A 72089-nucleotide genomic window follows, 5' to 3' on the forward strand; every position below is an offset into this window, starting at 1 on the left:
AAATCATATATTACATTTTATCTTTCTTTGTTTTTGGAATTCTAAGAAACATTTTGTGTGACATTTAGAAAGCAATGCTTAGCATGATAGATCCCTTGGATAGGAAAATTATGGTCCAGACTTTAAATATTTCATTGAGTTTTAAACTCAGGGAAAGTCTTTTACTGGGAATTGTCAGTGTTGGAAGCCCAGTTTACAATCAAAACATCTTTTATCAGTCCTTTAAAACTTAAAACAAACATTGAATATCCCTGCATAGGATTTAAGTGACTAGGTTTTTTTAGCCAGGGGAAAGACTGGGGTCCTGTAGGATCGAATTCTGTGAGACCAGGAGTTGACCCTGTGTCAGACAGAAACAGTTCCAACTCCAAAATAGACCCACTGGTGCCCAAAACTGAGCCCATCAGCAACAGTGGCAACACCTACGTGACAATGTATTTAAGAAAGGCTAAGAAATTATGTGCAGTAGCTGTGAGAGAGGAGTGAGATAATGGGAGAAACAATTCTTCAGATGCCAAGGTCAGTGAAGGAGAGGGAGGAAGTGCCTTGGGTGGTGGGCAGAGATTCCCCTGCATGGAGAAGATCCTATTGGAACAGATAGCCACCTATGGCCCAATGAAAAGACCATGGTGAGGCAGACTGTCCCCCAAACCCATGGAGGAGCACGTTGGAGCAGATCACCATCTGCAGCACATGAACACCTCCATGCTGGAACAGGTAGAGTTGCTCTGAAGGAAACTACAGCCTGAGGTCATTGACCACTTCATAACTCCTGGCATTGAGATTGATCAGGTACATCTCTACAAGGATATATTTGATGCTAATGGAGATATTACAATATCTCCAATGTATTCAACATTGGTATATGTTGAATGTATGTAGCCAAATAAAGCTGAGTTTTCTGTGCTGGAAGCAATGACTATTACAGTAAATCTATAAAGTCTTAATCGATTCAAAAAGAAAAGAAGAAAAAAACAGAGAGTATTAAAAGTTCCATTTGTACTTGGAATCATTTTATAATGGTACAACCCAGAATTAAACATTTATTCAAAATAACAGTTTAGATTGAACTATTATGTAGATAGTTCAAAGTTGCTGCAGCTAAAACCAGGATAAATTAAGCTGAATGTGCCCTGGTAAATGCTCTGGAAGATAAATTTAGGTAAGTGTTTGCCGTGAATGCAAATTTTGCCCTCCACAAAGTGAATACAAGCTCAATTTTCAATATATCATGTGTCGATTCAATGCCACATTATATAAGTACTGCTAGTCATAATGTTATATTTTGTCTGCTTTGTAAGAAATTGCTTAGAGGGTCCTCAACAAAATTAATTAAGGAAAAATTCAGAAAGCAGAAAGACACTGGGTTACACTGTCCACTTCTTAAATGCCTAAACAGACAATAGACCACGGAAGTCGTTACAGTGCATATTTCAGCTATTTCAGTTTGTTAGTTCCAGTGCATAATATTTCAGCTAATTATCTTAATCTATTTTGTAAAAACAAACTCAGTGTGGTAAAACATTGAAAATAATCATAATAAGTTTTTAAATATAAAGACCAAAGCGAATAGAACTCATAGTCTTGCTTTTCTTAGTTAATTTTAATTTCTACAAATTTTCTCATAGTGTTATAGGATTTAATCTGTGGCTCTGAGAATTCCACACAGGAACTTATGTTTTTAAGGAACCATTTATAATGTAATAACTACCTGAAAATGTTTCTAAACTCAGGAACCTTCTTTTAGAAGACATACTGGTGTATTCTCCTTGATAGAATTTTCTGCCTGCACATTTCCTTCATTAGTTACTGTTGGAAAGTGAGAGAAAGAAAGTGTTATATTTTGAGTGACAAATTGTGTAATCACATATCTGCAAAAACTGAAGCTATGTAGAACCTATTGAACAGCTAAATAACTGAAATATCTGGAAATTAATTTAATTTAAATAAATGAAGTCACATTTTAATAAATGAATCTATGGGTGGAATATTATAATTTAACCTGTAGCCATTAACATTAGGTATTAGTCTAAATCAGTTGTCCAAGTCCTTTTCTATTCCACAAAGAGTTAGGCATCTCCAGAGACAGTGAGGACAAATCTATCATTGGAAACAGTTATCTCTCTTTGCTTACTATGTAGAAGAAGCCTGAATTTAGCCTTAACATCCAACCTCTAGATTATAAAAACTCGATTATCTGAGGCCCATTAAATGCTTTCAAAGGGGGCTACTCATAGACTGAGGTAAGACTCACTCTTGGAAGGTAGTTACAGTTCCCCTTCCTGTTAAACCCCTTACCTTTCTTGTTTGATGGACAATTAGATGGATGAATCGTTTGTGTTGCAAGATCAGAATTGTTGATTAACACTAATACAATTAATGGAGCCCATAGTTCTTTCATAAGTGAATTTGTTAAGAGCTTTTCATAACAATTAATTAATGGTGCTGAAACAGCAGGCCCAAGAGCTCATTATGTAAAATCCAGTGTATATGAAAAATAAATGAGGCAAATGGCCATTTGTTGTGAAATCTACCAAAACATCTTGCAGCAAAATAAACAGGGAAAAATTACAAGGCCTGTAATAAAAGTAATAAAAACAAAACACAGAAAATAAAAACCAGAACTTTGCTACCCATTTTCATTCTCTTATGCTGAGAAAAGTTTGGAGATACAATGAAAGAGTCTGTCACTAAAACAAAAATGCACGTAAAAATAATAATAAAAAAAATCCCTAAAGAGATAAACTGAATCCAGTTTACACTGAAGCAAGTGTATTGAGAATTATATTAATCATTAGGCTAGGGCTAAGGACAATTTGATTTACTTTTGATTTTGAAATAGAATATGTGTGACTGATCAGATATCCTCATACTAGTTCTCATTAATTACTGATTAATTACTGAAATGTTGACTTCCACATTTGACTAATCATTTATGTGAGATTTCATCTCTGAAAGAACTTTCATGCTTCTTTACATGCAGCCTCATGTGGGGATATGGTCTCTATAAACATCAGCCAGCTAATATATTATGGAGATCCAAAATGCATCTTGTTTATTTTATGGCTAAAAAAGAATTTTTAGAGTAATTAAGCTATTGTAGCACTAAAACTGTTGTATATTGGGCTTTCTGTTGTGGCCTTTATTTTTGTAATCTGCTTTGTGTGTTTGGGTCCAAGTGTCTTTTTTCCCCCATGTAAGTTTTTTTGGGAAGAGGGTTCACTTTATTTCTCTGCAGAGAACCTGAGAGAATAGGTGTTAGTAGATCCTATCCAGCTGATTGATTCTAGGCAGCATGGTACTAACAATAGATGGGGAAATAAGAAACTCTGAAGTTTCTTCAGAGTTTGGAGCTAGTTTCTTCTATTATTGCTATGGTAATATTACAGTATTTCACATGAGGTGCCACAAAAAATATGTAATTATACTAGGGCAAACCAAAGGTTTACACAGCTCAATCGTCTTCAGTCATGAGCAGAAGTAGATGCTTAGGGGAAGCACAGAATAAAAGTTGTGTAAAATACAATTGTTCTGAGTATTATTCCAGAGACTCCTGCTCAGAAGTCCCTGATGAACTGTTCTTTCTCTGTATCTAAGAATCCTCTAAAGATTTCTTTGCAATGAACATGACCATTGTCCAACTGGAAGCATGCACACATTTGGTGTTATAAAGTCTTTGGCAGTACGTTCCACAGTTTAGATATGTGAAGTCATTAAAATTATGTGATATCTCTCCTACCTGAATTAACATTAGATGTTTGTCATTGTAATACACAGTTGTCAATGTGTTGGACAAGGTGCTTATTCACATACTTGTAGCTTGGCACATATTTCTGTTCCTTTTGATATGCCATCGTTTAAACAACGTATCACATCAAGATTCTGTCCTTGGCACTTGCATTGCTACTTTCAAAGCAAAATAAAAAATACAACTGACAGCAATCTGCAGCTATAATGGCTTAGTTGTAAACTGCCTTCTGTTACCTAGAATTTCTAGAAAGAGGCAATAGAAAAAGTTTCTTCCATCCCCAGAACAATTCCTAACAGGATCTCACAAGATCTGTCATTTTGATGGAGATGCTATGATACATTATAAGGACAGCTAAAAACAATCTCGATGGACTTTCACTGAAATTTTTCCATCATTCTTTCATATCCTAATGACATAATTAAAATAATATTAAAATGTTTACTCTCTTCTGAAATGGCTGTTTCGGCATCACAAAACACAACAGTTTTGGACACAGAAATGTCACAGAAAATCCACAAAATATGTAACTAGCCACTAAACATGACGCCAACATTTCATACTCAAATTATCTTCAAGATTCCATGTATTTCTTTTTAAGGAAAATTTCACGGGAATAAGGAATGGGTTTTTCCCATATTCAATTTCCTCTTTTTTTTCCAGAAAGGTACAATTTGTTCCTCTCTTTTAAAACTGACCAAGTATTCAGATCACAGGTATAAAACAAACCATTTACAGAGGTTCACAGAAGATGTTCAGCTTTTCCAGAGTTCTTGACTTTGGAATTGCTTGGCAGTCAATGTGGTCCTTGTTCATACAGTATTCAGTGAGCATGTGTCAGCTTCTACCAAATTACTGTTCTACTAATGGGTGATCATAGCTGATCCCAAATGGCACCACTCCTAGTGGAAGCCTTTGTGTAGAAGGTTATGTGGCCCTTGGAAAACAGAAATGGACTTTTTAAATTTGAGGAAATTGTGAAGTTGCAGCAGCAGAGATGGATGACTCCTGCTTTCTCTATGTCTATGTGGAAGGCATGAGTAGGCCCTCGGTCTGTAGGTGTCCAGATTATTATCTTCTCTTTGGTGTTGCCAAGTCTATTTAAATAGGCTGAAAAAATATGTGTTGGTGGGAGTTTTTCCTTCACTCCTCTCACTCATGAAGCAAGAATTCCTGATGTAACCAAGTGCTCTCCCACATGCACTGACAGCCACCTACTCATGGCTGATATTGAACTGAAAAGAAGAGAACAAGCACAACAAAAAATAGAAAGCAGTCCTCCAGAAAAAAAGTGAAATATTGTATCTCTGAAAAGGGGGAGCACAAGCCCTAAACCTGAAACACATTTTGATGTTCAGTAAGCCCTTGCATGGCTTTATATCAGGGATGAATCTTATCCATGCACCAGGATAGCCCTTTAAAACACAGTAGTTAAACTTTAGGCATACACCTGTACCCAGGCTGACTACACCTTTTCTATCTCCATCCTACTTTCTTGTTGTCACCTTGCACTCCATTTGCACTTACCACTGTGAGCAATTATTGACAAAGATGCAGTTCGTTGTTGCTGGAACAGAAACTGCTGGTCTTTCTAGGATTTTGAGGCCAAAAGACAGGCTATGCTCAGCCATAAAAGAAGCTTTCCTGAAACCATTTACTGTTCTTCGTGTAGGGCTGTGTAAGATTATCTGGTAGGCATGGGTACTAACACTTTGAACTAAAGGAATTAAAATGTGAGATTAAGACTAAGTAAATGAAAGAGACAACAAATATACAGAAAGTTGTCTTTCACTTATTAAATATTTCTCATGAATACTTTAAAAAGAATACTTTTTTCCCTTTATTTGTATCTCAAGGTATTATTTGGAGTATGCAAATGTGCTGTGTTCCACAAATCAAACCTGGCAACTCATAATCACCTCCTGCTGTACATGATTTGATATTCATAGACAATCATTGCCACTGACAAAAGCGTGTGTGTGGGAGAAATGTCTATCATTCTGCTATACAAATTAATCAATAAAAAAGTGTGCATGAAAATGCTATGAATAGAAGTAGGTATCAGTAGATTTTTCCTTGAGAAGATAGATAATTAATTTTTCATTTTTTCCCAAGTCTCCAACGTGGACATTTTCTTCAATATGTAGCTTAAGCATTCATTTTTTGAGTTTTCTTGCCCCTCCCTTTTTCATAAATCAGAATATTTAAATATGGAAATATATACTAAATGCAGAGTATTTTATAATGTCTTAATAATTTGCCAACTAAGTTTCTTAAAATGTATTCTCAAATTAAGTAAAAGATCTATAGAGAGATTTATATAATATTGTTTTCTGATAAGGTTTCCATTTGAAGGTATCAGATTAGATGAATTTTACTTCTTGAAAGTTATCATGTTATGATGTTATAGGATCCTTTTATCTCCTCCGAATAGTCAGCCCAAATGGGCAGTGCTTCCTCTTACCAGATTGAACTGTGTTTCATGGGTCTTAAGAAAGCTTTTGTTTCTCGAACAGGAAAATTGACAATGAACTACTTTTCATATTTACTCAGTGGTCCCAAGGTACAATGCATAAAGAAATTTGTTTTCTTCTTTGTTATAAATGTGAAAGATCAATTTATCTCATGTTCCTGTAACTCTTCATATTTTGTAAAGCATTTAATGTATTTTTTAACACTCTTTGGGTGATCTGTAAATCACTCTTTGGGTGATCTGGGTAAATATGTCATATATCCATAAGCTGACATACACTTTGGATGATATGCATAATATTTTAACAAATCTTAAAGACTGCATAGAACGTAGACACTGATCTGGGGGTGAGGAAAGAAGGGACAGAAAGCATGGACAACTTCCATGACAGCAATAATTGTAAGGAAGTCAACCATTTACAATAAGTTGTGTATAGAACCATGTCCTCTTTCATGCCAAAACCTACCTTGTTCTTCCTATTCAATACTCAGCTAAAAACTCTGCCCACTGTTCTGATTATAAGGCTAAAGAGACATTCACTCACATACTCCAAGACCATTCTGTACGTGGAAGTGATCAGCTTACCTACACAGAGATTCTTTTTCCAGTACAGGAGATATGTATTCTTTATTCAAAGGTATTCTTCTGTGCGGAAAAAGTAAGCAGATTGTTTACTTTTATAAACTAGGCCATGGATCTTGTTATGAAGGCCTCTTCTATTAGCCAGCAGCTATATTTTAACCCATTACATCCTTAAACATCAATGTCTTTCAATAATTTTTTTCTGAAATAAGTCTAGACTGTAATCTGTTCCCTATAGCCTCTGCCTTCTGTCAGTACTGGAGCTTTGCTTTCTTCAAAAAATAATGGAAAAAGGATAGTTTCCCTGTGCATAATTAGTTTAGAAAAAAAAGTAGTATAGAAATTAAAATACCTATAAAAATTTGGCTTTCAACCTGTTCTAATCTGCTGCTGTACTATGTTCAGATTTTAGGCTGAACAAAAAAGAAACCAATATATTAACTTTCCTTTCTCTGATGATGATATCCTATATGGACAGTCATGTGTATTTAATGAGGCTAAGGAAGTGTTTTGCAAAAAATTAAAATTTCTTGCTTTTGAGCTTTTCTGGGGAGGCTTTTTATTATATGGCCGTAAGCATCTGTTATCCATTCAGAAATAATTATCTGTTGCTCTTTTTTTATGCTGAATTCACAAGGTCTATTGTTAACAAGGTATTACCAATTTTTTTCTTAATCTTTCTAACTAGAAGCCTGCTGGCTGCATTGCATAAACAAGAACATTATGAAAAGAGTACTTTAACATTACCAGTACACTGTATTACAACTTTGACTGAACTTCAAACCATTTTTCATAATCACATTGTTTCTCAGTGTTTTAATTCTAGCATTGGAAGAGCTTTGCATTATTCCATCTTAGGATACACCACCTTTTGATTTTTGTGGTGGGTTTTTGGGGGATGGTTTGTTGTGCTTTTTTGATGGTAGCTAGGTTTTTTGTGATAATGCTTGCCTTCATTTTTACAAGATACTCATAACTGTAAACTCAAAAAAACATGTGAAAATTGTAAGACTATCAAAATGTACTTCCAGTTCAGATTTTTTTTTAAGGAAACAGACTTGGAGCAATTGAGTTTATTTGTAGATATAAACTAGGAATGCAATTCTCCTTGCTTTGATGAGCCACTTCAGACAAATTGTTCCTAGATCTCTAACCTAGAAGTTTGCCCACAGATTTTTTTTTATTCCTCATATTGCTTCCATTTACCAGTCCTTACTTTACCCTAAGTATAGTACTTCAGAGAGAAAAACATCTTTACAGCTAGCCATTTGTAAAAAGTTAAATAAAATTCTTTTATTTTAGTATTATTATTATGATTGCTACGACTGTGATTATTTACATTTGGATTCAGGAAGGAGTCCATCTACAAGAGATCTCCTAATTGATAGTACTTACAAACATAGACATTCTATTGTATTCTAATAAAATTGCTACCCTGATCGTTCTGTTCATTGGGACAATTTTTGTGAGCAAAGACTGGAATATGCTAGAAAGAACATACTAAAACTACCCTCCACTTTTTCCTAGTCTAAAAATGTGGAAAGCAGTGTAGGTTGCACTGTTTTAACACTGGAAGAGAATTATAAATAGGTGTTACTGCAATAATCACTCTAGAGCTACCAGCTATAAACCTAGCCATTTACCAACTATGAAATATAAGGCAACCCCTCATTAAAAAGGGGGAATACATTTGGTGCAAAGAAGAGATCAAAGACACAAAGTCATAATGATTTCATGTCTAGTTGCCACCTATATTGTTTAAAAGTAGACTATAAGAATTAATTCTGTTGGCTCAGAGATATTTAACATATGCAGAAAATCCAGGCGATTCCTGTTAAATACAACAAGTTCTGAATTTCACATCATGGTGTAGCAGTGCTCGTTAGCATATAATAGGATCTAAATTTGGAATATGCAAATGTGTAAAGACAAGAAGTGGCTTAATGAGGATGAAGATCCTTGCTGTCACTCTTTTTAGGTAAGTATTGAAACACTGAGAAAATCAGTTTTCATTTGGTTTTGTAAGGATGGCTTTTGTAAGAGTCAAATCTATGTCCCTAAGTAGTCAACACTGCTCAGGGAAATGTAATGGGTCCTGTTAGTTTGTGTTTGTAAAGCAATGACTCTTTCAAAAACAAATACAACGTGCATGCTACACAGAAAACTAAAGGAAAGCAAAATGGTTTAACATTAAAATGATCATTTTTTTAAAATTCTATTTTAATGAAGAACAAATTTGATTCTGAGAAACACGAATTAGTTGGAGCACTGCTAAATATGAAGTAATTCCAGTAGCATTCCAGTGCTGATATAAGCTGCAAAGTAGAGTACAATTAGTGAATTGTAACAAAGAAAATGTTGACTGCTGAATATGGTTTTATCGTGCTTTCAAAATAACTTTTCTATTATGTTCTGGTTCTTACACCACATCCTTCATTCTCATTAATCATTTAATCTATCAACATATTAGTCCTCTAGATACTTCTTTTCAATCTAAATAACTAAAATTTCACAAAAAGGACTCATTTATTCAGGGACTCCTTTACAGATATTTACAGATATCCACCTTGTTGTGGATATGAACAAATGACATGGAAAGAAATAAATACCATGCAAAATGGAAAGTACTGGAGTGAGTTTTGGCAAGGGAGAAAGACAGTAGGATTTAAAAACAACAGCACATAGGGATTGTTTTCTGCCTAGGCAAAACATGCATTGGCTGAGATAACATTTTCTCGCAGTTTCCTCCTAGTTGTGCCATTTAGAGTGATTGGGATAAGAAGTGCTCCTTTTGAAATCAATTACATGAGATTTTCTTTCTACTAAGGACTTATTCGGCCGTACATATAAACAAGTAATATTTAAAACTGTGGATATCAGCAATCCTGTAAAATTAAATTTATTTTTAGTAAATTCAATACTTATTTCTTCAGTGAGTTTACTACTGTGAAAAAACCAGCTCAAGGTGTTCTCAGTCTGTGACTTCTATGTATTTCCTTGATTTCCTTTCAAACTTGTATCTACATCACAGAACTAATTTCTGGTAGTTTCTTAGGAGAAACAACTATGTTTTTAGGCACCTGGAAAGAAAAAATAGTCAAAGCTATTATTGTTTTAGCCAAGGTCATGCAAAATGACTAGTTCTTCAGTAAATTTTATATATTTTTTTATAATTTTAATTTCTGCAAACCCAAACTGACATTCTCAGATCATAGCTAATAGTCCAAGCATGGCATGGAAAGAAAGGGGAAAGATCAAAGGCTTCATGGCTGGGTGCAAACAGCTGCACACACAGTTTTTGTGCAGTGGTCTAGATCTGCTGAATGGCATTAGTATAGTGTTCACTGTAAACTGGCATACCTGTCCTCCTAGTGAGGCTGATTAGCTCAGGCTCAGCACTGCTCTGCTGCAGCAGACTGGCTCAGAGCTCACTCACTGTGGACACATTCATGTAATTTTACCAGACATGTACTTTTACCCCCAGGCAACGTGACCTAAACATTGCATTCCTAGAACTACAATTTAGTATTTCTGTTCTCTGGGAGGAAATCAGACATTTCTGTTCAGATAAGATTCCTGTAATTGCTATGTTTGGCTAAGAGAAAGAAAATGTCTTCTCCATCGCTGGAATTCAAACGATGTCACATATCAGCTACTTAAAACTGCATAACTAAATGATAGGCAGTGCAATTTGTGTTCAACTGTAACAGGTTTTTTGAATCTTCAGCTGCACACACTGTCATTAAATTTCAGCATTCACATTTTAATCTTAATATTCCAGCATCTAAGCAAGTTTGTTGGAAAGAAGAGAACAATCTTGACTCAGTAGTTAGACAGCCTATGGTCTGAGGAATAGAAAATTATGCTGAAACTTCTCATGGAAAGGATTGTTTCTCCTATGCTAAGAAAACATGATTATTAAGAGACATGGGAAAATGTGCAATATAGGGAATTACTGTACTTGGCTAATTAAAAATGATATATATATTTGGCTAAAGAGTGGTCTGAACTTTGAACTTCTAACTCATGGCTTTAGCTGAAAATCAGTATAAAACACAGGTCCTCTGGAAAAAAGTGCTTTTTTTAAAGGAACATATGGCAGGTTCTAGGCACAATGAAACCCGCCTTTGGTGAAACTCAGTGGGAACATCTGTTCAAAGATGGATAACTTGGAAATTAGCCCAGACATTTGGACAAACCTCAGTTCAGTGTCCAGCTGCTGTGGTGCCAAATACTGTAGGAGAAAAAAAGCAGGAGATAGAAGCAAAGCAAACCTGGATAACACATTTCACATAGCATTGGACTCCCAAGTCTAAAGTAGGTGGCATTACTTACTAGGGAAGGTAAACACTTATAAATGCAGGGAATAAAATCAAGGATCTAAGTTTAACAGAGTTGGTTTTCCATGTATCTAGAATCTTTCTGACGTAGTAATAATCAAGCAAACAAAACCATAAAATGTGATTAAACAATATGAACTGTATGAACTTTGATATCCAGAATTGAATATGCTACATTTTGTAGCAATTGCCAAATTGTGTCAAAAGTTATGTCAGCCCTTATTTCAGGTTATAGGTAACAAGTAAAGCAGAATTTCCGGTGTCATACACACGGACAGGATGCATATGCAAATGTTATGATGAAAATAGATTTGAATACTGTATGAAAATAATTTGCAATGCAACTAAGAACTTCTGCTTTCAGTATGAAATTTCTAAAGCATTCTTCATGAGTAAAGCAGAGAAGGTGGTGATGGAGGAGGATGTAAAATAAAACTGTCGATAGAGGATTGTTTAGTCACCAGGCTACAGTGCTACACTATTTCTAAGGAGAAGAGAGTTATACACGCAGGATGCTTTAATTTAAATCTGTATTTTAATAGCAGGGTGGGATACTAATTTAGGTTAGGCTGGTATAAAGTGAATCACGGTTAAGTTTTTACCAAGCCTCAGGTACATTTACTGTCTTTCTAAGGCATTATCTGCCTTAAAAATCATGAACTAGCCTTTTTGTCAACTTTGGTTAAAGTTGATATGATATAGTGTTTTGTTGTTTCCTGCACATGAAAACTGTGGTGTATGATGTTTTAAATAGTTCTCTTCTGCTTCCCAACAATACTTAATATAAAAAGATTCAGCGAGGAAAAGGTAAACAGGATTCCTCAACGAATCTGCTTTATCCAAAAACCACTTCTACATTTCCATTTACTACACAGAAGTCCTTATCCACATCATCCCATTCACTCACTACCACTACTTTTCCCCAGCCAAAAGACCCCGTGGAAAAGTTAAACCACTTTGAGCACCATCCTTTAACTCTGAGAGACATGACTGCCCTGCTGTCAAGCCTGCAGATTTAGGGAAGGGGCTGTCACTGCTCAGCTGTCTGGACATTTTGTGATCTCACAATCAGGAGGAATCCTGGGAGGATGGGAGTCTGGATTTTGGTTATTTGACTTTTTTTTAAGTAGATTTTCCACTGTCCTCTCTCCACACCTGAATGCCCTGATCTGTTTCTGGGAGGTTGACCACCCCTTGCATATTATGCTACTTCTTAAGGCCCCTTTGGATTTTTCAGACCAGCTAATTGTTTCTTGGCCATCATGTATAGGAAAAGGCCTAACAATAAAAAAGCATAGTTAAAACCACTCTGTAGATTTTAATTTATACATGCTGCTATTTTGGCATCCAGATTTGATAAAAGCCAAAACACAAGTATTGTTTATTTTCTTTTCCTTTTCATGGGCACAAAGAAGAACAAAATTATAATCCCTTTGGTGTACAAATAATATGCTCTGATATTATAACACTGACAGCTCCCATCTGTGATTAAGCCTCCCTTTTAGCAAACCATACCAACACATACTCTGAATCACCCTGCAGAATATAAAGTTAAAATAAGCTTATACCAATGAAACAGACTGCTAAAACTGGTTTTAGTTAAGTCAAGCAGCTGGAGAGGAAACAGCAGCAGTTCAAAGGTCTATGTTAGGTAAAACTGCATCCATTTCTACATAATAAATATTTTGGATCTCCTTAATCAGGATGATCATAAGAAGTAAATATTATATTGTGGCCAGATGCTGACAGACCTTACCCTACTGTACTTCAAGCCTTCCAGATGTGATCCAGCTCAAATCCTGATATCAAATAGACACAGCATCATATCACTGGGCCTGAGCCAGACGAAGTGCCCTTCTTCAGCACACTTGGATCTGATGATGTCTATTGAAGTAAACATGTCTAGACTAGCTCTTTGGTGCTATGCACAGAGATTACAGGAAACTGAGCCTCACGCTGGTTTAAATGACCCTTGGAAACACAATGACTAACAGTGCAAAGTTATCTTATTTTGCCTGCTGTTGCCCAGATCTTATGAAACACATTGAAATTTCTCATGGTTTCCATCTGAAAACATTAAAAAACCCTCTTGAGTAGGCAAAACTCAGCCAAGAATGTCCCAAAAACTGAACAGACCTCAAGAAACACATTTGCAAACCCGCACAAACATCTGGATTGTAACAAAAGACAAATCTAGCAAATGTAGCCAAATGCCAGCTTTTGTTAAAGACATTTCTTGTAATTGTAAACAGAGTTGCTCATGTGATAGACAGCATCTGTTGCATTTTCATGAACTTTGAAAATAAGTTCCCCACTTCCTGGTTGGTTTCACAACTTGATGGCAACCTCCCTTTGCTTTTTATTCTCATTGTCTTGCCCTATTTGTATACACAAGATCAGTCTGTTAAAAATTCAGAAAAACAACCTCCTGGGGCATCCAGCAGTAGTCCATTTTGACTTGTATTTGTTTCCCAATTAAGCCTGTAATCCTATGAATGAATGATTCTAATATAATTAATCAGAACTGCATGCATTCAGTTCACTGCTGTGGACAAATGGTAACACAATTGTGTTAAAGATCTTTCACTGAGCAGCTAGGTCCGGCTACAGCTGCAGAACTTGTACAGTGTTAAAAATGGTGGAGAAGGAGATCAGATTTTTGGGAGGAAACTTTATAAAATATAAAACTGCAGATTGTTTGCTCACTATTAGCAGTACTCTGGGCTGGCACCCAAAACTCGAGAAATGTTTTCAATCACTGTCAGAATCATTGTGGAGAATTGTAAGCAGCTGATAAAGGCCTTTTGATCTATTTCTTCCAAGCCTCCTATTAACTGTCTTTTGTCCTTCAGCATATATAATTGGAATGTATAAATCCATTGCATTTTAAAGATTAGCCATCCTAGAAAGAAAGAAAAAATAGTTTTAAAACATTTCTCATACTCTTCTAAAATACAGCGGAAAAGTAGAATGGAGTCAGAATTATTTAGGTTGGAAAAGAAAATCATTGAGTCTAACAGTTAACCTAGTGTTGCCAAGTCCAACCTTATGTCTAAGAACCACATCTTCAGGTCTTATACCTCTGGGGACAGTAACTCAGCCACTTCCCTGGACAGCCTGTTCTGAAGCTTGACAACCCTTTCAGCAAACAAAATTTATAAATCCAATCTAAATCTAATATCCAATCTAAAATTCTTCTGGCACAACTTGAGGCCATTTCTTCTTGTTCTATCACTTGCCATTCTCTTGATTTGTTCCAGGGGACCAGAATTGAATAAAGAATTCAGGGTGTGACCTCACCAGTGCTGTATGCAGGGGGACAATCACTGCTGTGATCCTGCTGGCCACACTATTGTTGATCCAAACTAGGATGCTAGTGCCTTTCTTGGCCACCTGGGCACACTGCCAGCTTGTGCTAAGCCAGCTGTCACCAAAAGATGTACTAGAGATCTTGACTGCTCTGTTCTGCTTTCTTGTGCTGTAACAGCACTTGTTTGCAATCTTTCAAATTGCCAGCTGCATGAATGCAAGAGAAGAAGATTATTTTTGTGCTGTACATGTTAAATGGAGAAAGATACTCCTCTTTAATAATCCAAAGCCTAATTAAATTGAAGCTATACAATAAGACTCTTAATAGTGCACATAATCTATCTCACCAATGCAAGCTCTTACTTAGAACACATTCTGTATGATGGAAGGAAGCAGACTCATTCCATGCACGTGTAATTTGTTCACCAGCATCTTTGCATCTCATTCAACTCAAGCTGTGTTTTCACAAACAATTTATTTTAAAGAATGAACAAGTCCAGTTTCTGAAAGTAATGCATCACTGAGGTGATGGCAACACCACCACTTGCAACTGAATGAAGAAGCATCACTACAACTTGAAAGCTGCTTTTACTGCTGTAGTTTATGAAGGAGATATGCTAGAAAACAGACTGACACTGCTTTCTTCTTATTTGGGTCATTGTGCATAGTCCAGGATTACATATTTCAAGTTTTACATATTATGTGTAGTATGTGAAGTGTAATTCCATTATGTAATGTAATTACATTATACTGAATGCATCAACATCAGAAGGATCTTCTATGGAGAGTAGAAACTCTATCAGAAACTCTTCTAAAGAGAGAAGAAAATACATCAGCAGATTGTGAAGGTTGGAAATAGATTTGCTGTTTTGCTTTTGCCCCAGTGTTTACCCCAGGATGATTCATTAGCTGCTTTCATTTTTTTGAATATTACTTTTACAGTGACATTATCTGTTTCAGCTACCCTGTTTGTGTGACCTCAATTTGCACTTAATGCAAGGAAATTTCAAACTTCTCTGGAAGAGTACGTAGAACTGGCTGAGATGATCAAAACTGCATAGTGATTGTGAATTCTTCACAGAATCATAGAACACCATGTTGGAAGGGCACCTCAAAGATTGTCTGGTTCCATGTTTCTTGGCAAAAGCACTGTCTAGAAAAGTTTGTACTGATAGGCTTTAAAGAAGTTTGACTTTCAAAGAGCAGATCCTTCCTAATGTGAGATTAGTACTTTAGGAGTCTATAGTTAATTCAAATGACAAAGCAAGAAGGAAAAATTTGAAATTGGTTCCAAAAAATCATGAAAAGAACAATTTTCCTTACTTTCTTTTATTAAAGATAATTATACTGTTAAAAATAGTTGTAAGTAGGCCGCTGTTGAAGGGATATATCATTGGTATCAGTATCATTTCTCAATTTTAAGCTCAAAGTGATGATCTCAAGGATATGTCTCCAAGGCTCAGACTGAACAGCTACTCAGGGCTTGGTACTTGCCCAAGAATCAAGGCAAGCTGCTTGTTTAACATTTCTAAGCATTACTAAGGATTTCTGCTCATTTGAATTATTGACAGCTATCTGTTAGAAACTGATAGCAGGTACCTTTGGCAAGGAATGATTTTCAGTGACTGCCAAAATAGATAAAGGAAGCAGGAAGTTGTGCCAGAATTTTCAAAATGGACCTTTTGAAAATAGAGACAAATTCATTATTTGCCAAATATATTTAATACCCAGCAGTTTCCATTAAAAAACAATTTTTCTACCATTGTGTCTGGAAATGCACGGATAACTGATATATCCAAATACTATGATTAAGGCACCTGAGCTGCTTTCAGTCTAGTAGCACATTTGATGTGACTAGCACACTTATATGGGATATTTACTTCCCATCCTGGGAAAGTCAGCCCATGGACATAGTCTAAAGAGGTCATTTAAATGGTTCCTCATGATTGAGTTCTCCTGTATAACACTCACATCCTGAATGCAGAATAAGAACATTCATAGGAATTTTGCAGCTAATATATTTGTAATCTATAATATATAGGTTATATTTTTGTTTATTTATGTTTCTAACTGACATAGTCCTAGCAGAATGAAATTATTGAAATTGATAGAAACATTTACATAAGACCTGTCTGTCATAAGATTTTGAGACTTGCTAAATTAACCCATAAAATCTTTAAAGATTGTATGAAAAAGGAATGAACTTTTTATACAAGAACTTTGAAAACTGCAGGCATTACATGTACCATCTTTTTCTTGTGGAAAAAGGTCTAATAACAAAAATAATAATTTGAACTGTCTCTGCTTACAAACAGAAGACAGTAAAAAGTCTTCCTTTATTTTATTATTCCTAACTAAATAAGTTTATATCCAGAGCTAAAGGTGAATCTATATGATCAGCTTGCAGAAGACATTTGTGCTATACCACTGTCCCAGTTTTACTGGACACACATTAATTCCTGCTTTCTTTTCAAGTGGCACTGCCAAGAGAAAACACAATTTATATCTGTCACACCCCCTGTCTCTTCATCAGCTTAGTCCTGCCTTCTTGCTTTGTGTTGCTTTGCTGATGTAGTGGTGGAGAGAAAGAAAAAAGGAATCTATGCTGATAGGACAGTATGTCCATGTAGCCTGCACCTGCAATGCCTTTTGATTTAAAGCTCAAATCAAAACACAGAAGACAAAGGAAACATATTTCTCTCACTGACATTAAATTTAGAGTAGCAAAGGGTGATAAGCTGGTGTATACACAATACACAGGTTTTAAATATCTTAAGAGACTTTTAGAATTTTTTTTCCTTCTTATTAAATTTAAAGGTTTTAATTTCCTTTAAATCTGTAGAAAGACTGTTAACATGTGTTCAGATTTTAAAGTGTTTCAAAGAAATCCTTTGGAGTTACCAATACTCTGAAAATATTATGAAGAAACAAATTTTCCAGAAAGAAAGGGAAATTTCCCAAATAAATATCAAGTTCATCTGTTGATTAGTTGGATATGCATATTCTGCCTGAACTTTCTCAGTTTCTCTCTTTCACATTTGAGAGCAATGAAGAATATTATCAACAGATTCTTTTTCTTATTTTGAACAATATTGGGTCTGAAGCAGTAGAATAAATCAGAACAGAAGCCATAGAAGTCCTGCAATATGTGCAGGATTTTCAGTTGGGTTAAAGCATGTTGAGCCTCCAGATTGTAAACTAAATGTTTGGCAAGGAATGTGTCTAGCATCTCCTACTCCTTTTTTGGTTGTTAATATAACTTATAGAAGCCAAACTCATACAGGAAAAGTGACTTTACCCCATTACTCCTTGGAGAAATAGTAAATAAGTAATGTTTACAGGACTGAATTTATTTTTTTTAATATTGTATACCTCTGAAAAATGAAATTGAAAGTCGAGAGAGTTAGAAGCGAAATCATGGTTCACTTTGATAGATGATAAAGCCCAGTAATTCCATTGCATCATCAGGTTAGTTATAATGCTTGCAATTAGTAGAGCTTACTTAGTGTCAGACACAGATGCTATTGAAGGTAATTTCTTAAATGAGAGAACACACAATTCATTGTAAAACTGAGTTCTGCACCATTCAGCACAGAGGCTTCAGCTGAGTGAGAAGAAAAGTCCTTGTAGGGAGGCCTCAAACAATTTGTGTTTTATTGTTTTATTTAACTGTTTAACTGTTTTTATTGACAGTTACATGCAGAGGAATGGCTTAGATGCTGCGAGGGGCTTTGTTGAAACAAATGACTCACATAATACATTTTTTACTCATGACCATTTATGTCTATAGGAAATGTAGCCCCACACCAGGCATTTTCTGCGACATACACGCAGTTGTGTGTCAACAGGAGTAGATGGAAATGAGAAAAGAATTATGTATTTCTTTCTGATACCAGATGATTTGATTAAGCTGGCTTTTGAAGGCAAAACTGCTGATCTGGTACATGGGAGTTTTATTTTAACATTTTTGAGATTTAGTTTTTAGCAAAGCCTTCTTAATACAGTGTATCTGGAATCAATCACTTGCTTTCTTTTCTACATACATACTGGGCAAGTCAAATGAAATACCACCTGAACAAAGAACTGCAGGATTTAGCTTAGCTAAAACTAAACCCAAGGAAAGTTAATCAGAGTAAAAGTAACATTTCCCTACTATTTTCCAGTTTATCAGATAACCATGAAACTCAAAACAATCCCTTTCTTTTCTCTGTCCTTCTGTTCATGTGTTGTGTTTAATCATCATCATTTTCCCTTCAATATGCTGTTTTCTTCCCCTGAATGTTTGGCTTCTAGTCTGTATTCTCTCATTCTCTGTATTCCCATCTTCTTCCCAGCTTTTATGTGATGAATCCTGCTTTTCTTTCTGTATTACCATGCTGTCTGCTACTCTTTCTTTCCTCACTTATTTCTCTTTTATTACCTTAACTCTAACATGATATTTTCTGACATGCCTCTCACCAGCCTGGTAAAAGTCTCACCACTGAGACTTGTACCCATGTCTTGATGCTACAGGAAAATACAGTGTTTAATGTTGTTTTCCTAAAAGGAAAATAGATGTAGAAAAACATGCAATTTTCAGACAAAAAAACAAACAAAATTATTTGAATATTCATTAAACTATCAAGAAAAAAATTGTATACAGACTGGTGGTTTGGTGCTTCTTAAGCTAGATATGATTAGATATTCAATTATTGATTTTTTATTGTTTAGTTTTCCAAGAAAAAATATATTTAACTCCCACAACATTTGTGTATATCATATCATATCATATCATATCATATCATATCATATCATATCATATCATATCTCTTTAAATGTTACTACTCTGTATGATTTTGCAAGCTTATACCAACAGTAAAACTGGCATTGCGTCAGTAATGATTTGGTAAAGACTCTGGAAGCAGCTCAGTTATCCAAAGGCATGTAGTGACAGTTGTGGATATGCCGTGGTGTCCTGCCAACACCCCACCTGTTGATTCAGAAAGCTGCGGGTCTCAGACCACCTAGGGCACTTCAAGTAACATTATGAAACAATGAGGTCTAGTTCGGGGAGCTGAATTTTACTCTGTGCCTTGGATGCTAACTTGTATTAATGTTGCCTTAATTTGGAGCTGAATCTCCTCCTTAGCGTAACTTTCCACAGCGTTTCAGTATTACAGTTTTCTCAATTTCTGGTTCTGTTTCATATGGGACATAAAATAGGGGCACTGGTGTTATCTGGCTGCTGGTGACTACCTTTTAGTTACTTTTACTTGTGCTATGTGGAAATTCCAGATTAACATGTATATTTATTATGGTTGAACTAGTAAAAGAATTCAAAGCCTCTGGAAGGTAAAAATAATGACTACGTATTATACTTCAGATGTGTGTACATGCATCTGGCTTTTTAATCAAAGGGAATTAATGATTCAATGTGGATAATTAAATGTTTTATTCACAGTTGAGGGAATAATAATTTTAAAGTTTTTAACTGCTACATATACATGCAAAATCTCAAGAATAATATTTGTCAAAGTAGTATATGGATTTATTCGCCTCAATTCTTTACTCCCGGAAGAAGGCAGAGTTCAGGTAGAGTAAACCAGGACAGTGGCAGTGAGGAGGACCAAAGTATGATTACCCTATTTAAATGTGGAGCATGTTTTAGGGCATATAATATAAAAATACAGAAGTGACATCTGCAGTTACCTGTTGATGCTCACTAGGGCATGTCTAGTTTCTGTTCCTCCACATAACTGGTTCTCAGATGTCCTCGGTGGAGAACACTATAGTTCTTATATTATCAGTTTATGTAGCTTCCTTAAATTTGTAAATCCAAGTCCTGCCCATATACAAAACAGAAATGCACTAGGGTGTGCTGTCAGACTAAGTGCAAAAATGCTTCTGTATTTTGTGGTCTAGGTGTGGCCAAAACAGCCTAAAGCAAACAGTCCCAAAGTGTCTCCTCTGCAGAATAATACATTTGGCACCTATCTTAATCATATCTGAAAATGACATGATTCATGCAGTCCCTGCCCAACACAGAAAGTGAATTTTTGCCTGGCTCATGACATGATTTATTTATTTTTCCAGTGCTATTTCTAGGTTAAGCCTTATTTGTTAATCTCTTCAATGCATGGCAGTTCATACTAAGGGTCAAACAGGCTCGTCAAATAAGTCCATCGCCCTGAAAATGTGGTTTCAAAAAATCACAATTCAAATGCTGAATACTTAATTAATGCCTTAAACCATAAGTAAAACCAAACCAAAGAAAAAAAACAAAACAAAACGAACAAAAAACAAAACAAAAAAAACCAAAACCAAAAACAAAACAAAAAACACACACACAAAAAAAAAAACAACCAAAAAAAAAACCCAAAAACCAAGCCAAGAAACCAAAAAAATTAATGAGAATTATTCTAAAAAATAGAAAGCTCTCATTGATTTCTTTTGATTCAGAAGAGAGGATAAGCTCAACTTCTCTTTGCTAGTAGGACACCCACTGTTCTTTGATCATGCTGCTAAAAAGACATGTGTGCTCTGTTGTTTGCTGAAACTGGCTATTATTCAGCAGAACTGAGCCAAAACCCTTAAATTCCCTATAAGTACTCCTCAGTCAAAGCTTTACCTCAGATCACTGGCAATGGATTTAAGGAGAAAAAAATTAAAAAGGAAAAGATAGCATAAAATCACCACCAAATCTGCGGTCAGATTATTTTAAGAAGTCAGTTCCAGTCAGTTAAACTGACTCAAAAATATGCTAGTAAAAAAAAACAGTATAGTGGAAATGAACTTAGTGAACTCAAAAGAAAAACAATATCATCAGACAATGTAGACTGCTTCCCTGAGCTTCCTGTCATACAGTTAGTCCCCAAATCCCAACAGAGCCAGTGAAGGCAAACAACATTTTATAAAGCAAACACAGAAGTCTGGGTCTTTCCTGTTTTTCATAATGAGGTCACCTGAAAAATGAGCTAGATATATCTCAGGTATTTGTTTTCTGTTGTCTCCAGCAGCTGTTATGCAGAGAAAGGAAGAGTTTTCTTTCCTGTTATTTGGTTTTTTAACAGATCCTGTGCATGTCAACATGAAGAAAGAAAGCAGGCATGAAAAAACAAGCATGGGCTATGCAAACAATTTCTCCTCATACAGGTCATTGATGCCATGAGTCAGAAGAGGAAAATGGAACTCAGGATGCCAGGCAAACATTAAAATTACTCACAAATGACTTGTAAATTACCCTGTTAAAGAGGTAACAACAAGTTTGTATGAGATGTTTGAATAGCAGAATATTATTCAGGAACTGCTTGCTATTGAGTGTTGAAACTACAATAACATAACCTCAGGTATTGTTCAAAAGCAAAGGGAACTCCCAACAAAGTGCTATATAATTCTTATAATGAAATAGTAAATTAAATAACAAATTCTCAAAGTACCATTTAGAAAAATTTCTAACACAGGCAAAATGTACATTGGGTAAATTTATGCTTGACAGGCACTAGAATTTGGCAAACTTTCACTGAGAAAAAATTCTTATTTTTATCCATGTGAGAGATATGTTGCACTAGTTAACATTGATCCAGGCAGCATATAGTCACTTGAAATGAGATACATTATCCAGAAGTAACTATAAAGTGGCTGCTAAAATAGCCCAGTCATGTTGGTGGTCCATAAAAAAAATAGGAGAAAACAGCTACAGACCTAACATAAAACTTTAAATGGGCAAAAGGGAAATCTACTTATTGACACTTATCTTAACAACAGTTTTGCACCAGTAAATTAAATAATTAAATTCAGTGTGGCTGCCTCTTTTGTTCACCCATGCAAGCTGGGGAATAGCTAAGCCTACAGCATCTCCCTGAACAAATTAGTAGTCTGTGCAATAAAGATGAATTCTTTATTGAATACTTCCTAAAACTGGTCTTTGAGTATGTGAATTGTCAGTGATCATGTGCACCAATGTGTAGGTATGTAGCAAATGAATATTTACCTTACTTCGCCTAGAATGTAGTAAAGACTTTAAGAATATAAGCTTCATTGCTGAAAAGTAAGTGTTGTGGTTTTCTATATTGGGAGGTTTTGGGGTGGGATTTGTGAATCAATAAACTTCTTCATGTAACTGTTTCTGAAAACACCATTTGATATCAATAAAATATACACAGAGAGATTATTTTTATAAAGTTCCAAGAAAGACACTTGCTTTCAGTTCTGCAGACTAAAAGGAGAAAATATTGAAACAATTTCTATTTAATTTCATAGAGTCATTGTGTTTTTTGCCTTGCTGAAAAATGAGCAAACAAAACCCCAAAACGCATCAAAGGTGATCATATTCATTAAATTTTAAACTGCAGATTTATGCAGACATTTATTGCCTGGTTGGATTCTGAAAGATTAACTTAGCATAGGAGCCACAAGTTCAGTTAGATGGCTACAGTGGCTAACATGTGGTTGATTTATTGCTCTCAGGGGACAAAAAGAATTGAAATTTGACAGACAGGATACGCTGTATCCACTTACTGGAAGAACATTAATTCCCAGAAGTCAGAATGTATGCATTACAAGCAATGCATCTTTTCATTTTGTTTTGTTTTTCAAGCAGTATACAGCTCAAAATAGCACAGACGATGCCTGAATGCCTAAGTAACTCTTATATAGTGAACTGGTGCGCAGGAAAAGGAAGTGTGTCTGTCCAAGAAGCACTTCAAGGAAGACTTGCAAGCATGCTTGATTTAATGCAACGTACTTGCCAAATCTCTTGAGCTATTAAGAAACACAAGTCACTTTGTGCAGCATGCTTTTCTGGGAAAAAAAGCATGCAAGATGAAGAATATGTGAGTTATGGATATAAACTAGGTTACAAGTTGAGAACATCTGTAAAATGTAATCCAAAAAATGCTTATCATACCAACCTACCTTCTTGCCTACTGCATTTGACTCATCTAAATCTTGCAGTGTACTTACCTATGAGGAAAAAAAAAAACACAGTGAAAATAATGTTTAAACTTCTGGTACTTACTTGTGTAACCAAGTTTTTCTTCCAGATGCATAAAATCACATTCTTTAAAATTAAATGTCTTTTAAAATATGCTTCAAATGTTTTGGTCGAAAGTTTTCTTGGCATAATGTACTGTAATGCCAAAAGGGAAGATTTTTTTGGGACCAGATGCTTTTTTGACAGTATGATAGTAGCTATTCTAAGCAAATTAGATCAGCTTTATTTTGATAGAATAGAATCTAATCAGATCCATGTATTACACGTCACCTTTGGAAAACAGAGCGTGCTTACGCAGCTAAGCATATTCAGTGTGCACACTCACAAGAAGTTTGTAGTAAAGACCACAAGAGGTAGCAATGGAAAATTCAAAATCCTTTGGAGGTATTTCTGGTTGCTATCGCAGCATTTTCTCAGGCAGGTGATGCAACATTTTAGAGCAAACTATTCTTAGAGAACAGTTATCATCGACAGAAACCCAGAGCTCTTGGTTTTGTCCTCTGCAGTCTTGCTCAGGTTAGTTAGGAGTTCAGTATCCCACCCAGCACTCAGTGAACCACCAGCACAACCAATCAAGCAATTGGAAGTTTTCACTGAGAAGTCTTCAACCACTTTTCCTGCAGCTACTTCATTTTTTCTTCTTTCACAGTTTATTAATGCCTGCACAATACTTCATCTCTGTTTTGCCCTGAAGATGGAGTATTTGCCCTAGGTACACTTATTACTGGATTTTTTCCAGCTGTGGGATGCTGGGTTTAGAGATCCTATTTTAGTTAAAAACAACTTACACTCGGTGAGAACGTAAAATATTCTGACTAGATAGTTACTGGTTTATTGTTGCCAACAGTGGTTTTCTAATTCCATTACTATAATTTCCAGTGAAAATTCTATTTACAGCACTCTATGTTTGGACTTCGGATAAATGAAAGTTAGTAATTTAGTGCTGTGAATGTGCCTCGCTATTCTAATCAACATCTTACTTGTTATAGGCCTTCTTTCTTTTATCCTTTCTAGGAAAAAAATATCCCAAAGAAACAACTGCCACACATTTTTAAGAAGAAAATAAATGAGAGGACTTTAAGTGTTACACTACATATATCACATAAATTATCCTCTATTCTTAAAACAAACTGTGCACTGCAATTTGAAGCCAACATGCAGTCACCTATTTTCCACTTCTGCTGAACTGGATTACCACCTGCCTTGACTCCATCCTTTGGAAGGCTGCCAGCATTGTTACAATTTAATGCTATATCCCACTGTGTCAGGAAAGACATGCCTCCCCAGTCTCGCTGTCAAACAAGTGCTTGTCAACATCCCTTAATTATTGCTATTATTAGGAATGAAGGTTAAATACATGTGCTTTGTGAATGGTAATTTCTATTGTCTGGTTTAGTTTTATTACGTTCAGTTGTGCTACTGTGAAATAAAGATTTAATTGAAAGATGATTTTAGAGTCAGGTCTCTCAGTTTATATATCATTATTTGTAGTGATTTTTGTGCAAGCTGTGTTAACATTTGCATTTCAAAATGCTGGTACAAAAGGGGAGAACACAAGTTCAGGAAAAGCCTCTGTCTCTCAGTAAACAGAAAATAAATGCCAAATCTCCAGGACACTACATGAGCAAAAAAGGATGCAAGTGACATTTTCCTCCCAGACAGGATGAAGACTATGAGAAAATTGAAAAGTGGACACAGATCCATTACAATGTCTATCTTTGTACCCAGGTGAATGGTTACTTCTAGAAACTGTGGCTGTGCAACTGGTCATCAGAGGATGATAGGTCAGAAAGGGTTTTTTTTGTCAGTGGAAATAAGTAAATTCATGTATAGTTTTCTCAGATATGGTCAAGCTGCCCTCCAAATTACTGCTTGTTTCCTATTTGTTTCCAGAAAGCAGCTGGTATTTGAGCAACAAAAAATTATCATTCTCATTGTCACAACATATCACTGAGAATGTGCTCTAATCACCTCAGCATCAGACAAGACACTGGCTCTAGAAGCAGGTATTTTACCTGTGCTGACATATTAGCTCACCACAGAGCTGTTCAACTATTTATTGCTTCCAGCCTCTCTTCTACACAAACAGCATAGCTCCTCTTTTTATGTAGTTCCACCTTCTGTCTTTCTGGCTCTGATGCACATTAGATGCCTTTTGCTTTCCTCTGCATTAACTTTCTCCTCCATTCCTGAATTCAGCTGGCCCATGGAGGGAACTGCAAGCCATGGCCGGTGCAGGAGACCAAAAAAAAAAAAAGAGCTTAGCCAAGAAGGAGAAGTAGGAGGAGGAGTAAAGACCTCCTGATAAATTCACCTAACCTATATTTCTAACAAATTGTTTAACTTCAGACACATTCTCCAGAAGTGCAGTTTAGGTCAGAATGAAATTCCCTGTTCACCTCCTGCTCTTTCTCTTCCTTTGTTCATTTCATCATCATTACACCATCCCTGGCATTATATTTTTGAGGTGGTACTGCCTGTGAACTCAAGGAAGTGATCAATGTCAATACAAAAGAATCTGCTATCAGGTACCAAGTCAAGTTCACTGTGTGATCACACAACTTCCTGATCTGGACAGATGGGAGTAGAGGGTGTGTGGCAGTAGCTTAATCAGACATTCTTATGGAACTTGTCCCTTCAAGTTGTCCCTGCAGCTGGCTGGGCCAGGTGGCAACACCTGACAAATAGGTGGTACTTCCAACAAGGTGATCCATATCCCTCTGCACTCCTATGACACAGCCAGTGATCCCAGCAGCAACTTGACATGCTGCATACATAAGTCAGGAGACACTCAAGCACAGCATCTTAGCAAGGGAGGCAGCTGAAGAAGCAATACACAATGCTTTAATCCATATCCCAGTGGACTAGAAGAGCTTCTTTGCTCAGTCTAGACTGGAGTATGAAAATAGTAGAAATGTTTCATTGGCTCATAGGATGATTTAAATTGAAAGAAGCCTTAAATATCACCTAGTTCCAACCCTTCTCCCACGGGCAGAGCTGCTTTTCTATGGACCAGGTTGCTCAGAGTCCTATCTAACCTGGCCTTGAACATGTCCATGGATGGTGCATCCACAACTCTTGGCAACCTGTTCCAGAATATTATAAATCTAACTAGTTAGGTGGAAGTTATTTCTAAAAGTATCCAGTATAGTGAGTGGAGATCTACTCACTATTGTGCATACACAATAACTGAATCAGAGCTGTACACTGATCATTTCCATCCAACCTGGGTAGCAGAACCAACAATCCTTTTGCAAAGTTAGTTTCTGACTTGAAAAAAGTTGAAACTTTAAATGCATTCTGAGAAAGGATTGGAAGTTGTGCCAAACTTTTCAATAGTAATCAGGTATCGTATATACTCATCCAGAAACAAGGAGATCTAAGTTTAACCTTTTCAGTTAAAGGATTCAAACTTTTATTTCCCCCTTTCTATGAAAGCAATGCACATGCTGCCTATCAAACATCCTTTGCAATAGTAAATGAAAGTGATAGTTGAATACAGACACCTCACCAGCCAGACAGCATGTGAGAGGAAGTTTATTGGACTTAAAAGTCAAAATTCCTTCCAAGTGCTATCTTAGGTCCTAGAGAAGATGGTGTTAATACTTGAGCCAAAATATTTGCCTTCATTTACAAGAAAGACCAGATGAAGGAAGTGGAATATTTTAGTTTCTCACATGGTTGTTTTAGTGACTACTACCTCCAGTTTCTGGGTTGTTTCTCTAAGGAAAATGGAAATTAAAATCAATCTAAAACATTTCAGGAATTTGAAAATAAAGTAAAAAGTCTTCTATGGTAATTATCTTCCAGGCTTATCACCAAAATAGCCATAACATTATATTTTTATTTTTTCAAATCAGGAATGTGGAGCTGACTAGACAGTGGCTAATTTGAAGGATATAGGAAATAGACAGCAGGTTATTTCATAATCTGTGAATACACAGTATTTAGAAGAGATGAATTAGAGAAAACAAACTGAAAATATGTAGTATTTTGTTAGTTGATACCCCTGAAGGATGGTTATCATAATTAGATATTTTGAAATGAGTATCTGCTTATTCTGCAAAACTTCTACTTATAAATCTGAACAGTAAAGCATCTCTGGAATTTTGGGTATTTCAAAATATTTACATTTGAATACTGATAAAGTCAAAAATTATTGCGAATATTCAGAATCCTTTATATTCTATCTGGACAACTTATTTTTCTCTTGCAGAAAACAAATAGCGATTTTGATTAACTCCACCAGCCTATTAGCATATTCTGTAAGAAGGAGTTTAAATGTTAGTATCAATCAAAAAAATAACTTTATTCTGGAAGCACTCATTTTCTTCATTTCATTGAGATTTAATCCACCAATTAATATCATTAATAACTCTTTTTTACTTATTCAGTACCAGTGATGTTTCCCTCATTCCTTGTACCACTGAGCCTACAGCTGTTTTTTTGAAATACATTATCCTACACTGAAATCCATCTAAAGCCAAATTTCTGTGAATGGAGCAGATTTAACACATGGCTTGTGTTACTTAGGGCACTCCTTGTTTTCAACCCAGAGTACATTTTCATTGATAGCACTGTATCCTTCAGTCATGGTCAGTCCATCACAGACTGTAACCTACCATTCATCTCTTTCCAGCTGAGTCAGTGTTTTCCTCTATGTTCATTTATGGTCTGATCCTGAGAGGCACAAAGGACCTGCATCTGAAATGAAGTTCATTACACTTCCTGACAGGATCTGACACTTGATTATTTCTTCCTCTTTTACACACAGTGCATCTGTCTATGTTGGCTCTCATTTTATTCCAGTGGTTTTCTGTAATAATTAATGCCCCTTTTCCTGAATCCTTCTATGTTTAGCATACTGTCTTATTTGTCATTTCCAGTTTTAAATGAAAATCTTGGATGACACTGAACGTAAAATAGCCTCCAGTATGAAGGCTTCCTGCTAATTTGATGATAACATCCCAGTTATGCTTTGTGATTAACCTTTTAGCCAAGAAGTTTTTAAATATGCAGTTATCCTACAACACTTACATCCACAGTGTAAGTGGAAAATACATGATATACGATCTTTTTCTACCTACTGGCCTCACAGGATACTTCAATCTGCAGTTTTCCTAAAACTTATTTTCCATACCTTATACTCAGTTAAATTTCTCACCATTCAAATAAGTGATTAGTATAATCTTAAGACATATGAGCCAGTTGAAAGTATTTCCTCTTATAATTTAATATATCTGTTAATCCAAACATTTATTTTCTCCTGTATCACCAAACATTTGAACCATCCAGTGCAACCCATGCTGCTTATTGAATATATGTCCAAATGGTGAAAAAGCAGAAAGAACCACCAAGGCAGTGGTGTGAGCAGGGCTGCTCCCTGAGGGATGTGGAGCTGGGAGACAAGGGTGACCCAATCCCATGGAGGCTGGCCACAGCCTGCAGCTGGCCAGTCACTGGCCTCAGAGTCCCCTGACAGCCCCAGACCAGGCAAGTCACAAGCCAGGGCAATGCCCAGTTGAGGGAGTTGAGCTGGGAGTAAAGCAGGTGCAGTCAGAGGCAGGGCTGGAGCCTGGCATCCTAGAGCAACACCAGGGCAGGAACCAAGAGCACTGGGGTGGGCTGAAGTACGGTCCTGTGCAATCATCAGGGAAGGAAAAGCTTAGTGATGCCCTCAGGGCTCTGAAATCAGTGTGGTACTTAATGTTTACTCCATTTTTGTGTTGCAGGAGTCCCAGTATGCAATAAAAATATAATACATGTCATGTATGATATAAAAATGTGTATTTCCAGGTGTACTCTGATTTTATTTTTGTGATAGATACATGATATATTGAGTACAAATTTCATACGATTTTTTGCAGTCCAATTTTTTCAATATTTGTATTCAATATCTTTCTCTGTTACACTAGTTATAGAATAGAACAGCATATGAAAAAAAGCATTTCTTGCTGACATTGTTTCAAGTTCATAGACCTTTATATTAAATAAGTTGTTTATAACAGTTGTTCCAACAGAAATCATTGTGATCCATGAGATGAGCATTCAAATAATTACTTTGTCAACACAATGTCAGTTGCAAACATAGTAGACATCTCTAACAACTCAGCTGAATCTCAAGTCCTTGTAATTATTGTGCTAACAAAGTGAACATTTTGTTATAAAGCATGACCAAATTTCACTAGAATCTCATTTAAAATAGCTGAAATGCCTGTGCTTAGATGTAAAATCTCAATTAATTTGTTAGCTTAAAACTTTAATATCTAAACATGAAAGATACTTTTTGGTACTCAGTGTCATACAAATACATTTCCACAATTTCTGCTCTTTGATGAAAAAACAAGTTGCATTAGGAATAGTAGAATTAATAATTTGAGTGTTACATCCCCTTTGCAACAATCATCCCGCACCAACCCAGCTGAGATACTGACTGGATGCTCTCTGAATCCCTTGTGACAGTGCTGGAAGCAGTTCACACTCTGCTGCTTAGTCTCCGCCTAACCTTGATGTTCTCCATTTAACTGAAATACTGTTTTAGCAGAACTCTTCTGAAGACAAGGTGAGTGACTGCACTGCTGAGAACAAAGACCACAAAATGGTAGTAGATTATCTGTTTGGTGCACCTCAGTGACAATTCAGTCATCCCATTTCAGCAGAAATGGAAAGCAAATATTTATTCAAAAAACATTGCTGTTCATTTTTAATGAAACATGGAATAATCTCCTCATTTCTGGTTATATTTCACTCTTTTCATTCTTCCTTTTGACAACTTTTTAGAAATCCTTCATATTTAAACATTTCCTATAAAGAACAGCAAGTAAATTTTAAAGTGGAAATTGATCTAAACTTGGGCTTTGAGGCAACTTTTGAGTACTGTGGGACCAGTCCCTTCTATTTTTATTTTTTTTTCTTCAGAATAAGATACAAATATCTTTGGTGTGTCGGGATCTGTGATATTTAAATGCTCCCAAGATTGTAGAAAGTCTCTGTCCTTCAGCCCAGCTGCCAAAGAAGGAGTCATAATTCGTCTGTGCTGGTTTTCAAGGTTGTTTATTTCTTCTTATCTAAAATATTTTCTCTCTGACCTGCAGAAGGTCTGTCTCTCAAGACAGCGTTCAGGGCTCTGCCCCTCAGTGGGATGTTACAAACATTATATACTAGAAATTACGTGTGCTATATTTACAATAACGTGCCAATATCTATCACCCACGTTGAACAGCGTGTCCCCAGCCTAAACCAATAGAAAAATGCCAACACCACAGTGAAACATGGAGGCCAAGAAGAAGAAAGGCCAAGGTACACCCAATTTCCTCCATCTTGCCTCCTTTGAACCCCTTATCTAGAATCCTAAAATTCTACTTTTGCACCCATGCCACTAATTACTACTTATATCAAACACTCAGAGCTTGTAATTCATCCTGTAAGATTGAAAACTCTTTTCCATGGACAGAGATCAGAGACAGTGTCTCTCGGGGCTCTGTACAGGGGGGTTCCTGACCCCCTGCCAGGGTCCCAGACCTTCCAGGGCAGCCAGAAAGGGATGCCCTGGATTACCACATATCTTTGGTGTGTTTGCTGCTCATGTACAAGTCAGTTCACTGTTAACAGTAAGTGAAAAAACAAAGGTTAAAAATGCTTTCACTGTTTTATCCCTTTGCTTTACTGCACAACCCATTGTTTAAGAACTAAGCTACCTCTTGCCTCTTTACCTCTCACATAAGGAAAGGCTGAAGAAGACACAGACAACTTAAGAATTTTTACAATGACTCAGCAGGCATATTGGCTTTAGTAAGTGTAAAGTTATTACGAAACCAATACATTCAAGTTCATCATATTTAGCTCATATGCTATTGCATTCTGATCACAGTAGAATGGAATATGGGAGAAATAGCAAATTTTGACGGATTCAGAAGTTGTGATTTTATGCATTATAATTTAGCATGAACCTATTTTTTTCTCCCAAGATGTTTCAAAATACAAAAGGCCTTAATTATCCAGCTTTGAATGTTATTTTTTTTTCTGTGAATATATCCATCCTCTCTAGTAGAATGTGTAAGTATCCATTGATGGAGCTATATGTTCCTACATTAGAAAATGCTTCATCTGAGAAGGCTGTTGGGGAAGATGAAATAGGAAAGCCCTATAAATATGATGGCCTGGCAAAAGAATCAGAAAATACAGATACTGAGATGAGAACAAGATTTGAAATACCAAACCCTAATTACTGAGCAACTTGAAAACAATAATACAGCCAAGTTGAAAGCAATCCCTCCTTCTGATTAAACAATGCCCTTTACCTACAGATAGATCCAAAGGTCAAATGGAATGTCCTGTCTCACCCCCCAATGTATGGTTCATCCCATACCTGTAACCCTCCCCTGAAGTATCAGGTATCTGCATCCCCATTGGCCCAAGTCCTGTCCCAGCCCACCTTGAAGCCCCCTGATAAGGTGTGGCCGAGGGACTGGACGCCCTCTTGGACCTTCCTCTTGGGATGCTCACCCTCTCTCTCTCCCCCAGCTCTCCCTGGGCCTGCCACGAGTTGTGGCTAGCAACTCCAAGCAGGGCCCTTCACCCCTTATAATAAACCAAATGTTCTAAAGACCTGACTTCAGAGATCCTTCATCACCACCCATCCAAACTGTCCTGGAGCCCAGCAGTCCCCGCAAAGGCTAAATAAATTAGTGTCTTGGATTACTTTGTGCATTCAGGACTTTCTCAGCACTTAAAATTACCCATTTATCCAATGTGTTAATCCACAAATCCACAGTTCATTTAAATTCCAGAAGTTCTATGTTTAATATTTTTTCCATGACAGTTTCTGTTTCATCATGAAAGTTCTGTGACTTTGGTAAACTGGATCCAGTGTTTTACAGTTAAACTTGAAAATCCTTATTATTAATGATGTTATTGTTATTATTACAAACAATCTAGCTACCTAAGATAAGATGAATTCTTGGTGTTCTGCAGAGACAGAATCAGAGACTGTGCAGCACTAAAGGACATAAAATTTCAGGCTCAGTTCCATTAACATCCATTTATATCCACAAGCTCTAAATGAATTTGAGAACTGAGTTGGAGTTGGCAAAGAAAAAGCTGGAGAAAGGTGGTCCAGTAGTCTACTGGTCCATTACTTCCATTTAGTCAGTTGTCTCTGGAGAATCGGAAAACTGGCTGTTGTAATAATCATCTTATACTTCAGTGAAATTCTGAGTAACTGATTGCCTGTGAGACTCATGAATTATCTCTTAACAGATGTTTTACATTTGTGCAAATGCACTAGCTTTTCATTTAAAAGTAGCAATGTCACTCTCATTTGTAAGGTCTTTGTTTTTATCAGTGTTAAAAACAGAAGAAAAAAAAATGAAAGCTATTTAGCCTGTAATTGAGTGCATAAGACATAAAGTAACCTGACTTCTTTTGGCATCAAAAAGACTGAAATTTTCTTTTCTTTGCAAAAGAGTAATTGTATTTCTCTGCACGGGTCTTACACAACTGACACTGGAGGAAATGGCCATATGGCTGCCATCACCACAGTAGGGAATTGCCATATCACTCATCAAGATAACTGATCGGGCTAGAAGTCAACTCAGGTACGAGGCAGCATTGTAGTAGTTATTATAGAGTGTGGTGATGGACTTTTTATTTATTTAGTTAGTTAGTTAGTTTAAATTATTTATTTATTTGTATAACTACCTACATAAATAATTATGAATAGATTTTTTTCCCTTGGAAGACCTTTTCCACCTTCACAGGAAAGATTTGAACAGATAAACACCCTAAACAGGCAAGCCGTAAACACTCATAAGGGTCTGTATCTCCAGTTGTATTTCTCACTGTGCAGGATTTTCTTCACTGCTTTGAATATTTATTGATGCTATTAATTAATGAAAGAAATTCTATGGTCAATTACAGCTAACAGGTTAACAGTTGCTAATGATGTGCTTGATTCAGCAAAATGAAAACTTGGGAAATTTGGTTCTAAAGTGAAGATTATTTTATAGTCAAGGTGTATTTTTTATTCTATCCATAATGAACCTTGTCCAAAGGGTCTTTATACCTTTCTATAACAAAATATTTTATTCTGAGGTAGATTTTCTGTTGAAGATATGACAGAGGAGTCACACATACACTCTACGTGGAGGCTTGGCATTTCTTCTACTGAGGCAGGAAGGTATGCAGGCTGCAAACACACAAGAATTCTCCTAACATGGAAACAATATAATTGGTCTTTCTCACTCTCACTAGATGGTGCTGCAGAGTAGTTTTCTGAAAAATAAATAAATAAACATAAAAACAAAGCTAATTGTTCCCAGAAATTGCCAGTTTACATTTCACTTTCATAATTGTTAAAATAGTGGAACAAATAAGAGAGGGGGGAAAAAATCATAGGCAATGTAGGTGTAATGGGATTTGAATTCACAAACAGTCCAGATGTCTAAACTCCAGTCCTTTACAGAATTTATACATCAACTAGATTGTAACTTTGGAAATTAGAATACTAGGATTGCAATAAGAATGTTTCAGGACAAGTTTTTCATTGAGTGTTACAGTGGTCTGCCATGGGACATTATTTTTTCCGTCTTTAATTACCCAAGCTAGTGTCCTTGCAGAAGACCTCAACAGTATGGTGTGTTCCAGTTAGGTATGGGGGATTCACAATTAGGCTTTCTTGTAGGCACTTTTTCAGATTCCTCTGTGGAATCTCTGACAGGCCCAATCTAAAGTTCAGTAACCACAAGAACACCAAATGTTTTCATTCAAAACAGAGGAGGAGAATGTGCCTTCTGTAAGGTAATTGGTAAAAGGCTTGAACAAGTTGCCACCAGCTGGGAGACGAAGATATCCTGACTTCAACCTGAGCAGATGCAAAGGGACACAAACTCTCTCCATATAGAATGTGATAGGCCAGGCAAGGCAAAAGAGTAAAAGAAGAGAACACTTGTCCTATGGCTGAGGTTACATCAGTGTACAAAGAGAAGAAAGGACTTGTGAGGGGTGGGAGACTAAGCACAAAACACAGCTTTATGTAGTGGTTTATTGGTAAGAGTATTCGCAAGCAAGACATTTGAGGAAAAGAAGAATCATTTTGGGCTCCGATTCAAACATTTTTTTTATGCTATTTTCATTTAACAGTCTTAGATAAGTATAGAAGCAGCTGAGGACGAGGACTAGAGTTCAGGCTTTCTGGAGGAGTTCCTCACCACTGATGTACATGCTCAGGTTCCTTCTTGTGCTCTCACTTGTGTTCTCTTCCCTATCTTGCAGATGCATCCCAGGAGCAAAAAGTTGATTTCTGCCTTTTCCAATAGGTTTGTGAAAGGAACGGAGAGCCTTGAGACTTGCATATTAATTTCCATAGACCTGTCTAATGCAGGGCTGCAGGTGAACAGATGGGGGAATTCTGAGATAGATAACTTTTTCTTTAGCATTTCTAATGATTGCTTTCCCTGTTTAGCATGCCATATGCATGTGCATCACATTCTGTGGTCATTAACTAATATATTATATAGGGAATTCAAGTATTTCACTCACATCCCCTTTCAGTAACTGGAACCTAATAAGAAAAATAACTGAACTCATATCAAATTCTAATGAGAAGACTTTATTTGAAACACTAGAAGAGAAATCCTGGCTGTAAATTGTATTTATCTTTGAATAAGATTCCCAAAATAAAGAAATCTATCTATTCCCTCCCCAGCCAACTTTTAAAATTAAACACATCAAATCTATTAGAGAAGCACTGTATCTTTTTCTTTTCTTTTTTTTTTTTTTTTTTCTGATGCCTGTTAAGTCCTAAGTGTTCTGAGTACAGCTTACTCTACACTCAGTTGTGACTCTTTTTTCATGCTTGTGTTGTTTGGGGTTTTTTTTCACTTTGACAAACATAGAAATAAATATTAATAAGCTATCTAACATAACTATTCAGTAGCAATCTGTCTGTCTGTATTGAAATTAGGGTTAAAACCAATTTAAGAAAAATTGACAATATGTCCTAATATTTGTGGGAGGCTTGGTATTAGGAAATATACAGCATATCTTTGAACTGGCACACAGGGGAAAAATGATACATCCTTGTACATACCGTAACAATACAAATGCAAACACAATACAGACAATATGTAAAGCAGACACACATATGTCTGGTGTAAGAATGACACATAGAAGCTGATTTCTCCTCAATGCCTGTTCTAAATCTGATTCCATTAATTGCCAGCTGGCTGTGAGCTGGAAGAAGGCTGTCAATGGAAATGGCAAAAACAGATTCATCTCTTGATTTAATAAGGATGGTTTAGTACACATAATCTGTGCTATGCATTTATTCATGCACTTTTCTAATTGGTTTGTTCAAATTGTAGAAGATTATATAATTTTAGTTAAATCATATGGGAGGGAGAAAGAGACCAAATAGAGAGAAAGAGATAAATTATTAATTCATATTTTGTTTTAATTCACCTAAATGTAGTTAGATATTTTAAAATGTTTAAAGTTAAAATGAAAGACAAATGAGAAATGTTTTGATTTTCTCTTAACTCCAAACAGCCATCACACACCGGAGTCTGGAACACAAAGCAAACTACATCAAGTATAAACTAAGAAAGAGCACATGTTGACATATGGTGACTAACAGGAAAAAGAGTTTAAAAATAAAAGGTTTTAAAAAAATAATAAATTAGGATTTTAATTGGCTCAACGAAAATGTTGCACATTCTCCTCAAACTCTAACACCAGTTTGATTTTATGTGAAACCAAAGACCATAAATATTCTGTTTCCCAGAGCTGCATCCAAAAAGACATTCAGGTATTTCCTGAAGTCTAAAGAAATCAGGTCATGCTTCAGTGACCATATATTTAATCCTACTGCAAAACTGTTTGGTAAGAATACAAGTTTTGGGTCCTGAGCAGGATATTTGGCTGTTGTTTTGTGTACAAGATCCCTGATTTAAGCTGCAGACAACAGATCATGATTCATCTGATGAAAACTAAGTCAGATCTACCTTTGTCAGCCCTCCAATGGAGTTAAGTATATAAAATACTTAACCTGCAAATATGGAGGAAAGGAAGAAAGTCACTCGACAATGTCAGTTGTGTGCATGTGAGAAAAAGTCAAGGTATCACAACCATGCCTGACCATTAAGGCCAACTCCTTTCACTTTTGTCTGTTCCTTCATTTGTACAGTATTTTTTATCTTCCTTGTATATGTAGAAGTGGAGCTTTGTTTGGGATACATATATCCCTTCCTTTGGAAAATTTTCCCCTGTGAGAAAAGTCTTTCTATTCTATGGACTGCTGCCACTTTGTGCAAGACATTCCTCCAGGTTCGTAGGGAGCAGTACTGTACTATAGTTGGTCTTGGAAAATGACAAAGTTAAAAATTTCCAAGACACTTTCCAGCTAAAGTAAAAAATAAAATAAATTATGCAACTGTGAAGTGTTATTTTATTCTATATGCTCAACCTTCTCAGTGAACTACGGGGATTTTAAAGTGAAGTTTCAGAAGCAGTAAAGTCTACTGTATGATATTTAAGAATATTTGATAAACTGATAAGAATTTAATATCCAGAAGACACTTAATGTTTTGTGTATTTTTTGGTTGAATGACATTTTTCTTCACTTTGATTAGATGAAAAGTAAAAGCAATTTGAAATATCAGGATTTAAATGCCTTGTCCCCCATGTTCTTGACATGTCTATGAAATTTTCCCGTTTCTATGCTCAGTGGTGATTAATAAGTGTAATAGAGTAACATTTGTCTAAAATGAAATTATGAAGAATTTGACAATTTCATTGTCACTGACATATTTCAAAAGCAGTTGTCTTTTTAAACATGCAGCAGCATCTTCTTTGAACCATTAAGGTTTGCTGCAGATCTGAACCCTGCCTTACATTTATCTACACAAATATGGGAGTAAGAGACATATTTTTTTTATTTTAAATGAACTTTCACCATCACATGACTACTTGAAAATTCCCATTTGTACAGCTATAAAATTGCAGTATATAAAATGCCCCAGTAATAAATTAATTAACTGGGTATAATTTCAACATTAATATGCTTTTTATTTTATCTGAAAACATTACTGAATAGTGCAGATTTCTGCATGAGAAACTGTTTATGTCTTGCAGAATGAAATGTCAAAAATAAGAATTTTGCTTTGCTGTGCTGTTGGTATAAACAGGGTGTTCCTTTTACATATCCTTCTTGCACATAGCAGGGTTTGACACCATTGATCTGCATGACCGGTTTCAACAGTCCTTGATGTCAATAGGACCTTTTCCATGTACTTAAATGGATATAGGAAGAAGAAGACTGGTTACATATTTACAGGATATATCCTGTTAAATGACCAAAGAACGGTTTACCATCTGTTTTGCAGGATACTGGCCTTTTCTTCTAAATTATTTATTTTCCTGCCATGTCACAGCTTTAGGACAATTACCTCAGGGTCTACTGCAGTGCCTGCAGGCCATGGCATATGCCGCAGGATTCCCTCATAGACATTCTGCGGGCTGTACACAGCATAAGTGGGCTGCACTGAGTACCTTGCCACAGCAAATTACTCAGGGAAAGTGTTGAACTTTCTGTACCCACCTTTAACAGCAAAATGTCTCTAAACAAAGACCAAAGGACTGTGTAAAAGCAGCAAGAACTTTTAATTTGAATTTCCTAGCCGACTGTTAGAGACCAAAATCTACAAATCATGAGTTTATTACACAGCTTTTGCCAGAATCAGTGTATTGACTTTAGAGAAGGTATTAAGAGACTGAACTGCAACTAATTCCTGTGGCAGTAGTCCTGCCAGGTCAGATCCAGTATATCTGAGTTTGGAACTGTCTGCCTGTACTCATCTGCATATGCATTTTTAAAAGGCTGCGTTCTACAGTTGTGAGAGTTCATTAAATCACTAAAGCATCATCATTTGGTTGAGAAGAGAGGGGAAGCTGCAAATAAACTTTTGATAGCAAAGCACAAATGTGAGAAAAAAAATTGAAACCCTACTAAACTACTGATGAGTGGGAATGAAATGTCTAATATCCTTAATGTGAACAGGGTTTGTTGTTGAAGTCTCCCTGTGACTCTTACCCAATAACAATGCCTCATTTCTCATTGAAGTGTATCCTGTAGGTTTGTGTGTCTCAAAGCACCAATTTAATAATTCGGAAGCAGCCATGGGCATTGACTAGAGCTTTTGGAATAGCTGTAGTAATCACAGTAGCCTGAAGTAAAATGCATTAATTGCACTCCAGCATTGTCTGATAATACTCCATTTACTCCAAAATGTAGTTTGGTCTTTGATCAGTGGAAGGAAGAGATAAGGAGAAGAAACAGAGAAAAGATGGATCCTTGTTATGAGGTTGCATTTTTCTTTCTTATCCTTACTGCTTTTATCCAACAAGTAGCTCTCCAGCCTGAAAACAATGCTTCCCAAATGAGCAGATCATTGCTGAACGATTGTGAATTAGCAGAAATTGCTAGCCCATCAGGAACTAGATACTTTTTCCTGTTTTCCAGAGTTTGTAAAACATAAAATCCTGAACCCTAATGTTTCCTTGAGAGAAAAACATCATCCTTCCGGAAGAAGACATGCTTGTTTTCTGTCATTAAAACGGTCTGCAGAGAAAGAATTTAATTGTTCCTGTCTCTTCAGGTTTAAAATAGATCTCTGAAGTTGTTGGCATAACCTGATTCCCCTCTGTATCATTTACTGTCAAAACAATATTACCTTCTGGAGCAAGGTTCAAATTAGCGAACATTACAATGAGAAAGGAAAAAGATTAATGTATAAGCTTTTTCTTCCTTTTTATTCTGTCTTGAACTGACTGGAGCTTTACTGTGTTTTCAAAGATACTCAGATACCTAGAAAAAATGAAACACTAATGTCAAAAGAGCATGGAAATCTTTTTCATATTCCCAGTCCACTATAAGCAGAGAGTGAAGTTGAGTGGGATCTGCTGAGATGAATATACCAAGCAGAGCAGCTGCCTAGCTCATACCTCACATCTCTAGTGGGGCATGCCTGTAGCATTGAGCAGGATATCTGTGCAATATTGTGCTCACTTTCCCCTCTCATTTTAGGTGTTTATGTTACATGTTTAAATTTAGATGGTCTACTCACCTAAATATTTATCTCACCCATTTTGTTCTCTAGAAACCTTAAGCAATCGTCTGACAGCTGAAGGACTTGATCAGGAAATTAAGGATCTTGGTTCCTTCTCTGTCTGAGCGCTGTTACATAGTTTATGTGGTAAAATGTGTGCGAGATGTTCAAAAGGGAACAGGATTTCCACTTGCTAGATGATTGGTCCTGTCACTAACCAGAAAGACAGGCACCATCTCACCTGCATTCTCCTTCTCTAGATACAATTTCAATTTCCTTCCTGCATTAGTATCAGCTAAAGAGAAGACAGTAGTGTTAAATAAGCAACTTCAGACCTCATCTTTAGAATAATGGAAAGGCTGAGGCTACTCAGGACAGATCAAACTGAAACTGGCATTATGTATCACTTCATGTATCATGGGTGAATTATCAACTACTAATTTCATTTTCTGAAACATGGATTGTCATTCTCTAGATGTGCTTATCAATGGACTTATCTACATGTGCTTTTTTAGAACTAAGTATATAATAGTTAAATTCTAGAAATCCAGTCAAGCCAGGATTTTCATAGAATACAAGTATAGCAACCTTTGGTCCAAAAGTGAGATTCATGTCATGCAACTTAAGATATGGGTCTATATAAAGCTACTTGTCTAGTGTTGATGAAGTCACTGGAATCAGTGGAGAACAGAGACAAAACCATCTAGTCATTAAATTTGGCACAGACATTTAAGGAATTGTGCTGGTGAAATCTTACCTTCTCACATAGCTGAGCAAAGCTTTTGTGGAATCTTAATCTTTCATTTAGGAAGCGGAATATCAAGTTATTCCTAGTAAATTTTAGGAGACAATGAGATTTCTAACCTGCTGACATCTAGCAAACCGACATGTTTAAAAATGTCAATGTCTACTTTTTGTTAGTGGTTTGGACTCCTATCCTCAGTGGAAAATAGAAGCAGTTTACCAGTTGTCTATCAACATTTTCATCACACACCTGTTACAGGCTGGGTTCACAGGTATTTGGGAGTTTCTCTGTGTCTTTCCATTAATTGTAGACATCATAAATAACTAGCTTGCAATATATATATTTTGCATGGCAAAAAAATGATTGTAGTGAATCTGAGTTCTGTGTTCTGCCTTCAATAATCTGTGAGCAAGATCTAACCTCGAAGTCATGTTGCAGTGGCTGCCATGCCAAAAGGCTCAAAATTTTAAACTCTGCTGAGTGCCAGAGTTTATTAGCTTGGCCTTGGTGCCACACTGACACAAATATGCAGCATCTGGCCAACTGAGAGGGCAGGCAGGGAATGTCTGTATCTGCCTTCAGAAGGCCTTGCTGACATAGTCCTTAGTGTTAATGCATGGGTGGCAGTGTCTTTAGTTCTACATTGCTGGAGTTAGGGCTGTGGAAAGAGTATATCCAAGTGCTTGAAAGAACTTGGGCTGGGAGAAGTGGGAAATAGCTGAGCTTCAGTCCATGACAGAAGGAAGGTAGACTAAAGAAATATGTGACTAGGACTGATGTTATTGCATATTTCCTAACCCAAGATATGTCACTACTGAGTGTGGTGCTTTGGAATTTTGGATGACCATGAATGTCTTAATCAGTGCAGGAGTACTTTCCCTTTTACTGTGGTTGGAGTACTGCAACTTTCATACACAAGCCTTACTATCATACACCCATATCTGTATTGTTTTGAGATGACTTTAATGTATATAACTCTGTGTAGAACTGCCCACTTAAAAAATAAAATGAGGCAGAAGATGAATGCTATTTATTAGATGAGGAATGATTCAAAATCTTTACTCTGTAGTTTTAAAATACAACATATGCTATACTATACCATAACATACTGTTATATAGTGTGTCATAAAGTCATTTGTAATTTTAGGAATTTTTACACCTGAATAAATGCTATGTTACTGAAGATAAATGAAAGTCCTTGTTTATGGAGTACCATATTGTTTTGTCATATGCTAATTGTTAGGTATGTACAAATTGTTATTTTTTGTGTCATGTATTTTAAAGTACCCCAGAATAGATGCAGCAAGTGCATTTTAAATACATGAGTGTAGTGCTTGCTTATCCCTCTGCCATAAAGCAATTTTTAATATACCAAACTCCTTTTCAGGCATTCCAGTAATTTATCAAAAATTAAATAAACTGCTTTATTAAAGTAAATAAGTGCAACTGAATTGTGAAAAGGAGTTTCTTATAGGTCAAGAAAGTAAAGTAATTTCCAGGACAAGATTATTGGAATTTGTTTCATTGATTCCTAGTCTTGAGTTTGTGTCCCCAGCTACAGATTTGAAGTTTGCTGTCAACACACTTAACATCTTAACTTGAAAGCTTATTCTTTCAACTACATACACATAAATGTTTATAAAAAACTATTCACTGTGATTTCTTTACATATTTATAAATCTCATTTACATCATCCCTTCAGTCATTTAATCTTCTTGTAAGTTTCCATTTCTTTAAATTTCTTCAAATTTTATAATTTCTAAATGCAAATACTTGTGAAAATCACTGTTTCTGCTACATTAATGGAAAGTAATTTTATTTTTAAAAATACAAATATTATTCCTTATGCTTCATATCTGTCTGATATACTTCTGGGCTGATTTAGAGCTTCATCATTTATAATTTGGAATTAATGAGAGAATCTGCATTTAATTTTCATTTTATTAGACTTTCACTGAATCGATTTGGTAACTTTTTTGGATATGACTAATCAAACTTGTGCCAGCATTTTATTTCTCAGAGTTTTTAGAAGAATATTATTCCATATGACACAATATGAAAACCTCTTGTATAAAAGCACTTTCATATTAGTATCGAAATGAAGTCAGTGTTTAACCATACAGATAGAGGAAAAAGAAATCTCTTTTTTACTGACTTGCTGGAATCATAAGTAAACTGTGGCACTTTAAAATTCTAAGTACAGAGGGCACAAGCTTTATTCAAAGGTCAATGAAGGGTGACAGGTTAAATTGCTCAGATACATAGTAGGAAACAGGAAGAACAGAAAAATCTCTCAGGCTCCCTGCTTGAACCACTAGACACAGGCCTACCCATAGTTCAATTTTCTGTCAGACCTACCTTGTGTCTGTAATTAATCTTTCCTTTAACACAGAAGAAACTTTCTATAGACACCTATGATTTATTTCTTGGAATCCCACCTTCTGACCCTTTCCTGGAGGTCCTTTGTAACTTGAAATAATTTCACCAAAGACATCATTACATTTCTTACTGATGGGATGTCATATACTTACAGGCACTAGTAATTTCTTACATGGCACGGCTCAATAAAACCTAGCAAAGTGAAAAAAAGGAAATATATTTTCTAGTCTTCAGTAACCTTTTAAGCAAAGGCATCTCTGTATATAAAATCAACCTTATAAATATGTATAGATCTTTACATATTGATGACTAAAATGAAAAAGAAACCTATAAAATTTGCAGTGTATCATTTGAAATCATAGTATAAACATTTTGCAATGTAAAACATGACTTTGAGAATATTAACACTCTGTGCATACTCCTATATTTGTTGCTCTTCACCTGCTTATGATCCTGAGTGAGAAAAGATGGCTAAAATGAAAAAAAGTTTGGGGAGTTTCTGAGGTATGTGTAAGGAAATTGAAAGCACTGGACAGCTCACTGAAATCTGTATCAATGTCAGGTTGACCTTAGCAAAGGATCAGATTTTGCTAATGCAGTGTCTAAAATGCACATGCAGAGGTTAAGTGTTCAAAATCAAACTTCAAGTTTTTGGCAGGGCAATTATGGGGAACTCCCTTGCAGCTGTTTGTACCAGACTTGGCCTGTAGTATATATTGAATATAAAGGACTACAGTTTCCACTCCAGCTTTCAGACAGCAAGTGTTCAACAAGCCAGAATTCGCTATAATGTACTAAAGACTACTTAATTTATGTGGTGCTGATCTTGATTCCAAAATCTCCATCACACAAAATGAATGCAACCATTCATAATAAAGTGATTGCAGGAGTAATTTTCTACCAGTCATGAAATCTTTAGATTATCTCTCATGTATAAACTAACATCTAACATCTAACAAAAAGAGAACAAAACTAAATTTGCTTTAACTACTGTATATTTTCCTAAAGTGCAGCATAGCAACAAATGTACCTTACTGTTCTGAAGTGTCTGATCAAATCAGAAGGTTGTAATGATCTTAGATGTTCAATCAATAAAAAAAATAGTTAATTTAAATAAAAATGAGCACTTTTGTAATGAGTAATTCAAAGCAAATTAGAAGGAAGAAGGTTTTAACAGGGATCGTTCCAGAGGATCCTGGTAATATGATCCATGATTCCAGAACCAAATATATAAAGCTGCCAAGTAAGGAAGTAGCACATTGAGGTGTGGTTTTATTTTGTACATGATTCCTAAAATGTATTTGTTGAAGGCCTTATGCTGTCATTTTACTTCTTATTGTTGAAGATAGAAACTGAATGATGAATTAGAGAGGATGCACATTTCTCATTCTTTTTAAGAGTCAAAAACATTCACTGTTCATGCATTCTTAATTTATTAATCTAACTGGATACTAATTTACATGCTTTGTTCAAGAGAAAAAAATCTAGTTGGTAGTATGTCATTATTTTTCTAAAGGTGCATGAATAATTTGTGATGATTGAATTCCTCCAACAAATTAATTTTTTTTGTCTGTTACTAAATGTCAAGACAAAGTCACAATTTTAGATGCAATACCTGGTAAAAATATTAGCCTCATTATTTTTCCATCAGTAATTCCTTTAATATTCAATAGCCACATTTTTTGGAGGTACCTGATCAAAGCAAAGGTCATAAAGTTTTGTTTTCTCTCCATAAATGAAGAAACTGTATTCTGCCTGTCATGTCACTTCTTATATGATAGATTTGTGGAGATGTAAGGTGTGTGCTGCCACATTTTTAAAGATAATGCTTTTGTTCTGGTCTTATTGACTAAAGATGGAAGAGCTGGACCAGGAAAAAATACAACTGTTTCCAGTTTCCAAGGATTCAAATTGATTTTTTCCATGCACATAAAGATTTTTTCCATAATATTGAATCTTCAGATCAGGATGAACAATCTCCACCACAACATCTGAACTGTGGCAGTGTATTTGAAAATTGCTATAGACACCATTCAGATTAATTCATATTTTCACAGTGGTAGTACCATGAACTTATTATATAGGTGATATTTCTGAGAGTAGCACAAAATTCCAATCCCCAGAAAAAGCACAACTGCTTTCAAAAACTGAATTTTGCAATGAAAATTGGTTATCAGGAAAAACAGTGGTTTGTATTCCTGACAGATCTTTTCAGTGAAACTTTCAAATCCTAAAATTGTGGCAGTTTAATCTCACTAAACAAAATTGCAAAACATGGAAAAATGTCGAAGAAAAAAAAAAGAGAAGAGAATTTATGTTACAGGCACCTCTTTCCTCTTCTGGGATCTTTTGGAAATAAAAACAAACAAACAGAATAAAAATCAGGGTGAGAGTAACAAGCTTTTGGGTAGAGTGTTGAGCTGTTAAGTAGCTAGTTAATTCAAGACTCGTGTAAATGAATTTCTCAAGGATTTATAGCTGGTCATTCCCTAGAGACAAAGCTGGTCTTCTTAACCAAAAACATGGATGTGATTCTACAACTTTATTATGGAAATGAATGTAGTTTCCACTGTAATTACTACTTGTTCTTTCATAGACATAGCTTCCAGAATGTTTTATAGATGCTTCATCATACACTAGGTAAGGAAATTACACTTTTCTTTACATGTTCCCATGTTCTCTGTCTGGTAATTACTTTCACATCATGGGGATTCTAAGGTGTCAAACGTATTATTTTTTACAAAAGACAAAAAAAAAAAAAAAGAAAACAAGAAGAAAAGAAATAAATCTATCGATATACCCATGTTATAAATGATTACATTACCTTTAATGACTTTTAGTGCGTTGAGTTAAATCCACCTTTTTTTTTCTACTCTCCATGAAACTCTCATGGGCTTTATAAATACCTGCTCCCTTAGCTAGACTTCTCTATGATCCTGGGCTTCAAAGTCTGGTTTTATGAGGAAACCACACTGTCTCCCTGTCTCAGCATGCAATCTTTCCTGTCACCCGCTCTGGGGGCCTGCTAAGCGTGGCTCACTGCACACAGATTGTTTGTGAGGCTGCCAAACGGAAGCCAGCAGCTCAGTTCAGCTGAAAGAGATAAAAACAACATTATTTCATAGCTATAAAAAAATCACAATGGACTTGTAAATGGTGCCTTGTACAAACAGGGTTTTTCTTCAGGAAAAGAATAGGTCCTTCAACGAAGACTGAGACATCTGTATTGTTCATTCAACTCTTGTGCAATGAGCTGCTATTAATAGCTCTGCATTAGAAAATCTTGCTATAAATAACATCTGAAATCTACTCCCATAACACCCTTTGTCTTTCATAGGCCTTCTTTGGGACATTTGTATATTTACCATGAAAAGGAGAACAAAACAACTTTGGATAAAAAAGGGTATGACTATACTGAATGATTGGTTCCTTGGATGGCTTTCATTTTGTGGGAGGAAGAGAAGGGAGAAGAAAGATATAAATAATAAACATCTCTCTGACTTTTCTCCAATATTCTAGCTAGACTAACAGGCAAACAGACACAGCTTGACAGACAGATGATTGTCTTATCAACTGAAACCAACTTGGAAAGAATATATCCAATCCTCCTAAAATAGCTAATTAATTGGGAACTAGTCCCTCTGTTCTCTTGATATGGGAACCTTTCACAGCAGATGGTCTGTTCTATGATACAAATTGCATATTAGTTTTCTCATCTTCCTGAAATGGAAGTCACTTAACAAGCCCTTCCAAATGAATGGTACCAGTAGGAAAAGGCTGATGGTTTATCTCAGGAGGTAAAAATTTGACAAGGTGTTTTAAAAGTTTCATTTGTAATTTTGAGTCTTTTATTTTGCATAATGGTTTTGTGTTGTCTTTTGCTGCCTTTTTTTTTTTTTTTTCATTTCTGAATTTGAGGAATACAGTTTGTTCTTCTCTCCTTTTAGTGACAGTAATATTTTTGCTAGGGTGAAGCTAAAGGAACTAAAAATTTTCCATTAGTGGTTATTAATTTGAAAGCAAAAATTCTTACTGAATTTTAACTTCATTGTACCTTCTCCACTGTGTGTCTCAAAACAGGCTATATTTTTTCTAGTTGAGAACATAATAATATGACTGCTATTCATCACAGTCTTTAGAATAAAGGATTAGAAGAAAATAGTTTCATTTGGAAGAAAAAATATTTCCTTGCTGTAATCTTTTTTGTCTTTTTTCATACACAATGCTTATTCCACCTTTCATTCTTGAATTGAACCTGATTTGATATCTCACTGAAGAAGCTCTCCATAAAATTAACACCAACTTGCAGCTCTTTGTCACAGCTGGTTGTTTGTTGTTTTGGTGGGGTTTGGGAAGAAGACAGTCTTCTCTTCTGCTTCATTCCTTTCAGATGGTGTCCTACATCCAGGGTTATAAAAAGTTTTACCGTTATTAATCCCTCAGTGATTTTGTACTTCACCACAGTTCCTCCAGGTGTCTCTGCTGTGCACCTAGAGGAAGTGTGTTTGTATAAGGGTAACAAATTTGAGAAACGGGATATACTTCCTGAACCTCCTTTTTTTATCATATATGGAAAATAAAAATCACCTGGGTATGAAATCCCACAATGGTACATCAACGCAGTACTGCAGCTAAATCCTAGGCTTTCAGCTCTGTTTTGTAAGAGGTCTCACTTGCAGAAGTGTAAAAAATAATGTTAAAGCAAGCTAGTAAGAGGGACAATATATGTAATTTTATCTCTTATGCCTTCAGGTGATTCAGCTTGCAACCATCACATTTCTGTACAGCAGTATTTCTTCTCCAGACACTCCACAGTGCATGTGTGCATGCACGTTCTTGTGGAAACAAGGTTCTGAAATTCTCCAGACTGCACTGCAACTCTGTGGTTCCAAGATCATCTACAACTCAAGTAGGTTATGAAATCCCAATTCCTCCTTTTCACACCTTCATCAGTTAGCTGTTGTGCGTAACCAGTAACGCACTGGCAGTCCATAATTAAGTAGTTTAAGTATGTGCTCATCATTAGGCAAGGCCTATATCTAATAGATTGAACATGAGTCAGAAGTAGCTGGTGAAAAGAGGCCACACCAGCAACATTTTGTCCAGCAGAAATAATCAGGTGTTCAGTTCAGGTGAAGGCATTCAGATAAATCATGTGAGACTGAACTTCAGATGTGAATAAATGTTAAATGCAGTATCTTTGGGAGTGTTGGCCTTTTCATAATTAACTATTAGTGATGTGGAGTCTGGGCCTAAAAGTTATATTTTCTCTTTCTTAATTTAAAGTAGGTAATTGACAATGTTGAACACCCTCTGGCCAGACCTACGGTTAACAGAAATAACTCATAATAATTATTGTAATACATATGAGTTTTCTAGCAATAGAATAGAATTTGCCATGCTGTGTGTGATGACAGAGGGACATGTTCAAGTTTAAATGTATTTGGAAAATATTTTAATGTCTCAGTTCTTGAAATTAATGTTATATTTTGAATAATTGTAATCAGACAGATAAAAGGAAATTCCTTTTTTCCCCATTATTCTATTAAAAAAAAGCCCTGAAGAAATCATATTTATTCATAGCAGGTAAGTAATTTTCATCACAAGAATTCTTATTCTAAACAAACTGTTAACTTGCAACAGCTACTGTTGCATGGCTATAAGGGATCTTCCCAAATTGTGTGAATCTACACCCAACTAATGCTGATTTTATGTTATAAATTTGAATTGTGAACTGTTGTTTTCTTTAAACACTTGGATTCAAGGAAACAAAGGTATTCAATTCAAAAGTTATGGTGTAGTAAATAATACCAACTCTCTGTGATAAGAATCTTTATCTGCTGACCCTGTGATAGACATATACAAATATATACATATTACATACATATACATGTTTGGTAAAACACAAATTCAGGATTTTGGCTTGTGGAATACTCTATTATATTACTGTTTGTACTGTAAGTAGCTAGGGTCAGTAGAAAGACTTCCAAAGCAGACAGCTTGTCTCTGTTTGTTTAAACATAAGAGAAAAAATATTTCCAAAAGAAATCAAGCGGAGTTGCTAAGATGATATTGAAAATTTTATTTATTATCAGCAGCCAAAATTTTTTACAGATTTGTTTTTCATGGGAAACATATTTTAAAAGAGAAGACCTCTTTAGCAATGCATTCTGCATTTTCTGAGATTATGAATGATATTAAAAATTTTAAATCAACATACAAACTAAAATTGTATGGAATATGAATAAAAGACTTTGTTTTTCTCTCATGAGATCAACAGGCATTGGAGTGGGTTCAGGAAGTTGTATTATTTGTGAACTGTATTGCACAAGTTACCTAATTTTCTCAAGTAAATACTGGAAAATTTAATTATGTTACATATTGTAGCTAAATAAAATGAAAAGATACTTCAGAAGAATTTAAATTACAACTTTTGATGACTATTTTTGCACCTTATGTTGAGAGAATGGATACCTTGGCTATCATGAATCCATACTTCTAGGGATTTGAAGAGCCGTAAATTCCTAAATTGATCTAAGATATATATACACCAGATTTTAAGTGTCACATTTTAGCATACTTTAATGTTACATAACATGGAGTATTTCGCAGTGGGTCCCTGCATCATCCAAATCCTGAGACTTGTTAGAAGATGCTGGAGTTCTTCTCTAGTTTATTATTTCTAAATTTATTTCTTGGGGAAACCAGAGGAATTAAGGAGGATGGACAGTTAGGATCCAGTCCTTGCCTCTGCATCATGTCAATGACTGTGTAGAGTGTACATGTTTCTCAAGTTTCGTATCTTCTGTCGAAAGAGCCTTTCCTCAAGTTTCAAATCTCTTGTTTTTCTTCCACTGCATAATATATATAAAAAAAATTATTTATTTTGAGGTTTGTCATTGGTGATTATGATAGATATAAGACTGGTTGCTAAATGAGATAGTCTGGCAGGTAGTCCCCCAGCAGAACTTCGCCAACTTTTTAGGAATGTCAAATTTAAAAAGCCAGATAATAGTACATGAAAGCACAGAAGTCAGAATCTGAGTGGCTAGGAGAAGGGAAAGTTACTGCATGAAGACAAAAGTCTTATGGAAATCTAAAGAGATCTCCATTTACAATATAGACAGAAATCTATTTTCCTTCTCATCTAGTTCATCCAGAAGATTGTGTTCATGCTTTAAAAAATGGCATCCTGGGGTGCACTAGAGAGCATTGCCAGCAGACTGAGGGAGGTGATCTTGCTACTCTAGTCAGCACTGGAGAGGCAACATCTGGAGAGCTGTGCCCAGTTCTTGGCTCCTCAGGACAGCAAAAGCAGGAAGTTCCTGGAGTGGGTCCAGTGAAGGGCCACAAAGATGATTAAGGGACCGGAGCCTCTCTCTTATGAGGAATAGCTGAAGGAGCTGGGCCTGTTCAGCCTTGAGAAGAGATCCTTGAGAGGGGACCTCATCAATATCCATGAGTATCTGCAGGGAGGGTGCCAAGAGGATGCAGCCAGGCTCTGCCCAGTGGTGCCAAGCAATAGGACAAGAGGCAATGGTCAGAACCTGATGCACAAGTTCTACCTGAATATGAGGAAGAATTTTTTTACTGTGCAGGTGACCAAGCACCAGGACAGGTTGTTCAGAGAGGCTGTGGAGTCTCCCTCACTGGAGATATTCAAGAACTCTCTGGACATAATCCTGTGCAATGTGTTCTCACATGACCATTCTTGAGCAGGAGGTTGGACCAGATGAACCATAGTGGTCTCTTCCAACCTTATGCATTCTGTGATTCTGTAGCTGTCTTATCTCATAAATAAATACATGGGATTTGTTCTCATTATCTTCTTGCAGCAATTTTTTTTTTAGTACATTTAAAATTTCCTTTCCTGTATTTCTACTATTTCTACAATTATTTTTTTTTTTGCTTCTGTAAGCATTGTCTTCAGATAACTTTGAGGATTATTTTTCTTAGGAAAGTCTACTGGTTTTTATTTCAATATCTAGGCAAGTTATATTAAAGATTGTTTGTTCCTATTTTGTTCTGTTTCATTTTGCTTATAAGGCTTAATACAAATCAAGTACAAGAGTATATGCTATCACATATTCTTTTCCAAAACTGATGATACCTTTCACATTTTCCAGAGTCGCTTTGAGTTTTGAAGATGTCTTGACACAGTATGTGCTACATATAAGAGCAACAGGCAGAGCTACATATCAAACATAATGAATTCAGACAGCACTATCCATAGTTACAGCCATTTCCAGATACTTTTGTGGTCCCTGTGAAATCAAACCTCTGAACTGTGCCAAATTTCTAGTTTCTGATTTCTCTCAGTGTAAAACCTAGACAACTCTACTATCACCAAACTTTTTTGACTGTATCTTATTTTCTTGGTAATATAAAAGGTGCTAAAAATACTTGGACAATAAGAAACAGTATCTTGGAAAACCAATGAGGAGAAGTTAGAGACAAAACTAACTTAAACATTATCTATATGCATAAACATCAAAAAAGAATAGGTCAACCCTTCTGTCCATATATTTTAGCTTGTAATCAAACACAGCTCATGGTCCTTTCTACCTCAAGCCTTGATATAACCAGACATTAGTACCATTTCCAGTATTTGTTCCACCAATATAAACTTGCTTTGATATCAGGAAAAAAAATGTGAGAGAATGGAAAGCAAAATGCCCTTATGGTGGATGTCTGAGGCTCACTTACTGTGGTCTTGGCTGAAGTCTGGAGCTCATTGAGCAAGATGATTAATAAAGAGTGGGAGACAGTCCTTGTATTTGTTCAGAGGCATACAGGCAATCCACTGGCCTGCACATGACATCACCTCTTATTTTCCAATGAATTTTCTTAATGAAATGGACCATTAAGACCAGTGCATGAATATGAACTGTATATGGCACATAACCTATGCTGCATTTTAGAGCATGAGAAATGTGAAAATGTTCAGGCATCTGTGAACAGAAATTGGAAGTTGTGGAAAATAAACCCCTTTGTCCTAAAGAGCTTTCAAGCAATAATTCACTCTTATAGAAAGGTCTATCCTAAGGTCATGCTACCTTTATTTCATAGTCCCAAAACACAGCAAGGAAGTGAAGCTGGACATGACCTATTTCAACCCCTGTTCATCAGAGCAGATGATGCAAACAACACAGGCCTTTCACTGCAAGGCCTGTGAACAAGATGGAATCATGGTGTAATTTTGCCAGCAAGAGAAATCTATCAAATTGGAAGCAACAAAGCTTTTTTGTGTTTTTGTTGAAGTTATCTTTACCCAGAATTAATTACTGTATAATCTTAAACAAAACCTGGTCTCAGATAAAGCATTCTCTAATTAATATGTTTCTCCATTTAAATGAAAATGTGCATTAAGTTTTTGTAGTTTAGTTGTCTGTTTCTCCCTAACCCCATTATTTCAGTGAGACTAATGCTAGTTAGTCTCTACAATGAATAGTATCAGAAGTAGGCCATGGAGCTCTAAGGAAGTTAAAATCTTACATTCTGGTTGTATATACAGAAACAGAGTTAGTCCTTGCTTCACAAAAGCAGAGAGCTTTTCCAGGCAGATAAACCAGCTAACCAAGAGAGATTAGGTAGCAACAAATCTTATTTTGAAACAGGTAGGCCCTGGACTGTATTCAGGCACACTTTGTGTTAATTCAGCGTCTGTTTTCCCTGCTGTGGTAAACCAATGAATGTCTTTCAGACTGCTGCATTAGATTCCATACACTGTGAGTAGAATCACAGAATCATACAATCATAGAATCATAGAATCAGTCTTAGAATAATAGAATGGTTTGGGTTGGAAGGGATCTTAAAAATCGTATCGTTCAACCCCACTGCTATGGGCAGGGACACCTTCACTTAGACCAGGTTACTCAGAGCACTTGAACATTGTACTTGAATATTGTACTTGAACATCTTCAGGGATGGGAAGTACATAACGTCTCTGGGCAACCTGTTCCAGTGTCTCATTATTCTCCCAGTCAAGAATTTCTTGCTAATATCTAATCTAAACCTTCCTTCCTTCAACTTGAGGACAAGATTCCCTCTTGTCCTATCACTACATGTCCTTATAAAAATTCCCTCTCCAGCTTTCATGTAGGCTTCCTTTAGTTACTGGAAGACTGCTTCATGATCTGCCTGGAACCCTTTCCAGGCTAAACAACCACAAGTATCTCAGCCTGTCCTCTTAAGAGATGTGTTCCAGCCCTCTGATCAGCTTTGTGGTTCTCTTCTCTTTCTCCAACAGGTCAACATCTTTGTTTTATTGGGGCTTTAGACTTGGATGCAGCACTCCAGGTGGGGTCTCACAAGGGCAGAGTAGAGAGACAGAATCATCACCCTTGACCTTCTGGTCACACCTCTTTTGATGCAGCTCAGGATGCATTTGGCCTTCTGGGCTGCAAGTGCACTTTGCCAATCATATTGAGTTTTTAATTCCCAAGCATCACTAGGTCCTCCTTCTCAGTGTTAGTCTCAGCCTGTTCTGCATCCAGCCTGTACTTGTGTTTGGGATTTCCCCAACCCAGGGGCAGGACCCTGCACTTGGCCTTGCTGAACTTCATGGGGTTTGCACAGGCCCACTTCTCAAGCCTGCCCAGGTTCCTCAGGATGGTATTGTCTCCTTCCAGCATGTCACTGCACCCCAGAGCTTGGTGTCACTGACAAACTTGCTGAGGGTGCACTCAATCCCACTATCCGTGTCACCAACAAAAATGTTAACAAGTGCTGGTTTCAATACTGATCCCTGAGGAACAGTGCTCAATAGCATGATATTTTTAGATGGTGCGTGTCAATCTTCCACTGTACAACACAGAAAACAGACTGAGGAGCATAGCACAACCAGAAAGCAGAGAGTAGTATTTTCATTTTATTCCTGAAAAATGGTGATAGCAATGTGAAGCACTCTAGCTAACCTTAGGAAGTGATCTTCTGCATGAAACAGTGAATTTCCTGCCTATTTCAATCTGCTGTAGGTTTGAACCCCTGTTAGGGTAAAACACCAAGGTCATTTTAATTTCCATAGTACAAAATAATAGAAAATTCCTGAATACAGAAACTGTGTCAGAGTAGAGTTTGCATTGGCACAGAGCAGATGTCACTTCTTGGTTTTGTTCTTGGAAAATCAGGCAAAAAGAGCCTGATTCTGTGCCTCATGCAGTGATTCTCAGTGTCTTCCCACATTCTGTGGGAAAACATGCAAGCTGATGGTTTACCCCAGCTGCAGCAAGGAGTATGATACCAAATGCTTTGGTTTAGCATCAGTCTGAGCTTGCAGAGTCATTCAGTGCACTGCAACGCCAGGAGAAGGGGCTAGATCATTCACGGTGGCATCACTTTTGGCTAAATCTTTAAAGATCTCTCTGGGAGATTTATCAGGACCACACTGTACCTTTAATCTCAAGGCAAAGCAGGTTCTACTAATCTGACTATTTCTAACCCCTGTGCTATTCCATTGCATGGGTAGGACAGGACAGGATAGGATAGGATAGGATGACAGTTTGCTGTCTTTTAGTTTGAACACTACCTAAAGAGATGAAAGATCTGGCATATCTTTTGATATACCTTTGAGTATTTATGACTTTTTCTATGTACAGTTTTTGAAATATGGTATATGAAATTCTGAAAGGCTGAAAGGTGTGGTCTAGGATGAAGGTCCACTTTTCATTTGAAGAGAGACATCGTTGGAATCCAACCTAACAAAACTTTCTGTATGTTCATTTTCCTCTTTGCATAAATAATTCCTAATGGCTGACACAGCTACATTACTGGCTATTACGCAGCTTTGGTGGTGTTGTACTGGTTGCCTTTTTTTTGGTTAGTTTTGTTTGTTTTGTGGTGGGTTTTTTTTATTCCTTCTGCAGATTTTAGGCTTTTAATTGTTTACAGAGGTTTTGAAAAAAACAAATTACATAAAAGGTGATGATGATACTGTTTTCTGGTTACTTGATTGGCAAATTTTTGGGACAGATGACACTGGATACACTTTAGAAAGCACAAAGGTAGCTGGCTGAAAGACTCAGATGTACAGGAACCTACCTTGTAACACAAAGGAAAGAAAATCTGGAGAGCAGCTCAGACACTTAAGTATCCAGTGCCTTTTGTGTACCAGAAGAGTATCCTCCCTGGCCCCAGAAAATGTTTGTTCAAAACTCTAGCTCTGTGCATTTTATGACAGCCCATGCAGATGTCTAGGGCACCCCTGACAGTCTCTAATGACTTAGCTACTCTTTTTGATTATTAAGTAGATTGCAAGCATGGAAAACATGCATCCTTTCTCCTTGTAATGTGATCTCTATGCATTCCTTTAATCTGTTCTTTAAAAAAAAAAAAATACTTCTTCTGGGCCAAGGGATATGTTTGATTCAAGATTTAAATCAAGGAGAATGCTTGATTTCAGAAAATTTAATGGAGAACCCCCAAAATTTTACTAAATGCAAGAGGTCTCTGACTTCTGCTTTCCATCTGTTCTGTAGCATATCTGGTGCTCTGTTTTACATGTGCATATTGGATACTCATTTTTTTCCCATCAGTCTGAACAATTAATTACCTCTTTATGTACAGATTTTGTGCATCCATAATGCAGATGACAGGTTATAATGTAACTATTCTATTAATTATTCGTATTCAATCAGCTGTATGCTTCAATCAGAATCTTGTGAATAAGAAGCTACACACAGTTCCATCTCACATTCTACAAGTAGGAGTCTTTTTACTGCTCTCCACCTCCAGGCAACATCACAATTATACAGAAAAAATAAACAAAATTTTTAACTCATTTCACTGTAGTTTTGTTCCAGTATTAATATTTAAATACATATTATTAAAGAAAAATGGGATATGAACTATAATAATGGCTTGCTTAAAATGAGTTCTGCTTTAAAATATGAAGACAATGTGCATGTCTAAACACTCAAAAAAGGGTGTTTAAACAGGAAAATTGTTTTTACTTCTTCTTTTATTCTTTCTTTAAATATTTTAGGCTTATATAATACTTATTCATAGCAAAGATGCATTTGAAGTGATGGATTAAGCTATTTCTTAAAGCAGTCAGTGGTTTGTTTTAGGTGTCATATCCCCTAAATAATTTGTCAGAAACTGCTGAATTTCTAAAGAAATTTCTTTTCACCTTATGCTAAATATAGAAATTATTTAAATAAGTAGAAAATTACCCACTCCCAAAACACAAATGCTCTGGCACTTTTTTCTAATTGCTGCAATCTTGTTGTGCATTACTGGTACCAGAGCTGGTGGCTCAAACTGGAGAAGGGATTAGTTTCAGTGCATCATCGAGAAGAGTGATTTGATAATGGTGCTCTGAGACGTGTAAGCAATGTCACCACACTGTAGGGCTTTATACCAATTAAATGGGAAAAGCGCTGGTGGTGAAAATCTAGTGAAGAATTGAAGGTTTTCATCACATGTGGATTTTAGCCTGTGTTCCAGTAAGAGACTGGTGAGCTGTATAAAATGTCCTCTGTCATGTGGGTGGGAAAACTAATAATGGGGCAGCCAGCAATCGAGTATTAAATTGACAATTCTTTAATTGTCAATCTAGCAATTTTTTCAGTTTATAGAAAAGTGGTAGGTTCTGTTTAGGTGGCACAGGAACTGAAAATTCTTGTTCCTGAGAAGAAATCCAACTGACAAAATTAGATATAGCTCACATGATTGAAATGTATTCTTACAATCAGTGTGGAAAGAAATCAAAGGAATTCTGCAGCAATGGATAGAACACTGTAATAAACACATTATCACACATGCATCTATATTGTAACAAATAAATTTAAGGGAACTAATTATTCTTTTAAACATTAAAATGGGAAAATGTATCTATTCGTATTTCTTGTTGGACAGCTAGAAAAGGTAAAAGTCTATGCCTAGATTTGTACTGAATTTTCTTAATCTGCATTTATTCTTATCAGCACACTTCTACAATTGTAAAGTTGTAGCTAAAGACAGAAAAGGAAGCCTTTTATTCCTTGATAGAGAGAATTGACACCATGGACAAATGTAGGTGGTCAGTTTGGAGGTAATATGGAATAATAGCATGTATTGGAATAAAATGCTCTTTATTTTTTAACACATTGACAGGAATACAGTTTAACTATACTCAATACAGGTAAATTTTAATCAATAAGATCTAAATAGAGGGTATTTTAATCTAACCTCAAACTTGAATCATAAAATATTGAGATGAAAACCACAAGAAAATGTGAAATATCCATTTTTGATTTTACCTATTCAGCTTTCACCAGAATGTTGTACACACTTCCATGCAAGCAGCTCATTACTTGTGTTGCAGACTTTAATATCAGAAGTGGGGGGGGGCTATCACCACACAATAACCACCAAAGTTATAGTTCAAACAGCTGTGAGGGTGGAAAACATACAGAGTTGATACTGAACTGAAATTTAAAGAAGAAAATTAGTAACACAGATTCAGGTCTGCAGGTTTGTTTCTGCTCCGCTTAATCCAGTCATGAAACCTTTACTGGAGATGGGGGTGCTGAGCAGCAGTGTAAAGATGATGTTATTGCTTCACATGTGGCATTAACCACCAAAATAGAAAGAACAGAAAAGAACTTAAACCTCACAGTTTCCTTCTGGCTGTAGAAACAAAGAAACACTCTCCCCAACCCAGAACAAAAGCACTTTACTGAAGTGAGTTCCCATGAGGGAAGCCTCAGCCTGAAAACCACGGAGGTTCACAGTGTACGAAGATTTTGCATTGCCATGTGTCTGAAGATTACGTAGCAATGACAGACAGCAAAGCAACATGAGTAACAAAGAGTAATAAAGGTGCTCTAGATGTTAGAGGGCACCTGAGTTAGTTAGGGGTGAGGTTTTGTTAAGAACAGGAATGAGCAAAAGAAGAAAGATGTAAGGATTGGGTTTTTTTCCTTTTCTTCCAGTGCCATTGTGCATTCTAACTCTTCTGAAGAACCTTGTATTCTAAGACTCCAGAGCTTCCAAAACCCCTTTTTTTTTCATATAGAAAAAGAGGATTACATTGCCTGAGCCAAGCTGATGGCAAGATATTTGGTTTTTACACTCTCTTCTTTTTCCATTTTTTATACTTAAAAATATATGGCGATTTTTAATTATTTTATTTTATTTTATTTTTTTTTTTAGATTCCTGAAATCAAGTTTTAGAGAGGGACTCTGGTTGAATCCACTAGATAGCATCTAGGTAATTATTGAAGAGATTCTGTACTCAATGCAAACCTGGATGTGATGCAGCTGTTGCTGGAGGGGAGTGTCTAATGTTGGGGGTTTTTTACAGTAACCAGCTCCTGGGGAAATTGAGATTCAGGTGCCTGCTTGAATTTGGGAATAGGTCTCCTGTAAAATAAAGAAAGGCTTACAAGACATGAAATTAGGTAGGAAAATAGTGAAAAAAACTTATAAACCTTTTTGTCTGTAAAAACAGGCTACTTAGTCACAAGAGACTGTAGCTAGGGCAACATGCTGCAAAAATTAAGCCAATTTGTGAAAAGAAAATTTTACTACCCTAACATAAAAGATACTATTTTTGCCATATGTGACTTTTGCTTTATGTGACTTAATTATTTTCAGATTAAATCTTGATATAAATAATTAAATAAATATGTACCAAACTAAATTTGTCCATTTCCTGGGTACTAGTGAGCTGATTACTGATGACTTTCCATATACAATATAGTACAACTACTTATGTAAAACATACACTAAAAAGGAAAGTCCAATCAATAGACAATGTTTTATATCAACAAGGAGACTTATTCGAGAAAATGTCTGAAAATGGCTAAAAATATCAAGACCTCATAATCATAAGAAAGAAGTTTGATGCAAACTCATTTGAAGTAGGAGCAGGGAGAACAAATCAATTAGATATGAGAAAGCAATTTACTGCTGACAGAAAGAAAAAGAAATAACTGTGGAGAAAAATGAGAAATTGAAACGTGGAATGAAAATGGGGAGGTATCAGAGATGTTAATGATAAAGAGTAAAAATAATAAAACTTGTGGCACCTAAGAAACATCAAGTTGATTTTAGCAGTATTATGGACCTCTTCATCACAAAAAGACTAAAAATGAATTTTAAAAGCAGTGTACAACAGCTGCATCTTTGATTTGAGGAAAAAGTAAGCATAGCAATGTATCTCCTAAAAGACTACATGCACTAAACTATAAATTATGACTTTTAAACAACACTTTCTAGTGATGACTACATTTTTATGAATAGAACATAACATATCTCCATAAATCTAGAATGATCTGAACCAGGAGACCTTTAGTCTGCTGATAGTTTTTAACACATTTAGCAGTGTTGGAGAAGTACTAAAGGAAGAGGAATGTGTAAATCCTATGTCAATATTTAAAAGAGCAAACATAATCTGAATAGGTATAGCTGGAAGGTGTGCACCAATGCAGGGCTATTAATGGAATCCTTAGAAAAATCCAGTGTTGATAAAATTATTTTAAAACTCAGCAAAGGAGAGCATTTCCAGCACAATCTTTTTCTAAAGACATAGAGAAAGGATGTGGACTTAAATCTTTTTTTGGTTTCCCACTGATTTGCATACTCATTCCAGCTACAGAAGATCTGATCCATTCTGTCATATTTGTCTGAAGGCATTTAATTACATTGCCCAATTTCAGGAAGAGTGCTGTATCTTTATCATAAAATTCAAATGTAAGCTTGGGGTCAAAATGCACGGTTTTCTGATCAGCTGAGTGTCCTCACCATTAAGGTAGCACACTCTGCTCCCTCTTGCATTTTCTTGACCTAATAATTCTTGAATTCACGTAGGCTGGCTTCAATGCTTCAATGTGAGGTCAGTCATTTGGGTCAAGTTCAAAGTCTTCTGGTAAACCACAGGACAGATCAAACGAAAGTGTTGTTCCTTATGGCGTTAGACATTCTCTGCCTCTTAAATCTGGATGTCTTCACTGAGGAAAACTTATCTCAAATTTACTTGATAATTTTTCCGCCAACCTCAACAGAGTTACTGATACAACAGCTGATAAAGTCATCACAGTCTTCAGGAAAAAGAAGGCCATTTCCTGAAAATATGATCTGGCATATCTCAGGGAAGGGATGCCACTAATGCTATTAATGAAAGATTAAGTCCAACTCTGTAAGTCAACACCACCAAGTCACACAGATCTGACTATATCAAAGCAGAACATAGATTCATAAGGTTATCTATTCTGAGAGGTAGCCAGCTGATTAATACTACCATTTCATTTTCTCTAGTTCATGTTGAAATCTGGTTACTAGAGCTAAAGAAATACTCAGTCTGCTACATGTATAAATAAGCATAAGATTTTGTATTATTTTTAGGCAAGTGTGAGTTCTGGGCTGTTGTGAAGAATTCAAACTCAGATATCAGAAGATGCAGAGCTGAAAAACCAATTTCTTTCTTGCTGAATTTCTGTGTTAGTATGTGCTCCCCATTAATCTCTTTCAAAGCTGACTGGAGCTAAGAAAAAGTCCTCAAATGGACTCAAATGATCAACCATTATTAAGGACCAATGATCAAGAAATCAATGTAAAGATTTATCAGTGATATGATATCTAGACTAATATATATGCTATTGTCTTTCATATTATGAATATATATAATATATAATTATATATAAACATTATATATATATATATATATATATATATAAACACAGTCAGATGATAAGCTATACAGAACTTTGGTAAAAAGTATGTGTTACTTCAGTCCAGGCTTAGTTCCTAACAAAGTTTAATCAAAAACCACACTTCCTGCATGCTCTAGAGAAAATTTGAAAAACTCAGAAATCTAATTTTAAGCTTATAAGATCTGAAAGCTGCTAAAAGTTTGAAGTTGGTTTAGATTTTTACCTACTCTTCATCATGCTTCCATTCTGCCTACATGGCTGTAACTAACACCCAAAAAATAAATATATACCATTAAGTAGCAATGAGACAGCATCTTTGAATTCCCCTCACAGCTAATGCATTGTCACTTTGGAGTGGTACAGAAGTTCATAAGAGTCTGCAAGTGGGGATTTACTATAAAATGAGAAACAATATCATGGGTCCCTTTGACCAACATAGTATCAGGTGATAGGCACGAAGATAAAAAATCATTACATTTATTACTAGATACATTTTTTCTGTTTTACAAATATCTAATAGCTATCAAACTGAAAAAAAAAAGAAAATCTGCAGCCATCATTCTTTTGATTTAACCATTCTTAACTCAAAACATTGTAAATGTGGTAATTTAGCTGCTCAGTAATTTTTCTTTATTTATGTTCTTAGTGGCTTGAGTTCTGGAACACGATGATCTACCATTAGTGTATCAGTTTTGATAAAAAAGTAGAACACTCATGGCCATGACTCTTCTTTGAAGGACATAGAATCATAGAATCTCTAAGGACTCGAGTATTGCTGAGTCCAACTGTTAGCTTAGCACTGCTGTGCTCATCCTTAAACCATATGCACACGTGCCACATGCACACCCCTTTTGAATGCTTCCACAGATGGTGATTCCACCTCTTCCCTGGGCGGCCTGTTGCAAAGGTTGATAACCCTTTCTATGAGGAAATTTTTCTAATAGCAAATTTAAATCTCCCCTGCTGCAACTCAAGGCCATGTCCTCTCATCCTATCTCTTACTACCTGGGAGAAGAGACCGACCCCCAGCTGGCCACACTCTCCTTTCAGGTGGTTGAGGAGAGTGATTAGGCCCCCTTGAGCCCCCTCTTCACCAGGCTAAATAACCTCAACTCCCTCAGCCACTCCTCAGCAGACATGTGTTCCAGATCCTTCATCAGCTTTTTTCGTCCTTCTCTGCACTCAATGTTTTTCTTGTAGTGAGGGGCCCAAAAAAAGAACACAGGATTTGAGGTGCAGCCTCATCAATGACAAATACAGGGGGATGATCACTGACCTGTTTCTACAGGTCACATTATTTTTGATAGAAGGCAGGGTGCTCTTGGCCTTTTTGACCAACTGGACACACTGGGACATCATGTATTTGATTTTTAGTGTCACCTCTTGTGGCACATGTTTTGTATCCCTTCGTTGCAGAAAACATTATCTAAACCAAAGGAAAGAATCCCACAGCATTTCAATTTTACCACTTGAACAAATTTCCACTGCAAGTCCTTTGCTTCATTGTTGTACCCTGCATCTCATTCTCAGATCCTTTCATACTGAGAGAGGTGCACAAACTTACTTGTTACATGATGTGATTTTACGATAGAAACTATTGAATATAGATAGCTGATTATCTCCTTGTGGGCAATTATTTTTACTTGGGGTCTGTTTTTGCTTTTGTTATGAAGTCTATTTTCCTGAAAGGAAAAATTTTAAGATGGTATTTATTCAATTCACAAAAATCTCCCACCCTTTTTTTTTTTTTGTTGTTATTTTCTCTTTGAAACCTATGTTTTGACTAGCATTCTTTACAGGATGCAGCAAAATTAGTACCATTAGCTTCAGTCTACACAGCATCTGACCTAGAGACTAGAGCCCTTTCTTAAACATCAGCCTCACTAATTGACCCTTCTTTTCACAAGGGTTATTGCAGTTAGGCAGCATTTTAGCCTGCTAGCCTCTCTAGGCTATTTGCTTCAATAAACTCAATGTCCTTTTTGTGTAAGCTGGGAGACAGCTAATCATGTTGACAAGTCACATTATATAGCTGTTAAACATACAATCCTCTTTTATCTCAGCCTAAAATATAACTCACTGACAGTAAGAAAGCAGTATTTTTAACAGGTACAAGTATACCTCACAGGCAATCATAACAGGGAGAAAAAATGGTTCCTTAAATAAACATTCCTGGACCATTTCTTTTATTGGAATATTATGTTAGAGGATTTATGTGTCTTTTCACCCACAAAAGACACTTGATTATTAAATTCACGTTTAAAAATGAGATTAAAAGATTAAAATCTCAATATGCTTTTTATGGTCACTAGTTGAACAATCTGGGTTTTTTTCCCCTATTTAGTCTCATGTTTCATGCAGTTATGCAGAACTATGCAGACTCTTCTTATAGGAGGAAGTGACACAGGGATAAGATGCATGATGACTACTTGTCCATTTCCAAGAAAGAAAAAAAGTGAAACCCCCACCCTGAATACAGACACAAGTGAAATGTTTAATGAAACTCCTCATCTGATTATTCTGAACCTGTATCTTACCAAACACTGTTTTTCCACCTGGGTCCCCCTCTGAGAAGGTCTGTGATGGTTCATGATCAGACTGATGGGCATGGGCACAATGTAGGGAGCATTCCTCTTCAGAGCATGGACTGAAGAGCCAGTCTGTCCTTCTGTGCATCTCCCATTCTGGGGCAGTGCCTGGGGTCCACCTGATAATTAGTTTTCTCTTCTGTGCCCATCCTAACTGTATAATTTCCTGAATATAACCTTTTACTGACTTTGTAATGCTACTCTCAAACCTAGACAGAGACAGTCTGTGTCCTGAGGGGTTGAGAGTAGAATTTGGCACTTTTTCCCCACTGTAGGGATTAAAAGTGCATCACTTTTCATAATTATGCTAAAAAATAAAATACGTTTGTATATTTTATTAATTTTCTATAATTTAATGTTGCCTCAGAAAATGCTATTCAGTCAGGCAAGATTTTTTTTCTTTTGACAGGCCAGTAAGATATCATTAATTTTTCATTCTCATCAATCACCATGGTAAAGGCCGTCTGAGAAGGTTTTGTGCTTTGGCTGGTAATTTGTCATTACAATTTTGCAAGTTGCTTTAATGCTTTCTTTTAGCTGATTGAAAATGTCGTATTTACTTCAATTAGTTTTACCAGTGAGACACCATGCTTTTATATAAAATGAATTGTTAATTGCTCCCCAAAGCCTAGGTAGACACCTGCTTTTCTATTAAAACACAGATCAAACTGCATATGTGGTGGGGGCTAAAATTAACTCTATTGTACAGGCAAAGAAGAGAGACTTATGGCCTTGTAATGTGTAATACAGTCGATCTTGTTGTGACATAAAATATTTTCTGATTTTCAGTGAAGTATTAGCTTTGCAATATAGAAAAAATAACAAGCAGCAGCTGTTTTGTATGTACTTGTTTTCTAGAGACTACTATACCAAATATATATTTATGTATATGTTTGTATTGCTCTAAGTGATAGGTGTTTCATAAATCCTTTGTAACGCTGGTGAATTAAACAACCTTTCAATGACAATATTTTAAGATTAACTACTCAACTCTTTATAACCCATTTAATACTGACAGATGATAGAGAAAGCAATAAAGAAGATTTAAACATTTACATTAAAATTTTTCAAGGTCCCATAGTCCAGTCTCTAATCACACAGTAGTATTTGTTTTCTGTACATACTGTATGCAATTCTCATAATTACATTAATATTTCCACATGGTGAGGTCGTACTACCACAGTAAGGAAAACAGTTGTCTACAGCTGATTTCACTAGGTCACCAACACATTCTGCAGCTGGTATGAGGCCATAATTAGTGAAATTAATTAGCCTTAGGAAACTAAGCCATGTGACCTATACTTTGATACACATACTCGTTGCTATGGTAGCCCAAATAGGAGTATGTCTCAAGCTGTTAGAGCCCCTGGTTGCCTTTCAGAATGAACAGCAACAGTGTGGAGGTGCAGACAAAGCAAATCTATTTTTTGAATGTGGTAAACTGCAACAAATAGTAAATGAAGTGAAACTGGTACCTGAAGGCATATAGCTTGATAGAAAACTAAATGTAGCATTTAAGTTCTGTGATTAAAAGCTTCACTATTTTCAAACTTCAGGCATTGTCAGAATTTTATGGCACTGGTCAGAAACACTAGAGGTAAGTTAATGTTGTGGTAATGTTTTTCCTTAATAGTATTGATTTCTTTCCTTATATTCCAAATTCTTCTAAACGCAAACAAATGAAAGCTCTTGGGCAGATGTGTCAGAGACCTTTTCAGTTTTGGATTTATACTTTTTTAAACTTTCTGCCACTTTCAGACTGCCCATATACTTGCCTCATTTTTTGCTTCTATTTCTCTACAAAATCCTGTTTACCTACTGGCATCCAAAATCTGTTACAGAAAATCCCTTTTTAAATCAATGATAAAATATCACCAGGAGATGTATTCTTATGTACTGAAGAATTTATTAATATTTTGAATAATGTGACATGGCAAAATTTTTCAAGATGCATGTTCAAATATATATTTATTTTGAAAAATTAAGAAAGAAAACACCCACAGACATAAGGCATTCATGGAACTTTGACTGTCGGAAGATTTCATTTTAAAAGAAGGTTGCAAGACTATTCTGCAGCTTTTTGCATTTTGAGCAATGTTTGTGCTTGCTGACACAGAATTTCTTGATGTTGGGATTTGAAACACTATTTTCTAAATTATTTTGACTATGTGATCCTAAACTTTATTAGTCAGCTCCAGTAATTTCAGAATCTTTTAAAAAAGACATAGATGAAGGAAAAATTTGTTACAGTAAGTATAGTGATCCACGTCGAAAAGATAAAAATAGTACTGGGAGATGGCTTGAGGCCTCATGCATTACCCCTGTTGGAATACTCTATATAATTAGTCAAATTTAATTGTTGGTTATATTTAGCTCCTGCAGTATAGGTCTGGGTAGTTTCCCAAACAATTACTGAGGTAAATGGTTTCCTTTCTAGTAATAGCTCACATAATGCCTACATTTCTGCTGAGATTCAGTGAGGCAGTTTATCTCCTTTTTATAATTATCTGAAAGATAACCTGGGTAAGGTACCACTCTCCTCATGAAGGTTCAATGTCATCACTGTTAAAAAAAAAAAAAACAAGTCACTTTCCAGAGGACTTAAAATAACTGCATCGTGAGAAGCTCTTAAGTTAATGAATAATTCTGAAAACATGGAATACGGAAAATGCACCCATAATTTTACACATTCCTTGTGCAAATGGAAATACTATGAAATTTCTGACTATACAAATTTAAACTTTGGTGACAGGGAAAAGGGAATGTTTAATTTGCAAGCAGCACAATGGGTGGGGCTCCCTGAGGAGAGGCCTACACTGCCCTGGGCTGGACATGTCCCATCCCAGCCAGCCCCAGCTCACCCACTGCAGGGCACTGCTGGCTGTGAAAACCCATTTAATGAAGGGCCAAAGAAATGCCACAAAGGCAGAGGAAGAAGGAAAAACATGTGAGAAATGGCCCTGCAGACAGCAAGGTCAGACAAGAGGGAGATGGATGGAGTGCCCCAAATGCCAAAGCAGAGATCCCCTTGCAGAGACCATAGCAGAGCAGAGGGGATTTCCTGCAGGAACTGAGGTCCAAGGAAAGCCCACACTATAGCAGGATTAACTTGGAGAACTCCAGCCACTGGAAACATCCATGCAGGGGGAAAGGGCCCATCTTGGGGCCCCCTTAGCGCAGGTGAAAGAGAGGGAAGGAGCAGAGAGAATGATGTTTTACTGAGTGACCAAGTGCCCATTCCCACCCTCTATGCTGGTCCGGAGGGAGCAGAGGAGTCAGGAGGAAAAGAGCGAACAGGGAGAAAGGTGTTGTTTCAACATTTGTCTTTGTTTCTTACTCCCAAAATTGATTTCAATAAGTTCTGCTAACTTTCCCTAAATTGAGTCTGTTTTGCTTTTCATGGTAATTGGTAGGTCCTGTCTATGTCTTTATCTTGACCCAAGATCTTTGACATCCCACATCTTCCCCCTGCCCCTCTGAGGACAGGCTGCTGGGCAAGCCTAACCCAGCACAGTAACTGAAAGGCTTGGGATGGTCCTCCAACCTGAAGCAAACCTGATGCAAACTTGATGCAAACTTTTAGCCAAATGCTTCTCCCTCCATCTGAGAAACTATTATAGATGCTAAAGAACCTTCTCTCTAATGATAGCAGTTCTGGTTTGCATGACAGCATCTAAATTCAAATTCCATCTATAAATAGCATCATATTATGAAATTTTAATGTTTGATTTTATAGGGGTGCTTGGAGGAAGGTTCTTCTACATTGTATAGCAGTAAAATTAGATCTGAAGTTTTGCCCTCAGGTACAACAAAGTTGCAACCAAACTAGCTGATTTACTCGGCCGGACACTGATTTCACATTGATCTGTACCAGCTGTAACTATAAATCATCTTATTTATGTAATCAGGGGTCAGAACAGGACATTATTTATATATTTATTTTGGCAGGGTTCATGAATTAAATCAATGGCAAAACTTTCTAATCATGTCCAAGTTTTCATTGACTATGTTTTTTATGTCACAGTTACTAATTATAAATCTAAACAAAGCAAAGTAAAATACAGCCCATTGCTAGTCTTTTGAAGGAGATGTGAATTTCACAAAATTTTAAAAAACAGGGCATTGAAATCTAGTAATGCAGATAATAAATATGAGTAAAGATGAGTGTAAGGTTTAAGGAATTAAAGAACAATATTTTTTCAAATGCTTTTTGGAAGGTGCATTTGGAAGAGGGAGAAGACTGATGCACAAGAAATTGGAGAGTGACTAGGGACCAAAGGGAAGCTCAGAAAGAGAAGGGTAGAAAAATAAAGGAATTATACAAAGAGTGTTTTTGAATTGAAAAGAACACAAGGCAAAAGTGACAGACACATAGAATGAATGTGATGGGAAAATCTATCACTGCAAGCCAAACAAACAAGAGTTTAAATTTCAGTAAGTCTATCTATAAATTAATTACAAGTTCTACAAAATTAAATTTGTATTGTTTGTCTTGTATGGATTACTAAATTGTGCTCAGCTATTGCTTTTATGTGCAAGAATTAAATATATAAAAATAAAAAAATAGCAAACATTTCATAAAAAAGAAACTAAAATGCAAATTTCTATCAGTAAAACTTACAGTATTCTCAGTATTCTTTCAAAGGTGTAACAGTACTTCAGTGAAATAGTAATGCATCAGACTTTAAATACTTAACCAAATACAACTAGTACCACTAAAAGTAATAATATAAAACAAAATACACACCTTCAATAATTTTTAAGAAATGTTCTTATCTAACAGTAAATATCTCTGAAGATATTAAGATCATCTGGCTACTTCTTTCTCCTTTTATAAGGCACTTCAATATCTTCAAGGAGATCACTTAAACTTCCTGAGGCTCAGCACATCTTTTTAAAACATATTGTCTCACTTCTGCCACTGACTTGCTAAGCAAGACTCCACCTCTGTTTTCCTACCTCACTCAGTTTCCTATCTAATGTGATAAATTCTCTAGGGTGGAGACTTTCCTTCACTAGGTAAATGTATACCAGTTATGCCACTGCTAAGCAGCAACACAAATAGCAATGAATATATTATCCTCATGTTGGTGTCATGGTTTTAATTTGTGACTGTTGTCCTCAATGTGTGTTACAAAAGTTTAATACTTCCACTTTTCAGAGAAAGGAGAAAACAAGTTTGAGGCGAGAAAGATTATTGATCTGGCAAACACTACATAAGAAGTTTACAGTAGTGCAGAGAGCTGTATAAAATTGTGTCTTGGCTACCCAAACTGTGAAATGTCTGACCTACCCCTTCCTTGCCTCTCCAGGGCCTAAAACATGAGTACAAAAGAAGCTGAAGCAGGTCCATTAGTTTGACCTAGGAACTAGACAAATTACTTAATAAATAAAGTTGTGAAAACTGATTCCTTCATTCCTCTTCTTTCCAGGAGTGTAGAGGATCATCTCTTACCCAATGAGAAATCTTTCTCTTAGATTGTTTGAGTGAACATGAGCACAAAGTGGAACAATGACAGCTGGGGAACACCAAGATGCTTATCAGGAGCCTCTGACCTGGCTCCTCCCAGGCTACCCTGGAAGGATGATCAGCCTCATGGCCCTGTGGGGTGTGGCACTTGCCAATTCAAGTCAAAGGGAGAGGCTTTTCCTGGAGGAAGGCTGAAGGAGGGGCTTTCCCCAAGGAAAGTCTTTTAGATTGGAGATGGGGATAGGGGCTACTGCTACAGGGTTATGGGCCTCATTATGGGATGCTGTGGAAGAGCATTCTGGTCAAGACTTGGCATATTTGGGGAAAACAGCCAACAGTTCACAAAGGAAGGAATCAAGGTAGTTTGAAGAGGAGCAAGCATGGGAAATCAGGGTCAGGGTAAAATAAGCCAGTTGAATGCTAGCAGAAGGACTGGTCACTGTGTTTGCATGGTCATGCCTTCTGCCTGATCTTTAAAATCTTCTGCAACTATTTTGGGGAGACTCCATTCTGTGCTCATGTCTAAGCATGGAGGTCTAGATACCAGCCACTGGGTAGGGCAGCAAATCTAGAGACCCATGCATCTATGGTGCCATCACCTAGAGAAACTGGAGCATGTGTGTGTAGTGTGGGTGTGCATGTCAGCATGTGCAGCTACCAGCAAACATCTAGTTGGTTTAGCAAGCGAGCAGGATAAGAGATTTGAGAGTCAAGTTCTGGAGTAGCCAAAAGGCTGGATCAGATCTTGGAGAGTGGGTCTGAGAACTGGTACTGGAGGGACCTAGAGGTCCAGGCCATCTCCTGTACAGACCATGAGATCTGAAGTTTGGCTAAGACCAGAAGTGGGAATCATCTATGGAGAGGCCTGTTTATATGCATTTGTGCATGAAGTCAGAGTGAAACCCAGTGAGACTGTGTAGACTGAATGCTGACTCAGGCAAGTTACTGGAGAGATAGATCATGTGTCTGTCTGTCAGTGTCTGTGCTTTGCCAAAGGTGCTCTGAGTATCAGCAGCTGGACTAGGCTGTGGCCTTGCAGGCTCATATGTCCAGGTGCCAGTGATAGGGAGACCTGTGATCCAGTGGTAGCTGCTGCAGAGTCTGAGCCCAGCTGCTGGAGGGACCCACAGAGAGTATGTGTTTCACTGATTGGCCTTCATTCTCATTAGTCAGAGATGGGAACAGGGAAAGGATATTGATGCTATTTGTGTGATTGCATTCTCTGTCCATTCTATGGTTTGTGTGACCAGCTGTGTGCACATACGTATATATGTATATACACACACAGACCTGGTGTGTATGTGTGCAAATGTGTGACTACTGGAGACTCAGGCTTAGTCTCACTGCTGTGAGGAATGTGAATGTGAAGCTATGACAGCCTTCTCTCCATTTCCCTGCTGCATTAACGCCTATTGCTTTCTCCTATACGTAATTATCTACTTTTCTTTCGGTATTACTCCTTTTCCAAATAACAGTTGTCGTACGTACAACGTACGAACGTACGAACAGTTGTTCGTAATCAGTGTGAAAATAAAATATTTTAAGCAGAAAAAGAAGCAGCTAACCATTTTGCTTTTATATGCCTTTACAACTTTTATTCTAGATACGCATAATCTAATTCAGGATAAGGATGAAAACGTCTAAAAAGGTTAGATGCTGAAGTAAAAACTTATTGAAAAAAGCACAGAAAGTAAGAATTTTTGCCATGCTGTTCTCCTATTTCTAGTAATGAATACTACTTCAGACAGCAATGCTATGTCATTTTGTTTTGATATTTTGTCATATATGTTTTGATAAAATTAAAATCAAATCTTGGTTTCTCTAGTGGTATGAAAATACTCACCTGCATCTCAATACTAACATTACACTATCACAATCCTGTCAAGATATTTTAAGAAAAATAGTTTTCCATCTGAGATTAGTTACATTTTTTAGATCATCCACTCTTACATATGGCTAAATAAAAATGCACCTGCAAAAACTACTGCTTCTAGAATAAAGATAAAAGTGTTCCTAAAAATGCATCAGTCACTAACTTTCAGCCTCAAGGGTTCAAAAATATATTCTTAGGATATTTTCTTTTTAACAGAATTTCCATTGCTTTGAATAGCAATTTTGCTTAAGGAATATAGTAAGAATACTTAAAACACAGTGAGGCTGTCATGCTCAACAGTTGTTTTGTCCTGCAGAGCCAAGGATTAGAGTGTTGGTTCTCTTTTGATGCCAGCAGCTTCTTTTCATGTCTAGTTTTCTCTTGTCAAATCCCAAACTATTCAAGAGCCTCTTCTCCTTCTGATCTCATAGGGCAAGTGAAACAAGACAAATGGGTGAGAGGAGGTCAAGTGGTTAGCACAGGTAAGTAAAACATTTCAAAGCAAGCAGGTCAATGTAAATGCCTGACTAAAAGAGTATCATTAAGTTTTATTAAAGTAAATGTGGCTACCTGGGTGCTTAAATGCAGATAACCAGGGATGTGTATTATGGTCATTTGCTGAGCCCACAGGATCAAATGATTAATAGTTCTTTCATTAATGCAGTTCTCTTAGTACTTGAAATGTTTCCCACACTAGTCTAATTAGAGAAACTTAATGTCAATTTAATTACTCAATGATCACACCCTGTGTGATTAATAAGTGTTTTATAAATAATTCTTGTGCCTAACAAAGGCACAGGGACATCAATATTGGGACTAGAAATCAAGATAATACTCATCAGCCTCCTTCTCTGTCCTTTCTTCCTTCTAGGATTGTAATAAGAAGTTAAATGCAGCCCATTTAGAAATGAAACTTAGCTGCTTCTGAGCCTGGAAGAGTCCAGTGTAACTGGCAGGCGCTTCTTGGTAACTTCACCTCTTTATGCCCACCAAGCATTTAACCTACAACCATTATTTAATAACATGTGGGAGTCAAAGCATAGCCTGGAATCACATTGTGTCAGGCATTCCAAACATTTGTGTTAAGCTACTCTCTGCAATATACAAAATAGGAGAAATTATAATTTCTTTGTCAGCATAGATATGGACACTGGTAGAGTGATCCCTGGTTCCATTTGGAATGTTATTGCCACATTGTAAAAGATTCATAGCAAGAACAAAAAGATATGTCTCTTAAGTAAAAAAAAAAAAAAAATCCCAAAACACGAATTCAAAAAAACTCTGCTCAAACCTCAAAGCAAATAGGCATAATGTCTTGTCAAGATAGCAAGAAAAAAATCTCTATATATTATTATCTGGATTCATGAGAAACATTGCAAGAATACAATGGTATCTATTTCAACATGTAGAGCCAAAAAAGAAAAGGAACAAACAATTTTTTAATACCTTTTAAAACTGCACCAATTTGGTTTAATCCAGAGACCGCTGACTGCTTGCAAGGACAGAGAGCCCAGTGGGGCAACAGAGAGTGTACTAGAGGTGATCTCTCCTCACTTTACAAGGGACATTGAGGTGCTGGAGTGTGTCCAGTGAAGGGCAAAAAAGCTCATGAAAGGTCTAGAAACATGTCTTAAGAGGGGCAGCTAAGGGAGCTGGGTTTGTTTAGTCTCAGGGAGGAGCTCATCACCCTCTGAAAGGAGGCTGTGGTGAGGTGGGGACCAGTGTCTTCTACCGGGCCTTCAGTGAGAGGGCCAGAGGAAATTGCTTTAAGCTGAGATAAGGGAGATTCCGAATGGGTAACAGAAAAAATGTTTTCACTGTTAGAGTGGTCGTGCATTGGAATAGGTTGGCTAGTGAGGTGGTGGAGCCACC

The sequence above is a fragment of the Vidua chalybeata genome, chromosome 5 (assembly GCF_026979565.1).
Source record: "Vidua chalybeata isolate OUT-0048 chromosome 5, bVidCha1 merged haplotype, whole genome shotgun sequence".
Classification (NCBI taxonomy): domain Eukaryota; kingdom Metazoa; phylum Chordata; class Aves; order Passeriformes; family Viduidae; genus Vidua; species Vidua chalybeata.